The 68,232-nt window shown below is 37.8% G+C and overlaps 1 protein-coding gene across 1 annotated transcript; it reads right to left on the reverse strand.

Annotated features, from left to right (window-relative positions):
- Window positions 1-9,676: 9,676 nt before the first annotated feature.
- mapk1 (mitogen-activated protein kinase 1) lies at window positions 9,677-57,635 on the reverse strand. Its single transcript, XM_023285014.3, has 9 exons — window positions 57,209-57,635; window positions 28,219-28,401; window positions 26,188-26,377; window positions 24,481-24,597; window positions 23,385-23,499; window positions 22,570-22,701; window positions 18,749-18,858; window positions 18,151-18,279; window positions 9,677-13,833 (listed from the first exon to the last, which is right to left on the reverse strand). The coding sequence occupies exons 1-8, from the start codon at window positions 57,352-57,354 to the stop codon at window positions 18,163-18,165; spliced, it is 1,110 nt and encodes a 369-aa protein (XP_023140782.1). The 5' UTR covers window positions 57,355-57,635; the 3' UTR covers window positions 9,677-13,833; window positions 18,151-18,162.
- Window positions 57,636-68,232: the final 10,597 nt, after the last annotated feature.

Genomic DNA, 68,232 nt, shown 5'->3' on the forward strand with positions numbered 1-68,232 from the left:
GGGGAGGGCGGGGTTACGTCATCGCAGCCAATCAAGCCGCGGCCAGGCTATTGACGCTCGCCCGCGTGGCCGACAGTTGTTTTTGGCAGTGCGCGCGACCGACACAGACGCGTGCCAAAAAAAGCCAACAGCTTGGCGCGCATGCGTGGCCGCATTGCAAGCACGTGGTCGAAACGGAGCAAGTAAACAAACCGTGGAGGGATCGATGGAGCTGATCGGTGATTGATGGTCGCGTTTTCAAAATAATGTTTGATTCAGAATCACTTTACAGAAAAACATTTAAATAATTCATTTATTTTGGTCAACTATCTTTGAATCTGTTTTTTTCATGTTTAATTTTATTCTATTATTCTCGATTCATAAAACAAAAGGCTTAAATTTAAATTGATGTTCTTAAATTTATCAGTTTATCTTCCTCATTTCAAAATAAAAGAGGTTTGTGGTCAAATTTAATGTTAATTTTAATTTTAAAAAAAGCTGTGATTTAATTGTGTAAAATTAAATAAATAAACCGAGCTGCGGCTCTGAGGATGTAAAACTGAATGACGTTTATATTTATGAATCAGCTGCTGACAGGACAAACCACTCACTGCAGTGGAGCTGATTAAACTGTCCGACAGCGCCACCCACAGGCAGCACTCAACACAACACTGAGGTTATTCAGTGAGAGGAAAATGATCCATGGTCTCTGTTGTAGTTGGTTTGAAATGATAAAATCTCATTTCAAAGCATAATATATTGAATCCAAAACTACGTTTAAAAGAAAAAAATTGAATTAATTTGAATGTAATGCGTTTAAAATGTAAAAACAAGACTTTAATTAATACAAATCTGCTATTATTTCTGTGGAGGTTTGTACGAGATCATCTCAAATTAATTCCTGCACTAGAAAATCTTAAATCTAATCCAGTTTTTGTAAATATTTCCATGATTTAGTGATATTTTTTACCCATGTTTAGGGTTTGTCCTGTTTTCTGCTTCATTTATAATTTGGAATAAGGTTAACATGGCTTCTGTTGTCTTTTAAAGGGAAAAATTAACAGCTAAGTATATAAAAAAACTAATGCAAGAAATAAAATGTGTAGAGACAGATTTCAGAGGGGATGAAGGAGATACCTTCTGCTTAATATTTAGAATATGTGCAATGTGTTCCCCCTTATAAAAAATATAAAGAACTGGTTTAACGTTTATTCACTGTCTGAATTATGTTTCCTTTCATATAAATTTCCACCATTAACTGATTTTTGTGTCTTTTTATCACTCAGTAAATCAGAAAACACTGTGAGAAAGTGACGTTTTACCACAGTTTTAGTCTTAAAATTGACCTGTGAATGAAAAGTGATATTTTTTTTCCTATTACAAGTTTTCTTTTTAAATGTAATTTTAAAATATGAAAATTTGGTGTCAGCTAATTAAAATGCATACATTTTCAGAACAGATATCTGAACACTGGATGAAGTCAGGTTCAAAACTCTTCTTTCATTTTTGTTGACATTTTAAAGTCAAAGATTTTTTACAGAGGGGATTTTGGATGCTTTCTTTTTATAGCTTGAATCAGAAAACACCATCAAGAACTAGAAAAAAAATATGTTTTTGCCACATTTTTAGCCCAAAGAATCTCAGAATTTCAGAACACTCTCTGTCCCCAAGGTTCAAACTGTCTTTGGCTGGAATTCCTTTCACTTTGCTGCAGCACTCAATTGCAATTCCCTCCAAAAACCTCTGAAACTGTCATCGCTTCCATCACCTTACATCTTTAAGCAGAAGCTGCAGCAGACCCAAGCTGACCACTGCACATGCCGAATGTTTTTATTGAATTGTTAGCATTAATTCAGGGTGTTTTAATCTCTGTTTGAACACTTGTGTGTCCATTTTTTGTATATGTATTGTTTAGTTGATATCTTTCTTCCTGCTGGTGCCTCTTGCCAGGTCATCACTGTAAATAAGAAATTGTTCTCAACTGATCTTACTTGGTAAAATAAAGAATAATAATTAAAAAAAAATAAATAAAAAATCAACAAGTGCATGAAATATATGGTCTTACCTGTAATGTCTCGTCTTAATTAGGGTCCGAGCACCACGAAGTGGTGCGAGGAACCTATTGAAACCCTAGGAATTATTATTATTATTATTATTATTATACTTTTTTCTACGGACGTGGAAAATGCATTTTTGGCGGCCTTATCATACCCCAAAACGCGTGAGACTTGGCATGCTCATCAGGACCTGCGAAAAATTTGATATTTTATGGGAGTTGCGCTTGTGTGTGGGAAAATGGCTCTATAGCGCCCCCTGGAAAATTGAAAATTTGGTCATTAGGCCAACTTAGGCCAACGTTTCATCTACAGCTACAAAATTTTGTATGCATATTCAGCACATCAGGAAACACAGAAAAGTCAATCACGGCCACGCCCTAAACCCAACAGGAAGTCGGCCATCTTGAATTTGCTGTAAATTTTGATGAGATTAATAACTCAGCCGGGGTAAGTCCGACAGACGTCAAATTTGCCCAGCATATGCAACACTGCCTCCTGATGAAAGGTTATCAAAATGCTCCGCAAAAGTCAAAGGGCGTGGCCATGGCGACCCTCAGAAATATTGATCCTTCACCATGAAACAGGAAGTGGTGTCTAACTCAACTGTACATGCTCCAATCTGCCTGAAATTTTACATGTGTGATCAGTGTCCAGCCCTGACGACATCCATGTGGTTAGGTACATTGACAGTCATAGCGCCACCTTGTGGTAGCAAGAAATAGACATTTTTTACATTTTGATGTACTATTCTTAGCACGTTGATCAGAATCACCTCAAATGTGGTGACATAAGCCTGAACACATTGATGATGATTCCCAGAGAGGATGGTGACTCGTTGTCAAGGGGCGTGTCTGTGGCGGCGCGGCGAATTTCGATTTCTCCCCATGAAAATTGAATTATTAATATCTCAGCTGGAAATGATCCAATCCGGACCAAACTTGATGTGATGGACACCAGTCAGGTTCTGAACACATCCACATTCATAAATTTAGAAAAGCTCATAGCGCCATCTATTGGCAACAGGAAGAAACTGTCATAACATTTGCACGTGCCATTGCCAGAAACTTTGTCATATCATTCTGAAAATTGGTCAGGTGAGTAGTCACACCTTGACGATGGCACAGTGTGAAGATTTTGATGATTCATAAAACGCTGTTGCCGTGGCAACTCATCGTTGCCGTAATAAACAAAGTACTTTTTGACAGGTTAAATATGCTCATATGCACCCCAAAATTGCCACACACATCAGGACTGCTGCAATATTTGATATTATAGATGAATTTCACATAATTGTTGCAAAATCACTCCATAGCGCCACCTGGAAAATTTCAAATAGTTACTACAGGCCGTATGTGTCACCTACAGATCTGAAACTTGGTAGCCATATGTAACTCGTCAAGACGCACAAAAATGTAATTGACACTCATGCCCAAAACCCAACAGGAAGTCGGCCATTTTGAATTATGACTCATATTTTGGACAATTTTGTGTCATTTTTGGACATTTTTCAAAATCTATAAACTCAAACAGCGTAACCCCGACAGAGCTGAAATTTGGCCAGGATGTACTCCCGTCATGGTTGATCAAAAGTTATCAAAACACTCCGCAAAAGTCTGAGGGCGTGGCCATAGTGACCAGCGGAATGCGGCCATTTTTGATGTCTCGCCATGAACAGGAAGTGCTCTCTATCTAGCCTGTACATGCTCCAATCTGCCTCAAACTTTACATGTGTGATCAGAGTCCGACCCTAATCACATCCATAGGTCGATACACACTAACAGTCATAGCGCCACCAGGCGCCCATTTTGAATGACTCGCCATGAACAGGAAGTGCTGTCTATCTAGCCTGTACATGCTCCAATCTGCCTGAAATTTTACATGTATGATCAGAGTCCGGCCCTAATCACATCTTTGCGCCACTTGGCGGCCATTTTGGATTTCTCGCCAAGAAACAGGAAGTGCTGTGTAACCAGCCTGTACATGGTCCAATCTGCCAGAAATTTTACATGTATGATCAGAGTCCGGCCCTAATCACATCTTTGCACCACTTGGCGGCCATTTTGGATTGCTTGCCATGAAACAGGAAGTGCTGTGTAAGTAGCCTGTACATGCTCCAATCTGCCTGAAACTTTACTCTCTCAGTTGCAGCGCCTCCTGGTGGATATGCGTGGGCCAGTTGGGCCGCTCGGATGCGAGGACCCGTCCAACGCTGCTTGCAGCTTTTATTGGTTTAGTGGTTGGAAGTCAATAAAACATTAGTGTCAGTCAAATTGAATGCGTCAGTGGATGGAAGTGGTGGTTGCCTTGTGCTGCTCTTCACTTCACTGCAGCTCCATGGCTCCATCTGCTGGACGGACAGAAGTGCAGCAGCTGATGGCAGCTTCTTTGACCTCACGCTGCTGTCAGACCCACAGATTAGGGTTTATTTCAGATATATATAATAGAAAATAGTAATTAAAAAATAAGCTGATGTTGTATTTTTGCAGCAGTGAGTTTTACAGGGTTAAGAGCAACCAGTCAAAGGTTATTACTGAGGATTTTAAACAAAAACATTCAGGCAAACAGTTAACATCATAGGGTGCCTGACATGTTTGTTTTTTTTCCGGGTCGATACAGATTTTTTTTGTAATCAAGGAGATCAATAACCAAGATTTGGAATCACTACACATTTGCAGAAAAAATAAAGTTTTTGAACAGCACATAAAGTTAAGTTAAAATTAAAATAATCACGAGTTGCAGCCTTTGCTTATTTATGTTTTACATGCTGAAGTTGTCCTTCAGTGTTTCACTGATCAGATTGTGCTGTGGGCAGGAACAAGATCAGAGGGAGGCAGCTGCAGCAGACCCAAAGTAGTTTCACATTCATTTATCTGATCAGATTTCAGGGGGCTTTTTTTTTTTTTTTTTTTTTTTTAAGAAATGGGACCAATAATTGAAAACATGCTAAATATCAGATGGGATCATTGGTGTCACAGGACATCTGCAGACACAGGTCAAAGATTACAAGGAGTTTATTTAACGAATGAAACTAAAACCAACACAGAAAGGATAACTAAACCAAGGTGAAAACAAAAAGGGGAAACCAGACTAATTGTAGGAGAAAGGTTCTGGTTTCAAAGTCTGTGGTCTGGCAGAGAGCGGAAGAATGAAGAACCGGGCCTTCGTGGATTAAGGTGATTGAGAACAGGTGAATCAACCCCCACACCTGTGAGAGAGATGGATGGATGGATGGATGGATGGATGGATGGATGGATGGATGGATAGATAGGTAGGGAGGTAGATGGACCATAGATAGATGGATGGATAGGTAGATTCTGCAGTGGGGAAATTTTCAGTGTGGCAGTAGCAGATAGGAAAAAAAGTTTAAAAAAAAAAGCAGCACTCAGTGCACAGATATAAATAGATGCTTTCTCCTTAGAGAAGAAATAGAAATGCTTGTAAAAAAAAAAAACCCTGTGAAATTGCACATATTGACTTATTTACATTTTATTGCAGTTACTTCATGGGTGATCTGAACTACTGGGAGCAGGCTTGATTGAACACAGTCTGACTGCTGCAGGAAGGAAGGACCTCCTTCAAACATCGTGGGTGAAGCAGTCTGTCCCTGAAGGAGCTGCCGGTGATGGTCCTGTTTCCTGCAGGGGGTGGGAGATGTCCTCCATGATAGACAACAGCTTTGTCATCATCCTCCTGTCTACCACCAGCCCAGGACAAAGCTTGCTTTCTTAACCAGTTTCTTTAGTCTCTTCCTGTCTGCAGCCGTGATGCTGCTGCTCCAGCAGACCACTCCATACAGGATGGCTGATACCACCACACAACCATAAAAGGTCCTCAGAATTGCTCCCTGCACCCCGAAGGACCTCAGTTTCCTGAGCAGGTGAAGTCTGTTCTGACCTTTCTTACACCGTGCGTTGGTGTTCTATCTCTAGACATGTTTGAATGTCTTTATCAATAAATGCTCAAACATATGTTGAGTGTCAGCTCAGCTCTTTGTTCCATACATGTAAATGTTCCTATGTGATTGGTGTCTTGCAGTCAGAGTGTAAAGAATTGAAGCTGTCAGAGGCTTTCTGTGGTGAAGAGGCTGCAGGACATCAGCTGCTCCAACAGGTGAAGCCTTTGTTCTTTGGCTCCAACCAGAAGCAGCAATAAATCAGCATGAGCTGCAGCTTATCCACCTCATAGAGTGTATAATAAAGAAACCAAGAGGTTTTAGTTGATAGCTGTCGCTAGCAGTGTGTTGTTCAGGTTGTGAGGAGAAGTAAAAAGCTTACAGCACCTGGTATTCCCAGGTAGTCTCCCATCCAAATACTAACCAGGCCCAACCCTGCTTAGCTTTGCAGATCAGATGAGATCAGGTGTATTCAGTGTCAGAAACAAACCTGACATGATTCAGATCTCCACTCACACCTTTTATTTGTCGTTTGGTTGCGCCAGTAATAATTGATAGCATCATTTAAGCAAAGTTAGAGCAACATCTTGTAGGACAGGTGGTGTAGAGGTAAGTTTTTTGCCTCCCCGGTACCTTAGTACCTTTATTATCTTCACTTCCTTAATACTTTTGTGTACCATCATTTACGAAAACTAACAGCTACACCCAGTAGGAAGGATAGTGCAGTGGTAAGTTATCTGCCTCTCATCCAGGAGGTCCTTGGTTGGAATCCAGCTCAAGGCTCTTTTTACACTTTGGCTGCATGACAACCTCTTGCAACCATCATTACAACAAACTCCACCAGGGACCTTGTGTGACAGATAGCTCACACAGAGGGTGTGTGTCTGTCATGTGGATGGTCACGGTTCGAATCCCCGCTGGGAACCTTGTGGAAAGGTTGTGGTCTGTGGTGTGGAGTGTCACTGGACTGGACCCTGGAAAAAGGGAAAACCAGGAGATTTACCCATAAGCAAGGCACGAAGGCACGAAGGCACGAAGGCACGAAGGCACGAAGGCACGAAGGCACGAAGGCACGAAGGCACGAAGGCACGAAGGCACGAAGGCACGAAGGCACGAAGGCACGAAGGCACGAAGGCACGAAGGCACGAAGGCACGAAGGCACGAAGGCACGAAGGCACGAAGGCACGAAGGCACGAAGGCACGAAGGCACGAAGGCACGAAGGCACGAAGGCACGAAGGCACGAAGGCACGAAGGCACGAAGGCACGAAGGCACGAAGGCACGAAGGCACGAAGGCACGAAGGCACGAAGGCAAAGATTTTTGGCAAATTTTGCCCTTTCTTCTATTTGTCAAGGCGGTGACATCAACACTGAAAGAAAAAAAACAATCCACAAAATCAAAAAAAGAAGATAATCTACCTACAACTTTTAAAGAACACGCTAAAAAACACAATACTAAAAAGTCACACTCTTCTCCTCATCACTCATTTTTACATTTTAACACAATTTCAAAGCCACACAAATCACATTCTTCATGTCAAATCACTTCTCTTCACTACAAATGGGAGAGAACAGCAAACAAATAAAATACAACTTATGGCTTAAATATCTTCAAAATCTCTTTGCTATTCCTCTACATTCAAATTCCTCAACACCACTCAACAATCACCTGCAGGATCTCTTACTTCTTTCTTAGCTCTGACAAAACATCTTCAAGACTCTGAGAAGACAACTCATTTTCAACACATTTGCTGCTTCGTCTAAGTGTCCACACACATCTCCAGTCATCCACAGGCCTCACCACTGGTCAGCTGCACAAACTTACATGTTAAACTTCTCCAAAGATAAAATACAGGCCCTTCTGTCTGATCACAACTTTTACTGGTGGCTCATATTTAAAGTTCATTTCCTTGCAAAGTCTTTATTTTGGATTAAAGTGGGATCTGTGACCAGGCAGATCACTTGTTTATTCTTAGCATTTGGATTTCACTGACATTCCTGTCATGTAGAAAAATAGAAATATCTTTGCATTGATTCAGCTAAACTAACTGCAGACACTGAGAGGCGTAAAGTTCAACAAATGCTGTTTTTATTTACTTCACTGGTGACATCAGTAGATGCTTGCAGTGAAACCACCACTGCAAATATTTATGCATTAAAGTATCGCAACTGAAAACTCCCTACAAACGTCCACTTCTAACACCACAAACATTGTCCAGAGGAAATGATATTAGCTGAACATAAAAACATGTAAAACAGCTCTGATGCTTTCATCCTGAGCTCCACTCAAACATTTCACTGTGCAGCAGCTCAGCAGTTTGTTTAAGAAAAGCATTTAGGTTCAATCTGTGAAGCCCAAAACCCACCAGCTTTGAAAAATGACACCATTTACCAGAGTCACAAACTGTAAAAACAGAAGGAATTGTTGGATTTTCTATGTGAATGTGTCGCCTCTCTAGTTGGATATGTTATTTTCACTTACACTGCCTGGCCAAAAACAAAGTCACCACCTGGACTTAACTAAGCAAACAGCCTAGAGTCTTGCATTGGATAATTACTGCACTGATGAACAACCGTGTTAGAAGACATATCCTGTGGTCATGAAAAGGATGATAATCTGTCTCAGAAGGGTCAAATTGTTGGCCTGCATCAAGCAAAGAGAACAACTAAGAAGATTGCTGAAACTATTAAAATCAGGTTAAGAACCGTCCAACGCATTATTAAAAATTGAAAGATCATCATCTTCGAGGAACAAACTCTTAGATGATCGTATGAAATCAACAGAACTCACAGCTATGTTTAGTAGTGAAACTAAGAGCATTTCCACATGCACAATGTGAAGGGAACTGAAAGGATTGGAACTAAGCAGCTGTAGCTCTAAGAAAACCACTCATCAGTGAGGATAATCAGGAAAAAGGGCTTCAGTTTGCTATGGAGCATAAAGATTGGATTCTGGAGCAATGAAAGAAGGTCATGTGGTCTGATGAGTCCAGATTTACCCTGTTCCAGACTGATGGGGGCATCAGGGTAAGAAGAGAGGCAGATGAAGTGATGCCCTCATCCTGGCTAGTGTCTACCAGCCTGTGGGGGTTAGAGTTATGATCTGGGGTTGGTCAGGTTCAGCAACATTATGTTCCCAAAGAATGAGGTCAGCTGACTACCTGAAGATACTGAATGATCAGGTCTTTCCATCAGTGGAGGTTTTCTTCATGTTCCAAGATGAGGATGTCAGGATTTATGGGGTCACATTGAGAATGAGTGGATCAGGGAGCATGAGATGGATTGTCCTCCACAGAGTCCAGACCTCAGCCTCACTGAGGATCTTTGGGATGTTCTGGAGAAGACTTTGTCCGACTCTCCCATCATCAGTAGAAGATCTTGGTAGAAAATTATTCTGACTCTGGACAGAAATAAATGCTGTGACATTGCAGAAGCTTATTGAAATGATGCCACGGCGAATGAGTGCCATACTCAGAGCTAAAGACTGTAACAAAATATTAGAGAGTGCGACTTTTTTGGGGGCCGGGCAGTGTATATATACACTACAAGGTGTCCCTAAAGTCTGGACACGCAGGAAATCTCATTAACTATATATTTTTTTTGCCTCCACAGATTAAATTTGTTGAAAGAAGAAAGAATTGAACTGGTACTTCTCAGTGGACGTGGAGGATGGACATCTGAAAGATAAAGACGGGTTTATTTGTAGTTTTCTTGAAGTGTGGAGCAAAAAAACACTTCACACGTGTGAATGAAGGTACAGTGTTTTTAATGAACGTCTATTTAAATGTCATGGCAAAGTTGCAAAAAGAAAAAAAACATTAAGAAACAGATTTTCTTCTCAAAGTAGCAGTCAGTCTTTAATAATAGCAAATGCTTCGTTCAAGTCAAATCCTTCACACGACAGCAAAAAAAAAAAACAACAAAAAAAAAAACTGACCGATCAATTTAAAAACTGTTTCTATGGCAGGTCAAACAGAAGAATCCTTTAAAAGACAGCTAAGGGTCTTATTTTTTCCTTTTTTTGTTTAAATCTCTTTCAGAAACTACACAATTAAAGGTTTATACTGATCAAAACATACAGAGTGAAGTAGTTCCACTAGAGACAACTCAAACGAGATTAGTGTCTGATAGAAACATAACATTCATCTTACAATAAAAATATATGCACAAAAACATCAAGGAAAGAAAAGAGAAAGAAAAGAAGGGTAACGCAAAAAAATATATATAAATGTTTCATCTTTTTCAATACAGTCACAAATCACACAGCTGTGGCAACAAATCTCTTTAAAAATGTACAGAAATGAAAGATTCCCTCCCACTTGATTGTTTTTAAGAGCGTTATACTGCGATTACGACGGAGTCCCGACTGAACGAAAGCTGCACATCAAATCTTGGATATCAAGACTATCAAAAAAGGCACAAACAGACAGATTTGCACAAAGAACTCAGCAGAAGCTTCATTTGTTTTATGTTTTATACAACTAATCCCAGTAAGGTTTCCAGTGCCCTTAATGTTCTCGTTAAAACCCCCCCCAAAAAGAAAAAAAAAAAAAAGAAAAATTAGACTATCTACAGGCAAGTCAAGTCCCGGCAGGCACCTCAGGGTTACGAGTCTCAAACTACTGTAGAAGAGTGCATTTAATCATCATTTAATAATCGAATCTCAGCCTCACGGGAATCTGTGAGTGCAAAAACGGTCTTTTCTGCAACGGACTTTTGGTCATAAAACTTCTCTTTGAAACAAAATTAACGTCTAACAAAAACAGCTTCAGGGCGTGAGCAGAGAGGGACTCAAAAGTGTAATTTTGCACTAATTATAGGAAAGACATTACAGACATATGGTAATTTAGTTGATTTTTAGAGGGATATTTAATTGACAAATTACCGGAAGCTTGATTTTTCGTAATTGCGGGTTGAGTTTTATTGATTTTTCATCAATTCAATGGATTTGCAACCAAAGAAAGCTACAAAACGGTTGTATGATTTTGTTTTGTGTTACAAGGTGTGTAAAAATTTCGTGTTTAAAGCAGCAAACAAGCAGAATCGGAACACTGGATGAAGCCAGCATCAAAGTTCTACTTTCTAATTAAATACAGGAGGTCCTCGACTTGCGCTGGAGTTCCGACTTGCTCCATAAGTCAATTTTCGGTGCAAGTCGGAACTCCGGCGAAAATGTAAACAAAGCCGTTCCTTTTTACCGCTTGAATCCGAAAACACCATTGAGAGCCGGAAAAATGTCAGTTTTTATCCCGCTTTCAGCCCCAAAATCTCAGTGCATAAACGACATGCTCTTACCTGTCTTAATTGTACATATTGTCACATATATGCACACTATAATTTACAAATTCGCTTCAAATATGACATTAACACTTTTTTTCACTAAACTGCCAAACTGGACCAAGATAGGTTTTCGTTTTGTTGGGCTGGACCCGAATATCCAAATATTCGGTCGTTTTGATGATATCCGAATATAACAGATCTCAGTTTAGGACTTTGAAAGCTTTGGAAGCTTTAAAAGTATTTTTTTTTTTAAAACATATTTTCTCTCTAATTAACTTACAACTAGCACCAAAATTACACTTTTTCTTCCAGAGAACTCTGAGAGTTTACAGACTCGTGAAATATCGTCTAAAGTCGGCACATTTAAGTGTCGTTTTTTTCGTCGACCTGCAGCGGTTCATCGCAGCTGTGGTGACGGATTAATTATGGCTTCGTCCCTCCGCTCAGTTTAATATTCATGTTATTAGAGCCACAACAACAGAGAAACACAAAGTGGAGATTTTTGCCTCTGAAATGTCCAAACATAAAAATCGTGAGTTTACTTTTTGTGACCTGCAGCTTGACATCACTAAAACAGTCTGACGTTAGATTTAAATCTCTTCATTTAAGTGCCAAAATCCCTTCAGGTTAGACTTTAATCTACTTCCAGATGCTTTAGTGTCGGGAATAATACTTCTTCTTGTCATTCATGAGGTCGCGCTTTTCATTTGAAGTTGCACTAAAAGGCGAGGCTGTACCATGAAACTGAACATATTTGAGGCCCACTTTTGTAAACATGTTCTTTCCAAATCTGTAAATTCCTTCCACTCGAAATAAAAAGCTTCAAATTCAACAGTCTTTAATCAGCAGACAAGAAGTGGAAACACGGTCTTGACTTCTGCTGCATTTGTTGGTTTTTTTTATTTTTATTTTTTAAAGTTTTACTGCAGTCGTCTGCTGGTTCGGACGCCGCCAGCTGTCATCAGCGTTAGAATGTGCAATTTAAAGCAAAAATAAACAAACTTTTACATTTGAGTATCGTTTCTAACTTTATCTCGCCTGGATTCTCAGGTTCAGGACAGGTTTTTGTGATTTTTTTTTCTTTGTTTTTGTTCTTGTGTGCGTGGTATAAATACAGATATATGGTTATTCTCCTATTTGCAACCACAACGAGATGTCTGAGCATGCACACGGAGATCCAAAGGTTTTTTTTTTTAGTTTTTTCTTTTTAAAGTAAATAAACGACAACGATGAGAAAACGGAGACGGGGGAAAGTAAACGGACAAAGAGAGGACGCTAAAGCAAAAAGAGGACAGAAAGCACCGTGTGTTGGGAAACGAGTGATTGAACAACAGAACGGAAAGAGCCTGGGCGCTCTCCCGGCGGATCTGCCCGGCTTGTGTGGCACTTAACATCGTCGTCTTTGTATACAGAGCTTGTAACAGTCATGCAAAGGGCACAGTATTATTCTAACAAGGCGAGAGAGACAGAGAGAGAGATCAACAGAGACCGAAGATGAAGAAAGAAAAATAAAAAACGCAGAAGAAGAAAAGAACAAACAAACCGGGAGGCACAACGATGTTTTCCTCCGGACAAAACGAGTCCCGTGTGTGAATTCTCATGAAGTTTCCCCCCCGAAATATGAAAAATATCGAACTGTACATACAGACTTGTGTGACATAAACTCCTTCCTCGGGTTTTCTCGCGGCTAAGGCAGAAATCGATGGTGCGACTGGAGCCGATGAGAAACGAAAACGGGCTTTTTTTTGTCGTTAAAACAACAAAAGAAAATAAATCCATCAGATTTCCATCGTCACTCTTACCGTTAAAATATCTTAAGACTCTTCAGGCTATATATATATATATATATATATATATATATATATATATATATATATATATATATAGCTATATTTATATACTTGCATTTGGGCCTTTCTCTTTGTGTTAAAGGATTAAAATACGAGGTTTTTTGATTAAAATATAGATCCTCAACGTCTCTCGCTGATTCTGTGATTTCATTGCATAAATCAGGTGATTTAAGTTGGAGTTTTCTTTCATAGTTTTCCAAAGAGAGAGAGAAAAAGACTGCATCCCTTGTAACAGTGCGGCGACGGTTAGAAAATTTTTGTTTCTAATCATGATGGATGATTCTCGTTAGCGTTCTACCGTTCAACTAAGCCAGAAAAATAAAATAATCGGACGTTAAAGGTCTTCGATGGCCAAAGCCGTACGCCTTCGAAAAAATAATTGTTTATCTTGGCTTAAAAACACACACGCAAACACGCACACACACACACACACACACACACACACACACACACACACACACACACACAAAACATAAAAATCACCCCCAGGACTGTAAGCTGTGATGTGACTCCCCCCTCCTCACCTCCTCACCCCCAGGAGAGAGAAAAAGAAAGAGACAGAATGACTGATTGATTGATTCCTGACGCCATTCCTGAGCAAAGTGGACTTGACGAGTGAGACCCAAGGAATCCAGGTGATGTGGACAACAGGAGAGGGGAAATAAAAAACTGAATAATTAGAATAATAATAGAAAAAAAAAGAAAAGAAATATCACAGCAACAGTGCGGAGGCGGGGAGGAGCAGTGGCCACGCAGAAGCCCGTCCACAGATTCATCTGGAGGGAAAGAAAACAAAGGTGTTAAATGTCTTTTTTTAAAGGGTTATTCCACCTTAAATCATCTTGGATCTGCTTGAAACTTTAATATCATCAACTTCGGATATTTAAAGCGCTAGCTGCAAAATTTTAGCTTAATATATCAAATATTTTCCAGCATATTTGTTTCTAATCCTCCTGTTATGTCAATTTGAGGCATTTTAAAGTAAAAAAATCTAAAAAGAAAGTATGAAAACAGTATGAAATTTCTTCTGCTCAGCTTAATAAGTGTAAAAAACATATAAAATGAAAATAGGGTCAAATCCTCATGACTCATTTGTCTTGATTTTAATTCAGCACGTCAACTTGACCCTAAACAAATGAGGGGTCTCCTGTTATTTGTCAACCTAAGTTCATAAAAAGATGCAAATTCAAAGTGTAAAATGAAATAAAAAAGTGTTATGTAAAACTATTGTATTTTATATGTATGTCATTCCAATGTACATTAATAAAAGTTTTAACATTCATTTTTCATAAAAAACGTGTGAATTATCCTCGTAGAACCATGATCTGTGAGAGGTAAAGAACACCATTGCTCTAAATATTGATTGAAATGATTAGTAATGGAGTAAATAATGCGATATTAACAATGTTTATTGGGATTTTTTTGGTTTCTGACACTTTAGGATGACTAAACATGCCCAAACAAACATAATATGAGGGTTAAAAAAATGCCAGTCGATCTACTTTTAGCATCTTTTTCACACACTGAAGTTTGTGTGAATGACAATATCTCTGGAACTATTAAACATAAAATCCTGAAATGTTCACTGTTATTTCTCATCATGTTATTAATTCAGAATCTGCAATATTGTTCAAGTAGATTAAATAGTCTCAGAATATAGTTCAGTTGAAATATGTGAGAGAGAATGATTAAGGATGTCTAGCAATATTTAAATTTTTGTGATACAACTTGTCATAAAAGTTCAACAAAATTGTATTTTTTTCAATTTATGAAGTATTCCACATGTTTTGTTTTGTATTATTGTGACATGTAACTACATTTAGCTCAGAAAATATCACTAGTTTTTTTGTTGGTGTGAGCCCAAAGATGGGACTTATGTTGTTTTTATTCCCCATATTGCAACTCACCCCTAATTAGAAATTACACACACGTGGACAAAATATTTGGTACCCCTTGGTTAATGAAAGAAAAACCCACAGTGGTCACAGAAAGAAAGAGTTTATGTTTTAAAATAATTCTGTTTAAACCACAGTTCAAAAGCAATGCCTGATTTTCATTGGTTGACTTTCATAGAATTTTTATTTATTATTACTTGTGTCAGATTCAAATTATTTCTGTGACCATTGTGGGTTTTTCCTTTCATTAACCGAGGGGTACCAACAATTTTGTCCACGTGCGTATGTTGTACTTGTGTAATGTCACAGAATCTGAATTAATGTCATGATGAGAAATAACTGAAAGATTCAGGCTTTTATTTTTAATAATTCCTGAGATGTTGTAGTTTAAACAGCCTCAAATTTTGATGTGTAAAAAAGAGAATAGAATTACTTTATTGATCCTAAAGGGGAAATTCTGTTGTTAGAGTAGCAAGCAGAAAGAGTAAAGTGACCACTACAATAGAAAAATATTAAATATAATATAATACACGATGATTTCTTGTGATACGACTTCTCATTCCTGCTCATTCAGTCATGAAAGTTCAACAAAATAAATTTTGCATTTTATGATCAAATATTTCATATTATAAAGTGTTCTATATGTTTTGTTTTGTATTATTGACATGTAACTATATTTAGTTAAGAAAATATCACTGGTTGAATTTTTTTGTTCCTGTGAGCCGAAAGATGGGACTTTTCATGTTTTTTTTTTTAGATATTCCAACTCACCCATAATCAAAAATTGTTTTATCTACTTGTCCGATATCACAGATTCTAAATCAGTGTCACAGTGAGAAGTAACTGTGAAAAATTTAGGCTTTTATTTTGAAAAGCTCCTGAGCTGTTGGCATTTAAATGGCCTCTGTTGTTCTGTTGTTACAGTGGCAAGAAGAAAGAGTAAAGTAACCACCAGACAAAAGAAAAATATGAAATATAAAATAAACATATATTTAGATACAAAAATGCACAAGAAAATGGAAATAAACTATGAATAAAAATGTACAAAACTGAAAAAAAACTCCTGATAGTGGGTTGATAAGCAGTTTAAAAAATGTGCTATGTATATTTATTAATCTAAAATTTCACAAATATCCTGATAAATATCCACATTTTATGTTCTAAAAAAAAAATTAAAAATCAGGCAAACCAGAGATGGTGGAGAAGAAACTGCATCTGTATTTCTAAGACAAATGCAACCTAATGTAAATTGTATGTAAAAAGTGTATTTTTACTCAGTAAAAAGAAGATTTGTGATGGTGATCATCACCTGAAAACAAGCGCAGAAAGACATAAAATTACATTAAATCAGGAACTAAAAGACATTTTAAAGCTGCTTCTCAGCTGGGAGACGTGACTCTGTTCCTTCTCACTACACTCATGCTATCCTTTGAAAGGCTGCAGAGAGGAAACAGTAATTACATGCAGCCGATCGCACACAAAGCAGATGATGGGCAATAAAATGTGGAGCTGATTGCTATTATCACAACAAAAGGCCTGCTGGGGAGCAGCTGGTGGTTAGAAAAGATCAGGGGGGAGAAGAAACATCTGAGGAAGGTCATCAGGGTCGGAAACGACATAAATATCTCCTCGTTATTCTCCATATTTTGACTTTTTATAAGAGGGCATTCTGCTGCTTAACGGCTCGGACCAGTATTGATTGTTAAAAACCAACATGGACGTAATGTTTTTTAATAAAAGCATCTTTTTGGGTGTCTTTATTTTATGAACATCTATGAACACTAGTTTTTCTACTCCTAAACATGATTTTGAGACATGAAAATACCACAAAACTAACCCCAAACCCCAAATCTAATTCTACTGATGTTAGAGGCCTCAAAAATTGGCAAAATGTCGACTAAAGATTGTATTTGTTCGTAGGAGATATGAAAACATCCATATATATTATATATTTACACTCACGGGAACTCTCTGGGGCCTTTGTTTGACCATTTTCAAGGGACAGTAATTAAAAATGTGTCCTCTGCTTGAGTCATTTAACTATTTAGATCTGCTGGAAACTCTTCTGTCTGTGTCCTCATCACATTTCATGGCCGTGGAAGTTACATTTCTGGCGATATTGCACTCTCAAAAAAGCTTTTAAGTAAGTTACTAAAATATTTTTGGTATTCCCGGTCTAAATTTCTCAAAATTCAGCCAAAAATATTTCACAGAACTTAGTTTTGAGCCACAAATGACTGATAAATAAACTCTGAACAAAAGCAACAGCATTATCTGTAATGACACAGACTAACCAAACATATTTTTTTCCACATTTGTGTGGAAAATATTAAAATAAAGGTGCACTGTTTGCTTCTGTACCCTCATAGAACCGGGCCTCTAATGAAATATTCTGCAAAATCTAAAATAAATTCTGGATTTGTGGTTTCAAAAAGTATTTCAAGATCTTTGTCTCAATAAATTATTGTTTAAAACTGCCAAAAATAAAAAGCCTGTCTGATCAAATAACACTGTAATAACAATAATCTGACCAAACTACTGGACAGCAGGTTTTGGTCTTAGATTCTTCATTTTTAGGGGAATTCTTCATATAAACTGTATTAAGTTGTTTGACATTAAAACGCCATAAAACTGTGTCATGTTTACGCTTCAAAAACTATTAAAATCACCTTGAAAATCTTACAGTTTTAAGAGGGAAGCAACATTAAGCTTATGTCTGCATGTCTGAATGTGTTAGTGTCAATATTAGGTGTCCGTCCTTAATAAAATATCTATTATATATACAAACATAAACACCGAAGTGTTTTGATTTGGATGTAAACTGACAGCGACGAAGCACCTCTCTGCTCCGATGCTGCAGATGAACGGTTTCTAAAGTGGTTTTATACTTTTGAAGTACCTCTGCGTCAAGCTGAACAGAAGCAGAACTGCGAGCTCAGAAGAGACTCGCTGTTAAATTTAACACGGATGAATCAGAGCGGATTTTGAAGCTGTAACACCACTCAGTGTGCCGCAGTGGAGGCGGGACTGTCCTGAGGATCTCCCTGAACCATATCACCTCGTACAGTCGGTTGTTTCAGGACAGAAAGCGGCGCTTCGGCTCCTTCTCAACACTTTCCCTCCAAATTTTGCGCCTCTGCAGGTCAGTTTTTAGTGGTTTTGGGTCGTTAGATGGGAGTGTAGAGTGTAGAGAATTACCTGTGTGAGATGTTAGGACCTAAAGCCGGGCTGGAAACGTGCAGTTTCTTCAAAGATGAGCTCCTTCAGTGTCTCTTTGGGTAGGTCATCCAGCTCCATGTCGAATTTGAACGGAGCCTCAGCAACAGGCTACGATGAGATTTACAACAGAGCAGCTAAGACGAAGGCAGCAATAAACAAACTGCTCAAATGCATAGAGTTTGTTGGTTTAATCAGCTCCTGTTGACGCTCTACAGCCTCAGTCGTCTATACTAATACTTCAAAATATATTTTTTTCAATTCTTTCAAAACTGTAAAAATAAAAAAACCCTCTCTTTCATGTCCAGCTTGGAAAACAAATAGCAAAACTCTTCAGCTTTTTCATACGCCTAATTATATGTGAAGATGCCATTAGAAGTGGATTAAAGTGTCTTCCAATAACAGAGTGTGTTGTTAATCAGGATTGTGCTTCGGTATGATGATACACTGAAAACAGAAAGTAGGCCCTCAGTGCAGAGGTAGGTGTATGCTTTTCATGAGCAGTGAATTAAGTTTGCTAATATGTCAACTGTTTAGACTTTATAAAGAATTTCAAACAGAGTGAGAATGGATTTCTCACCTCATCTGTGGGGTCGTAGTATTGTTCCAGGTAGGGGTGAGCCAAGGCCTCCTCCACCTCGATCCTCTTGTGAGGGTTGAAGGTCAACATCTTGTCCAGCAGGTCCAGAGCTGCAGCACAAAAAAAGGAGAATATTTAACTGATAGGTAAGTGGTGTCAAACAAAGCCTGTGTAACATCAAACAAAAATGGCATTTATGAGTATTTCCATCATTTCTGCGCAGTGTAACAAAATGGTGTTGGGGTGTAATGATGAGGGATTAGCAATTGACAGATTGTCTGTTCCGATATTCAGCATTTTGATAAAATAAATTAATCTTCTGAACTCCAAAACCTCCTGCTGGGTTTGACAGGCAGGTTATGTTACGTTAAAATCCATGGTATCCGAGGTGGAACTGGAGATGATTTTACATGCTTTTATTTCATCCCGTTTAGATTATTGTAATGCCCTTTTTACCCTTTTTAACTGTCTTCAGACAGTCCTTAATGCAGATGCTCATCTTTTAACAGGAACTAACTGGAGATCTTCCTCTACAGCTGGGATTGGTCGACTCCTGTGAAGCTTTCATCAGGCGGCTGAAAACGGTTTTATTCTGACAGGCTTTTTTAATCCTTGTTTTACTATTGCTGTAAAGCACTTTGTGATTCTGTATCTGTGAAAGGTGCTAAAGAAATAAATTTTACTTATTTAATTTAAAAAAAATAAAAACAATAGTACATCATCTGCGAGAGCAAGAAACTGTAAAACCCAAAAGAATCATTTGATTTTCCATCAAAGCTTGACCCACACTTGACTTTGCAAAGGTTAAAATTACAGAGAAGACATCAACTCCAAAATGTCAATTTGTAAAACTAAGTTTAAATAATTTCTAGACCTTGACAAGTTGTTTTGATCATAAAGTAAAATGCTAGATTCTTTTTTGCACTAAATTAAAGGGGAAATTTGGAGTTGTTGTTATTTATAGGTTATTAAGCTGTGATTTTACTGGTCCGGCCCACTTGAGATCAATCCGGCCTGTATGTGGCTCCTGATCTAAAATGGATTTGACACCTCTGAAATGACAGTGAGGCTGCATGACCACTAGAGGACACCACAACAACCTACACCGCTGCTTTAAAGACATTCCATTTACCGAGCTGCTGCTGTGTATAAAAAGCTCAATATAATGTCACTTCTTTACCCTGAAGTCACATATAATCCACTCTCAGATAGTGGATTTTTCACATTTTCTCTGACCAAACAATTTTGCAGGTTGAAACTCATCAATTAGTTGCAATTCCTTCCCTTCTATCGCTTCTCTTGCTGTTATTTGCGGTGTGACATAAGCTGCCTTTAGACTAGTCTTAGTTTACTGCATGTAATAAATCCTGTGTCAGACTGTGTTTTGTCAATTTGAGACATGTCAGTGACTCAGAGCAGTGATGTAAACTGAAAAAATACATATAAGAGCAGTGTCATGTCATCAGTTTGTGTCTTTAAAATGCAGCACAACTACAAACAACAGCTCCATTAACCTCTTTTTTTGTTTGTGTTTGCAAATGTTTTAATTTTTTAAAACTGAAATTAAAAATTGTGCTTTTGAAATGTCATATATGCAGCTGGTGCCAGTTGTATGGTTTGTAATCAGCAGTTGCATCATCTCTGAATTTTACTGCACCATGAATGACAATTTCAAACACACAAAGATCACAAATTTTATCACACTTCTGTAATTATTGTCTGTTATTTCTTCACATTTTTCAAATTTAAGTTAACTGTTTCCAAAGCAGGGATTAATACAGTAACCCTGGTTTTGATCCTTGGTGCAGCACAGCAAACAGAAGAAATGAATAAATTAACACATCAATAATTTTCAAAAAAACGAGAACATTCATTAGTGTCTAATTGGTTAAAATTTTAGTCTAACAACTCAGGTAGTAAGACTAGGAGTTGATTACTCTGCAGGATAAAATAAATAAAAGGTGTCCATTAAGACAAGCACTGTGTATTTAAAATAAATTAACCCTTAAAGCCAGAAGAGCTATTTCAGCTTTAGAACATGTAACTCTGAGGACACGGCAATGTTGGGTTTGTTTTAGGAATTTTCTGTGGACAAACCAACCAGAGGGTTTGTGTTTGTGTCGGCTCACCCGACTGTACGGTGTAATTGGAGAAACTGCAGGAATAAAATGTGTAGTGTGAACGAACACGGTGTATGATGTCTGCAGCTTTTAAGGCTAACCCCACTAGCATGCTACTGCTAACAGACGTCAACCTGAGCTCCTCCACAAGGTTTTACATTCCACGAGTGCGAGTACGTCGACATAAATAGGCTTCTGTTTGTCTCTATTGGGATTATATCACGTATCGTAGTGAGGAAATGTCATCCTGAACCAAACAGTCATTAATCAGTGCTTGAGAATGAACACGTAGCATTATTTTTACTCCCAGTGTTTTTTTGTGTGGTTTTTTTCCCCACCTTTTTTCAGCATCTGAACAATAATATCAATACCATTTGTAATATTACTTTCTCAGTTACAAGTGCAATATCAGTTTCAGTATTGTGTAACATCTCATTTTCAGGTGTAATATTTTGATTTCAATGGGAATATTTTATTTTCACAGGCAGCATTTCAATATCATGTGCAGTACTGCTTTACTACTTCAGTTACTGTCAGGTTTACTTCTTATTTTTCTATTCTGGTCATATTTAAGGTCAATTAGTTCCATTTTAAATTTGAGTAATGTATCACGTGTTGCTTTTCTATTATAAATTGCACCTATTATCATGTTATTGTAATTTTTTCACAAGAATGTTCTTCAGAGTTAATACATTTATGTAGTCTAGTCTCTTCAGAGCCTTTTAGAGACAAATGAAGGATAATTTCAGATTTGTTTACACCTTTTTTTTCTATCATTTGGAAATTCAAATCTAGTATTTCTAGATTTCTTTTTTTTTTTTTTAAATGAATTTTTTTAGCTGTTATTATAGTAGACTGGCGAGAGACAGGAAATGTGCAGACAAGAGTGGGCGGAAGTACATGCAGCATATGGCTGTGTGTTGGACTCGAACCCATGACCGCAGCGTCAGGGACTATAGCGCCTGTATACGCGTCAACCAGTTGAGCTAACAGGGAGCCCACCTCTAGTATTTCTACCTGTCGGTAAAAACATGATCCCTAATCAGCTTCCAAACCAATGACCTGCCACTTGTGTTACTTTTTCGTGGTCGGGGGGTGGGGGTCTCAGTCTGAATTAAATAAGGCTGATCCAGTGTGATTACAGTATGTCTGTGCACCCTATCTAGTTTTACTACAGCAGTTACTCTTACTACCAGTCAAATCACTTTAGATCACTTAAATCACTTTAAATCCCTGTGTAAATACTGTATATCGACTCTTAATTACATTTAGTATTCTATAGATTTTAAAATTAGAAGTCTTTTGTTTATAGTATTGCGTGTAATATTGTACAGCAAGTTTTTTTTCGAGCTTTTACTAACTTTAATGTTAATCTGATTACTAACCTGCCTGTTTTGTCTTCTTTTTACTTATCTATCTCTCTCTCTCTCTCTCTCTCCCCCCATCTAACTATCTCTATCTGTATCTGTATCTATCTCTACCCGTATCTATCTATTTACCAATCTATCTATCTGACCGCAATGGCATTTTTGTTTTTCATCGTCCCTCCCCACAAAACAATATTCACGTCCAGGAATTCTCTCAGGAAATTGTCAACTGGTGCTTCATCTCCCTTGTGAGCAGTACAAACCCTCAAACATTTACAATATTCTAGAAATTCAGTGGGAGCTATGTGTCTGAAGAAGTCATCCTGGCTCTGACCTTTAGGATCGGCGTTGGGGAAGAGGCGGTTCCATGGCACTTTGCAGCGCAAAGGCAGCGACAACAGATAGTTTCTGGCCTTAATGTTGATGATGCAGTTGAGATCCTCCTGAGAAGGAGAACCCAGGATCCCTGAGAGACAAACGGAAGATTGTTAGATGATCCAGTTTCTCGCTCCTTTATGAAACTAATTAGCACACAGGGCCTGATTAAAGTTTTCACTTCCACAACGAAGTTCTCTCAACAAAAACAGTCTGAATGCACAACAGATCGACAGATGGGAGAAGCAATATGTGGTCTAGCACCAAGAAACAAAAAGTAAGACTTGATAAGTGCATATTAACAGCTACAGTATCTATGGACTGACACCAGAAAGCCGCTGCTGCTGGCAGAGTGAGACATTTTGGTTCAAGTCTTAAGATGTCAGAGCTTTAATAAAAACAAAACTGACATTGAATTACGCAACAGATTCACATTTTGTCAGATCTTTACTATTAACCAGATAAAATTATCTCAGGAGGTTATGATTTGCACAGCTTGCACTACAACAAGCTGTTCAGATTACTATTGTTAGTAACTCCTGTTTTAACTAGAAGTCTTTGTTAACTTTTACTTTAACACATAACAAATAACAAAATAACAAGCAAGATGTCCAACTGGGATTTTGTTGCAAAAAAAAAGAAGAATCCAACAAATTATCTAAACTGATTCCTTTACAAATCAATATTCAAGAGCTCTGTTTGGTTTCTTGACTAGTTCGCTACGAAAAGTGCTACACCAACCCTAAAAACTGTGGGTATAAAGAAAATGATTACCCAAAATGTGGTTGAGCTGATCCAAGTAGTGCTTCCCGGGAAAGATTGGCCTGTTGGAGAGCATCTCAGCCAGGATGCAACCCACTGACCAGATGTCTATGGACTTGGTGTAGCCCTGGAAGTGAAACACACAGACACAGTCATTACTACAGTATTTTCAGTAAGTATACAGTGAAGTTAAATGGTGGTAGCAATAATTTAGCAGAGTATTATGTCTGGTTGAGCTCAGTAAGTGTAAAAGCTTCACTTCTGGCAACATTACAGCCTCATTCTTTTAAACTAAACCAAATTATCTGCAGGATTCAGAAAGGAAAATACAAGATTTAGCTTAGAATTTGAAAGGATAATTCTGATCCAGTCCCTAAAGCAGTTTCAAGCTGGTAATTTTTCTGTGTATCTTTCACTAGACTCTATACTAAACATTTAAATTGATTCATGCAAAAAGTTCACACTAATTTAGACTCCTCATTTGTCAAATTTCTACAAAAGAGGTGGACAGTGAAAAGCTAGCAACACCTATAGAGCCACATTCAAGGGAGAAATGCCTGATTGTAATAATGCAGAATTACAATTTGAGAGCACTCCAACACAGCATCAAATTATATTCGAGACACAGCTTATTTTTATTCAAACTGTTTTTCTATTTGCTGCTGTTACACCATAAATTTCCCTGCTGGGGGATCAATAAAAGTTGAATCAATCAATCAATCAATCAATCAATCAGTCAATCAGTCAGTCAGTCAGTCAGTCAGTCAGTCAGTCAGTCAGTCAGTCAGTCAGTCAGTCAGTCAGTCAGTCAGTCAGTCAGTCAGTCAGTCAGTCAGTCTGTCTGTCTGTCTGTCTGTCTGTCTGTCTGTCTGTCTGTCTGTCTGTCTGTCTGTCTGTCTGTCTGTCTTTAATCTATCTATCTATCTATCTATCTATCTATCTATCTATCTATCTATCTATCTATCTATCTATCTATCTATCTATCTATAACCTATCTATCCATCTATCCATCTATCCATCTATCTTCAAAAAAATGCACTACATAATACAGTCCATGCTTAACTTAGCACAAAACTGGAAAAACAAAGTTGTCAGTGGGGACACCGACCTTGGAGTTGAGCATGATCTCCGGAGCTCGGTACCAACGAGTGGCGACATACTCTGTAAGGAAACCGGTGTGATCGTGGTCAGGATCGGCCACACGTGCCAAACCAAAGTCACAGATCTGCAGGGAGATTAGAGATGTGACAGTAAATGGCTGCAACATCAGAGGACATGTGATCAAAATAAAACAATCAGCAGAAAACATGTTCAGACCACACAGATCGAGGGTTTGCATGGTCGATTTGTATTTGTGAGGGATAATTTCTGAGAATATCAAGTTATTTGATGCTTTTTGGAAATAGATACATTACTGTTCAAAAGTTTGGGGTAACTCAGGCAATTGAATGTTTCCCATGAAAACTCACACTTTTATGCATGTGCTAACATAACTGCACAAGGGTTTTCTAATCATCAATGATCCTTTCAACACCATTAGCTAACACAACGTAGCATTAGAATACAGGAGTGATGGTTGCTGGAAATGTTCCTCTGTACCTCTATGGAGATATTCCATTAAAAATCAGCTGTTTCCAGCTACAATAGTCATTTACCACATTAACAATGTCTACACTGGATTTATCATTCATTTAATGGTATCTTCATTGAAAAAAACTGCTTTTCTTTCAAAAAGAAGGACATTTCTAAGTGATCCAAACTTTTGAATGGTAGTGTATATAAATATTTGAATTTTTTTTAACGGAGGGGATTTTAGATGTTTCCTTTTTACCATTTGAATCAGAAAACACCATCAAGAGCCAGAAAAGTCAGTTTTTATGCCCTTTTTAGCCTCCAAATTTCAAAATTGATCAGCGTATGAACAACATGCTTTTACTTGTAATGTCTCTTCTTAATTGTACATACTATTCTCACATATATGCACACTATAATTCACAAATTTGCTTTAAATATGTCATTTATATAAACAGTTTTTTGCTATATTGGACCAAGATGAGCAGAGTCTCTTCATCAATGATCTGAACTAGTGTATGATTTTGTATTACAAGTTCTCAATAATTCGATGGATTTAATTTTATCCTCACTGAAAAAAAAAGATTTTCTTTCAAAAATAAGGACATTTATAAGTGACCCCAAACTTCTGAATGGTAGGGTACATCATAAAGATGAGGATTTGACAGTGTTAGATCGTCATTGGACACAAAAACAAGGATGTTCCGGTAAAGTTTGAGTATTATCTGCCAACAAAATTGTAAATACTTTAGAATAGAACAGAAGAATTGAAGATTTTTATTGTTAATTTCTCTATATATCTAGGACATACAGAGGGACTCTTGCATCTTTGTATTTGCGCCAAACAATTAAAAGAGGATCAAACTACGGTATCAATAAAATAAATAAAATGCATAAATATGATATAGTGACAGCTTATCTTCTTAGAATATCCCTTTATGTACCCCTAAAGAGAATTAAAGTTAAAGAAATAAATCCAATAAATTCAAATTTTAAGGTAATGACAGGTAACTTGCTGTAAAGGTAAGTTACGGCATAAAAAGCAGCATTTTGATATGAGTTGCATGCAAAAAGAGGTGAATTATGGCACTTTCAGCTTTCCGTACAGAAGGATTACAAGGTCTTTCCATGCGGGTAATTTTTTGGTATTTAAATTTTACACTAGTATTCAAAAATAAAAGTGACATCATTCTTGTAAACCAGCCTAGCCCATCTTTAAAGACTTTAACATTTGAGACGCTACCTTGAGATCGCAGGTGGTGTTGAGCAGAAGGTTGGAAGGCTTCAGGTCGCGGTGCAGGACGTTGGCAGAGTGGATGTACTTGAGCCCTCGTAGGATCTGGTAGAGGAAGTAGCAGATGTGGTCGTTGCTCAGGTGTTGAGTCTTCAGGAGCTTGTACAGGTCTGTTTCCATGAGATCCTGGACAATATATCTGCACAGCCTGAGTTAAAGACGTTCTTTTAGATGGTGGAAAAGACATCGTTTTATTTTCCATCTACTAAAATGAGATCTCCAGATATCCAACAGAGCCGAGCAGTTAGTCAAAAACTAACCAAAAACCAACATTATAACTCAAGAACCTGTCAAATTTTTTCCATATTAATATACTTGATAAATTGTTTTTTCATCAGCATGAAATTTTCCCTGTTTGTTCCTTAAAATAAGCAATTAATGATGAATTTTTGTGCTACAAGGTTCATGAAAATGTATATTTAAATTTGTAAATAAGGTATTATAAGCCCAAAATTCCATTAATTTCCAGAACAGAAATCTGAAAACTAGATAAAGAAAGCCTCAACGATTTTAGTTTTATTATGCTGACAAGGTTTTCACATTAGGAATTATGGGCATTTCTTTTATAGCACTCTATAAATGAATAATTTTGCCACTTGTTCATGAATGAAACACTCTATAAATCAAATTATGATTAATACGTGAAGAAACCCCTCTCTGAAAACCTTCAGAATATAGATAGGAATAAAACTGAAAGGTTTGGTGTATGCAAGCACTATTGAAGTGGAGATTTCTGTCTCTTAGTATGAGAAAACAATCATTTTGAGCAAATAGTCCTTAAAGATATTCATTGTAACTGAAATCTACAGACACAAATAGAAAAAAAATGTAGTCAAACAAACCCCTAATTGTGTATTTTTGGATATTTACTGTACATTAGTCTTACAGAAGACATTCAATGGAAGCAAAATATTCCAAAATCTCTGTATATGAACAAACCCCTCGATGAAAACCTTCGCAATATAAATAGGAATAAAACTGAAATGTTTGGTGTAAGCAAGTACTATTGAAGTGGAGATTTGTCTCTTACTATGAGAAAACAATTATTTGAGGAAACAGTTCTTAAAGATATGCATTGTAATTGACATCTACAGACACAAATAGAAAAAAAATGTGTATTTTGGGATGTTTTCTTTCCATTTGTCTTACAGAAGACATTTAATGGAAGCAAAATATTCCAGAATCCCATATCTGACCAGTAATGTCTTGCCTTAAATATGAGGAAGTCATCCAAAAAATTCCAAGATTTAACGTTTAATATTTTCTACGTTGAATTATTGACACCTCTGCTGCAAGTTTGGTAATTTTCTTCTCTAGTATCATGTTCATTTGAGGTAAATTTGCTCATTAACTGTGATATTTTCCACTGTTAAAAAAAATCCAAAACCACATTTAGGCTTTCCTGGCATGTTCATGTTGGATTTTAGCATCACACTCAGAGAGCCATCTCGAGCTTGAATCACCAAAATGCTGACTTGTTGCTTATTTTCGGAAGCTTGTCAATTTTTAGCCGAGTCCCTAAGGTGTCATGGTGGCGTAATGAGCCGGTGCCCGTGTAGCTACAACAAACTGAAACCATGTCAGGCCCAGGTGGCAAAAAAAAAAGCCAATTCTGTGTAGGAGAGTCGCTTTTATCTCGGAGCGTTTATTATTTTTGTTTGGGTGAATGCTCGTGTTGGCAGGCGGGAAGCAGAGAGCCGAGTCGCTGCAGGCTTCAGCCATATCTTTGAGGTACAACTAAAACACACACAGTGACTGTAGACTCCACCAGTTTGCCACTGCTGGCTCCAGTGAAGAGCATCTCTGCCAAATGCACGGTGACAGGTGGCTATTATGTAATAAAACCCAAATGAAAACCCCCTACTCAACCACAAATGTTGGAGCGTACGACCAATCACACCGGCAGCTGAGAAAACCCATCAAATGCCTTCACACATTATCAACAGCTTCCAATGCAGGAGAAATATTTAGTGAGGATACACATCCTTCATCTGATCGATGGTCGGCGTGCGAATGATGTCGTTGATTCCAATGATGTTCTCGTGCTTGAAGCGCAGGAGGATTTTGATCTCTCTCAGGGTGCGCTGGCAGTACGTCTGGTGCTCGAAGGGGCTGATCTTCTTAATGGCAACACGAATCTTGTTATCCCGGTCATAAGCAGAGCTGGAGAATAAAAAAGACAAAAAACACAGAAAAGAGCCAACAATTAGACATAATATTGAAAAAACAGATAAAGAGTGTTTTAAACCATATAAATAGACATTGCAGCATCACCAAAACACATTTCCTCTGTTTAATCTTGCATAAACTTCCTTCTTCTTTTAAATATTTTGATGCTTCTGTGAGGAACCTTAACTTTACCCTGCTAAAAAAACACAAGAAAAGCACTCAGAGCGCAGTACTGCACCAAGAAATGATTTATGCCTTTCAAACCCTTAGATACACGAGTGTTTGGACCCTACACTCTTCAAAAAGTGGGTCAAAAATGAACCATATAAGAATCAATGTGTTTTTATGCCATTTTTGTCAGTTTGGTTGAGAATAATCATTTGTATTATTGTTTGCATTGTATTTTTGTCAACACAAGAAAGATTTCATGGTTGAAATATGTTTATTTTTCACTTTATAGCAGATTTTGAACATTTTGACAATTGAAAAAGAAGAATATTATACAGAGCAGCAATAGAAGAATCCATTTTGTAGACATTTTTCCACTCTTTTCCTCCAGCTATTTGTGCACTGCTTCACCTCTTGTATGATACTATCAGTGATTAAGAACTTGGGGTAGTAATACAAACATCATCATGTCTTTTAAAGGCAACTTAAAAATTTGAATAGAATGGTATCAAAAAGTAGTTTTTTGAGGAATAGCTGGAAAATGAAATGACAAACACTTTTCATTACAAAGATATTGCTAGAAAACGACCTCACCGGCTCATTTTTGACCCACTTATGCATCTAAGGGTTGAGGTAAGGTTAGGTAATCTTTACTGTCCATAGCAGAACACCACAGCGGTATGCAGTTTCACCACTCTCTAAAACCACACAACAAACTAAAAATAGGAGGAAATTAATTATTAATTAAATAGATCAAAAAATGATATAACCATCATCAATTAAAGACCAAAGAAGTATGATAAAATTACTTAAAACAAAAGTAAAATAATTTAAAATAATAACCTTTTCTTAGTTCTCTCTGCTTGTAAAATAAAACAAAAGGTTACAGTGGCTTCTTCTTCCTTCATCATTGCACTGAACTATTTAGAAATGACCTCAATATAAAGGAACGAAACATTAAATGGCATCTTGCTGCACACATCAAGTTTCAGTAGCGACAATCAGGCAACAAACGCCGCTTCCTTCCTGTGGTTTGTCAGTGGAACGCGTTTAATGTGAAGTAGTAACTGCAGGAAATGTTAGCAGCATTTCAACGCACTAAATTCACTTCTGGGACATGTCAGCGTATTTCTGAGTATAAAAATATCCCTTTACATAAGAGTTGCTTGAGCACTGGCATTCGTTTGGTTAAATATAGTTCAGAGACCATCCCCGCTTTGTCCAACAAACAAACAAGTCCATTTTACTGCATGTCAGCATGGTCACGCTCTGCTGGGAGAAAGCAGTCAAACTACATCTGATCACAAAGACGACACAAGCTGCAAGTCCTAAACAAGGTGAGCTTACCTCACGCAGCTTTCCCACACCTTTCATGACTGTGCTATTATGATGCCACGTGTAAATAAAAACATGAAGCACAAAAATGTTGTTGTTTAAATGCATCCCAAACAGGTGAAAAGACAATACTAAAATTACCAACAGTAACATGTATTTTACAGAGCAAAAATGTAAAATATGCAAGATTTTGCTTGATATTTCCAGCAAGGCCAAGGAAATCACAACATGATTTTAAAGAATTATGAACTATTTACATCAGTTGCGTAATTATATGTTTGTCCAACATGACCTATATTGAATTCTGAAGCCTATGTTGATATTTTAGTGTAGAAATACATTGGTTTAATGCATTTCAATAAGAAATCCCTAATTTTAGCTGCTAAAAAAATGTTACACTTCAATAATATTTTAATGACCAGCAGTCTCATAAACAAATGTGCTGTTAAATGCAACACGTCTCAATTTCTTTACATAGTTTTCCATTAATAATGCCAATATCAGCAGGGATAATATGAGGTCAGATCAGCTCAGTTTTACGAAATTGGCACCTGAGATCCAACTAAGAATAACTGAACACACAGGAAATCAGAAAGGAGGCAATAAATTCATGCTACAAGCTGACATGGTATGTGGTTTTCACATCACATATTCTTTACAACTGACAACAATTAGTGCTCATCAAAACTGGTATTGGAGCTAAATGTACTGCTAAAAGGGTAAAAAGAAGGATTAGCGTGTCATGCAAACAAGTGACTGATAAGTGTACGAAAAAGTGGATTCATTACCAACAATAACTAGACTGAAAAAATGCATATTTGTTTTTATTATTCACTAATCTGTTGGCACCTTGTGTTTATTAAAGTTATTAATTCTTACATGTACATTACAGTGCAGCTATTTAACACAAAAATGTTTTCTTTTAGACAATGTAATTAATAATTATTGATAATTTCACTTTAAGCGTGCTCTGTTAACCCTCACGTTGTCCTGTGGGACAAATTGACCCGTTTTAAAGTTTGAAAATGTGGGAAAAAATATATTTTCACCGTGAAACTTCTGATGTCCACATTTTCAACATTTTTGGGAAATTTTTAAACATTTTTTGGTGGAAAAAAAAATGTTAAAAATGTTTCGAAAGAACATTCACAAAAAAAAAAAACAAAATCCAGCAAAATTTTTTAGGATTTCAGGATTTTTTTGGAAGATTTTTACTAATTTTTTGTAAATATTTACAAGAATTTTCTTGCCAAATTTGGGGGATTTTTATAAAATAAAACTTTTAAGGAATCACTGGAATTTTCTTCCTGAAGGTTTTGCAAATTTTCTCAAATTTGGGGAACTTTTTTGCTGAATTTTAAAACATTTTTTTCAGACAAGGAAACAATATTTTTTGGTGACCGTAAATGAAGACAACAGGAGGGTTAAACATATCTAGAGATGTACATAGTATTTAAACACTCATTTTCCTTCTGTAACCTACTGCTCTTGTTTAGATGTACATGTTTTATAGTATGTTCATATTTTGACAGCAAATAAAATTCCAAAGTCAAATTCCTTGCACATGCTTGCATAAATGGCCAAACTAATTCTGATTTTTAAAAAGGTTTACAATGAATTTAACCACATTATTTTGAATTTACCGACATAAGCCGATGTACTGAGGTAAAAACACACTCAGACAAAAATATATTTAAACCTTTACAAAAATAATTAAGGAGTGGTATGTGCCAGGGAGGGAGCATGCTTGGATTTGTTAATACAACTGTACTTTGTGTTTCTATTATGTACTTTCATGGTGGTTTGAATCCGAAGCATTCATGTGAAACCATCAAACATTCCACTGAACAGTTTTGTTTTTACTGCAGACGAATTCTACTGCAGGTAGCTACATATCACTATTGTTTTATCGCCCTTGTTGTACCAGCGTGGTGAAATCCATTTTTCACATATTCCAACTTGTTCGGTCAGCAATGGCGACTTGCTCAAGGGTCCAACTGGGAATTGAACCTCCGACCTTGTGAAAAGTACCTGAAGCGACACTTGAACACCGACGATGTAAAAAGTAATGAAGCACCAGCATGCCCTTTGGCTTACAAAAGACAAAGAGGAGAAATGTGCAGTGCAAATCAGCATTTTTGCCTGCGGGCTTTTTTTTTTCCTTCCAGGAACCATTTACTAATTTGCACCAACAAGTCACAACATGCTCGTGGATCGCGGCTCCCCTTGGAGAGCGTTGTATTTTTGCCTACTTTGCATGCTTTTAATTGTGTTCTGTTGTATAACTGTGCAGAAACAGCATTTTTTTTTTTTTTTTTTAAGCAGATGGCAGCTTCAGGTGTGTGTTTTGAAAGCTGGATGTGTTCAATTGGGCTGTTTTTAATAGAAAACCCAACCATCAATCCATCAGCTATACCTGATTTATGCTGTAGACCAGGGGTGTCAAAGTCATTCTAGTTCAGGGGCCACATTCAATCCAATTTGATGTCAAGTGATCAGTAAAATCAGAGCATAACAAACAATAAATAACAACAAATACAAATTTTTCCTTTGTTTAAGTGTAAAAAAGTACGTTTTGAAAATGTTCACATTTAAGGAATTATCTTTTTACAAAACGTCATGAACAACTTAAAATTTCTTAAGAAAAATAAATTCAATTTCAACAATCTTATGCCTCAGTTTATATTTGCACATTACAACTTCCAGATCACAACGTTTCTACAAAGGAACAAAACATCTAGTCACAGGTATCTGGAACTGAATGATATAGTATTTTATTTTATGATCAAAATGACCAAAGTCAGACAAAAAAACAAGACAAAACATTACAAAAATCAGACGCAAAATGACAAAAACGAGACACAAAATGACAAAAAATGCGACAGACGACACTAAAAAAACAAAAAAGAGACAAAAAATTACACAAAAAAATGGACAAACGACAAAAACAAGACAAAAAAATAACACAAATGACACAAGACCAAAAATGACAAATCGAGACAAAAAAAAGTAGACGAACAACACCAGCAAGACAAAAAAACCCCCACAAAATCACAAAAACGATACATAAAACAATGAATAAAGCAAAACACAAAATGACAAAGACAAAAAACACAAGCGAGACAAAAAGGAAACACAAAACGACAAAAGCGAGAAACAAAATGACAAAAACATGAGACAAACGACAAAAGTCAGACAAACAGCAAAAATGACAAAATTTTACAAAAATGAGACATAAAATGACAAAAATGAGACAAAAAAGAGAAAAAATGAGACAAACGATATGAAACAAAACAAAAGACACAAAAAATTTGACAAAAAATGGACAAACGACAAAAACGAGACAAAAAAAAATCACACAAATGGCACAAACAAGACCAAAAATGACAAAAGTGAGAAACAAAACAACAAAAAGGTAAAAACAATGCATAAAATAATGAATAAAGAAAAACATAAAATGACAAAGATAGGACAAAAAACACAAGCGAGACAAAAAGGAAACACAAAACAACAAAAACAAGAAACAAAATGACAAAAACATGATACAAACGACAAAAATCAGACAAAAAACAGCAAAAACGACAAAATTTTACAAAAATGAGACACAAAATGACAAAACAATGAATAATCTAGTATTTTACTTTATGAAGGAAACGACTTGTCATGGTCTAGAAATTATTTTAAATTTACAGTTTTACAAATTGCAGTTGGGGTCTTCTCTGTAATTTTTACACTTTGCAAAGTCGTCCCACGGGCTGGATTGGACCCTCTGGAGGGTCGGTTTTGGCCCGCGGGCCGCATGTTTGACACCTAGGGGGGTGACAGTGGACGAGAAATGGTTCCACTCTGGACAGATCGCCAGTTCATCGCAGGGTTAACACGAAGCGACGTACCACCGCGCGCAGCTAAAGCTAATTTAGAATCACCAATAAACCTGCCTGGCCTGCTTTTGGACACTAAAGCAGCTGGAAAAAACCACATAGATACAGAAAGAAGATGCAAACAGAAACCAGCTGGTTCAAACCCTCTTGGCGTGAGGCGACATGGCTAACCACTGCTCCACTGTGTCACCCAATACAAATAAAAGGAGAGTCTGAGTGGAAGTGTCTGATTGTCTGAGTGCGCCCACACACAGCAGACTAATTGTTCGATTCCACTCTAAAATCTTGGCCCGGCTTATGATGAGACGCCCACTCCACACCATCCCAGGTACAGACATGTCCACTGGTGAATATCTGTCTTTTTTTCTCCCCTATTCACCTTATTCTTGCTCACTCGGCTTGAAATATTTTGAATTCTCACACAAAAGTCTTGCGTGCCGAATCTTATCTACTAAACCCTTCATCGTGGTGTTGTATTTAAATCAGGGGTGTCAAACTCATTTTAGTTCAGGGGCCACATTCAGCCCAATTTGATCTCAAGTGGGCCGGAGCAGTAAAATCAGAGCATAATAGAGAAACAAAATGACAAAAAATGAGACAAACTACACAAAACAAAACAAAAAAGCCAAAAAAAAAATCAAAAAACGACAAAAAAATCACACAAGTGACACAAACGAGACAAAAAAAAGAAACAAATGAGAAAAACATGAGACAGCTAAGAAAAGAAAAAAAACAACAAAAACAAGACAAAATATTACAAAAATAAAGCACAAAAGGCATAATTGAGAAATAAAATGACAAAAAACAAAAAAGAGAAAAAAATTCATTAAAAACCTACAAAGCAACAAAAAAGTGAACAAGACAAAAAATGACAAAGAAACAAAACGACAATAAATAGTCAATCGACACAAGCGAGACAAAAAACCCAACAAACAACAAAAACAGCACACAAACCAACAAATAAAGCAAAACACAAAATGGCAAAAAACAACAAAAAACACAAGCAAGACAAAAAGGAAACACAAAACAGCAAAAACGAGAATCAAAACAACAAAAACTTCAGACAAACGAAAAAAGACAGACAAAAAAAACAAAAACAAGACGAAATATTACAAAAACGAGACACAAAATGACAAAAATGAGACACAAAACGACAAAAATGAGAAACAAAATAGCAAAAACATGGCGAAATATTGCAAAAAACGAGACAAAACGACAAAAACGAGACATAAAATGGAAAAAACATGAGACAAACGACAAAAATCAAACTGAAAAAGAAAAAAGCAACAAAAACAAGAGAAAATATTACAAAAATGAGACACAAAATGACAAAAACATGATAAAATACTACAAAAGCGAGACACAAAATGACAAAAGAACAATGAGCAGTCGTAGTATTTTACTTTATGATTGAAAAAATTTGTCATGGCCTAGAAATTATTTTAAATTTATAGTTTTACTAATTTACAATCTGCAGTTAATGTCTTCTCAGGAATTTTTACACTTTGAGGGCCGGATTGGACCCTCTGGAGGGCTGTTTTTGGCCCGTGGGCCTCATGTTTGACACCCCTGATTTAAATGTAAATAAAAAGATATGTGGGAGGAACTTGGGTTTATAAATTCAATCATATCATGCTAGCATAGATTAAATTATCGGGTTCTGGAATATTAAATCGCATTTGAGGCTTTAAATGACAGAACTGCAGCCCGCCTACAGTCTGGTGTTTGGTATGCAAAATGCCCAGACATCTTCAGTGCACAGGAACTGACACATCCAAACCAAACTGACCCAGTACCGCCAAGAAATGCAAATCACTGCTGCCAGCTCATCTGATCCCAAACTGTCACAACTTGCTGCCATTTGGTGCTGTCACAGAACCAAAATTGCACAACACAACAGCTGTACTTCGGCACGACCGACCCGAGAGAAAACTATTTAGGTTCTTCGAGCTTCAATCATTTACATCTAGCCAAACGTGTTTTTTTAAAAAAAAATTTCCGCACATTATAAACAACCGAAATTACTGAAAAAACACCCACAGAGGAGGACAAAATAAGAAAATGAGTTGCTATAGTGATGGGGGTGTAGGGACTGAAATGTAAACACAAGTGTGCCAGCCTTCTGTGAGGGAAATATGAGTGACCTTCCTTTCCACTTGTGTGAGAGGAGAGTGTGTGTATGTGTGTGTGTGTGTGTGTGTGTGTGTGTGTGAGTGAGTGAGTGAGTGAGTGAGTGAGTGAGTGAGTGAGTGAGTGAGTGAGTGAGTGAGTGAGTGAGTGAGTGTGTGAGTGTGTGTGTGTGTGTGTGTGTGTGTGTGTGTGTGTGTGTGTGAGTGAGTGAGTGTGTGTGCGTGTGAGTGTGTGTGTGTGTGTGTAAGTGTGTGTGGGAGGAAAGTAAATAGTTCTCCATGTAACTGTTCTACAGCAGCAGATACCCTCGTGTACAGAGAAGCAGGGAGCTATAAGACGTATTCATCAAAGCTAAAATCCGATCCAGGCCACAGTTGGTTTGGCACAGAAACTGCATCTACAGATCGTTTTGGTTTTTTTTTTCTTTTAAAACAGTCAATGGTACAGCCTCCACCAATTTATTGACACAGCAAAATGTTCTCACGCTTGGTGTAAACTCACTCACAAAATATCGTTAAGAAACGACGCCAATCTGCTCAATAGCTAGCACTGGAGAGACAGTCGACTGACAGAAAATTAACTATTTTCATAATATACTAATTGTTCAGTGACTAATGGTGCTTTTCTACTAGCACTGAGGTTTTCCATTAGGACATAGTACCTGGTACCAGGTACTATTTTAGTTCCAAGAGAGCTGAATCGAGCCGATAATGTGACATCTACAGAGTGCAGGGCACTGATTGGACAGGGAGTGACGAAACAGAGAGCGACTCCTTCAGGAAAACCAAACCCGACATTTAAAAAAAAAAATAAATAAAAAATGGCAACAGCGACGGTGCGCATTGCTCTTCACGGAACTTGGCAAAATTGTTGAATCTGACAAAAAGCCATAGGCCGAGCAGCAGGTATACCATCACCTCGATGTCTTCTATTGTTGTGCTGCATTTGTGTCGCATACAAATGACGTTAAGGGACTTCCAGGCCGCTGTGCTATGACGACTCCACCCCTGATGAGGTGGTACTCAATTGTAATGGGAAATGACTAAACTGAGCCGAGTCGAGCCGAGTAGGTGCTAGTGGAAAAGCGCCTTTACTGGGGGGCTTCAGCTCTTAAAATATCTGCTTCATATCAGCGAGTCCCCTAATTTCCCTGCAGCCACAAGTGAGAAGGAAATCTCTTACCCTTCTGAACTCGTCACAGGGATTGAAAGCCATATTAACATTAAATGAATTTAAAAAAACACAAATAATCACCAATTATCTCTGATAAATTACCATTTATCAGAGCCAGAGTGTAAAACCCGACAGAAACTCCACATTTTCAACTTTCTGATGGTCAACATGTAATTCAGTCGGAAAAATGTAAACAAATCGAGGCTTAAAAAGAGATTTATTCTCCAGGTCTTGTGTGAAATTCGGTAAACAATATTTGTCAAAGAAGACAAAAGTCTGCACTAATGCATACAACTGCTAAGCCATTGCTTCAACCATCATCCACGCGACAAAGATTCAGGGACTATTTATACACAACAAACAAATTTAAAATGTAGATAGTAAATCCTCTATTATATCTAAAGTCCACTTTTTATCTCCAATAATCGCAACACCTGAAGGCACCTGAAAGAATGTGTGAAAGAATGGAACTTCTTCTCGTTTATGGTGTTACAACTCAGTTAGGCAGCACAAACTACACTTTTGAGTTCTCTTGTAATGTTTCCACAGAGGTGCAGAACTTAACATTGGAGTGAAAAATGAGGCCACAGTGGGTAAAAATGTGACAGGGGCAAACCCCCCTCCAAAACAAACAAACAAAAAAAAAAAACACCCAGAGATTGCTTCAGGTTTAAAGGGTTACATGGAGGGGAAAACATTGGCAGATGGCAAACGAAGCGCGTATCTGTCGGAGCAATCCAGGTTTATTGCGTTATTAATTGTTGACAAGATAATGATGTCACATGGGAAAATGACACTTTCAAATTACACCTGCTGGCTGTATATTATGCATTTTATAGCGTTTACCGACCCATTCATCACCTTAACGTTGCATCGTTCCCTGGCATCAAGCATAGCCAGGTTGTGTTTTGTATACATGACACACTCCTGAGTGGACCCAGAGTAATTTAAGCATTTATTGGTTTTTAACAGTTTATCCAAAGACAAACAGAGGCAATAATATTACCTTTGGTTCTGGGCATCTCTACCTATTTTGTGACATTTATGCTGAAAAAAATAAATAACGAATTGAGAAAATATCTGCAGTATTAACAGACAAGAAAAGCACTTAGAGAGCGTAGTACTCCGCCAAGGCTGCTCAGTCATTGTAGCATTTCCAACGGATGAAATCTTGAAAAAAATTTGTGTCAGAAATCACGGCACCATAGAATTTGGCCATGTAATATAGATGTACCCACAAACAACATGACCTTGCATTGAGCACAGGCGCATGTTATGCATGTACACGTTATTTATGGATACTGAATCACGTGACCTAAATATGTAGCTGGCGGCAGGAATTGATGGGACTTGGAAACACTCCCACAATTTAATCAATTGGTCCTTGAATGATTTCCGATGGATAAGTCCTGGTAAGTCTGCAGTGGTGGATTTGTAGTAGGATCAAAATCATGTGATCGTCAGCAGGCAGCTGATGTAGTGTTCACTTGTTGTCATAGTTACAGTGACGGCGTGCCGCTATCTCACAAAGCTACAGAAATCATTAACAAATCTGTGAATCCAGCCTATAAGCCACAGCACTGCCAAAATCTAATCACTCGGTCATTGTGTCATTTCTGACCTTCTCTGAAAATTTCATCCAAATCCGTTAGTCCGTTTTTGTGTAAAGTTGCTAACAGACAGACAGACAGATGGACAAATGTTCGCCGAATGTCACATAACTCACCGTTCCTTGGCAGAGTAATAATAATAACATTAAAAAAGTTGTTAAATTGTTTTTAATCAACCAAAAATGTCAACTGATTTTAGTTCCAGCTCCCCTAATGTGAGCTGCTATTGTGCTGTACACAATCTGAAGACATAATGCTGGGTACTTGGGGAAACTTTGACAGTTATGTATGTTTTCTAATGCTTTAAAGAATAAATTAATAATTCTATAATTGTTCAAAAGAAAAAACAAACACAGGATAATGGATAACTACAGCCCTATTCACATCAACAACACACTTCATTAGACAAACTTTACAAGAGGACATCGTTTAGTGCACACACACTGGCGAGGGAAGTCTTTGTCCACACTACATTTCACCATGTTTGCTGAGGCAAGCCCTTCAGTTCCTTGTCAGTTTGTCCAGACATGCAGCAGAAGGAACATTTTGAGGAAGTACAAAGTACACCGAGTGTGTGGCGTCTGTGTACCGAGACAACGTCTTATCAATGGACTTTCTGTGAATGCTGCTCTCAAGACATTTAAGACTTTTTGAACTTAGACTTACAAGTTCACATGTGGGGTTATTTTCCGCGTAGAGGAACTTTTGGTTTCAGCCAGCGTCAAATTGACAAGAATTGAGAATGAAAATTGCTATACGTTTAAGATTAGATAACAGGTGTTTTATTTGCTCAAGCACTATCAACATTTTTGTCAAACAAATAGTCAGAAATAACAGGAAATTGTGTAGATTCCTGTCAAATAAGGTAACTCAGGCTCATATCCTTTACTATGCATGGATGTTCACGCTGGTATATGGTTTTTATTTTTACTGGTATCACCAACCAGCTGATGTTGACGCCTGTCTCACACAGATGACTATTACTTCCCTTCCCTTAACATTAAAGTCTATAGGGTCTCCTTTTAATCTGTAACTTGATCAAAACAGACGCTGGATTAAATATGTTGCTGAGCCTAAACAGTTAGTCCATCCATCCATCCATTATCTATACACCGCTTAATCCTCATTAGGGTCACGGGCGGGGCTGGAGCCTATCCCAGCTGACTCGGGCGAAGGCAGGGGACACCCTAGACAGGTCGCCAGTCTGTCGCAGGGCTACATATATAGACAAACAATCACTCTCACATTCACACCTACGGGCAATTTAGAATGATCAATTAACCTCAGCATATTTTTGGACTGTGGGAGGAAGCCGGAGTACCCGGAGAGAACCCACGCATGCACAGGGAGAACATGCAAACTCCATGCAGAAAGATCCCGGGAAAGCCGGGACGCGAACCAGGGACCTTCTCGCTGCAAGGCGAAAGTGCTAACCACTACGCCACTGTGCAGCCCTAAACAGTTAGTCATTCAGTCAATCAAGAGAAATCAAGAATCAAGAATTTTGATGACACTGACCAAATTTACTCGGTCCACCGTTTCAAAAATAAATATTTTGTTTGTCTTACAATAAACAAAACTCAATATTTAGGTTTTTGGAATTTTTGTTGGACAAAAAAAGCTATTTCTTAATGTCCACTTTGGACACTGTGGCATGAAATTAATAACCAGTTGCAGCTCAAGAAGCATGAAGACATGCTTTAAAATTGTTTGGAGAAACTGACAGTGCACAATAGATGAAAAGAAACACTTAGACACAAAAGTGGCTGACAGTCATTGCCCTAAAATCTCATAGTAACTGAGTAAATTTACCTACAAAAACTCAGGATCGACCAATTATCGACCTGGCCTAAAATCTTGGCAGATATTCAACATTTTTCTGATCATCATTACCGTTATTTTTATTGGTTGATTAGAAATAAAATAAATTAAATGATGTCACACTCTGACGACATTGTTCGTATTTCTATTGCACACATTCAGCAAGAGAAATCCTTATTAATGAAGTAGCGTAGTTATGAATGACAGGCTCATTGCCACCACATGCTATTATATAACACTTAATGCATGTACGTACATATTCAGTAATAGTAATCCTATTTTACTGAAGAAGTCTAAGCATGAACAACAGGCTTCTTGCTATGATGAACTGTTAAAATTTGAAATCCACTGTATATCTGTGATTTGATTATGAGTAACCGGTATTAGGAGAAGCCTGTTGGTCAATCCCTAATAAGAAATCCAACTTATATATTTATATGTGTGTTTACATTTCTTTAAGTGTCACAGATTTCCCCCCAACAGAACTGCTCTGCTTATCTTAAAGACAGTGGTGATTATAAGAGCTGCACGGTGCATTTTCAAGTGAATTCTTTCTGAGATGCCTTTCCCGTTTCCTCTTCTGTAGTGTGTTTTCTGAGCATGCTCAGATGCTCAGGAAGGAGCACTTTGAGGAGGGTGGAGGGGGGTTAAAGAAAGGAGGAGGGCTCCGTTCCCATGGCGACGGGAATACAAGGCTTTTCTCTGCAGCCGCTGGGTTATGCAATAGGGCTGTAACCATGACGATGCTGGAGGGGTAGGGTTGAAGGAAGAAGGGGAAAAGCTTGCTGTGTTTAAGGGCAGCGAGAGTGCAGATACGAACGTGAGAACAGGAACTAGTCGGACGTCGAAGAGAGGCGAAGGACTTGAAGGCAGAGAAAGAGGCCGACTTCGAGTAACGCTCACAGGCCAAATGTGCAGCAGTGAGGCTACATTCAGAAGTGGAACTGTAGGATTAGAGGCTGTCCGCTACTTACAGCACTGATCTACATTCACTAATCTAAAGTGACAGCAAGTCACAGTGGGCTGTCAGTCACTGATTATTCAGTGTGTTTTAATGACTTTCTGGGGATGGTGTTGACATGAGGGCTGGCTGTTCAGTGTCACACATTGAAATCTTTATTTTCACATCAAATATATGACATGTCATGACGTCCTAATAGGGCTGCAACTAATTATTATTTCCACTGCCTATTAATCTGTCGATTAGTTTCTCAATTAAGCAATTAGTTTTTTGGCCTACAGAATGGTGATAAATGATCAGTGATCTCAATGACCAAGATGATGCCATCAAAGGTCTTTTTTTGTCCACAACTATATTAGCCTATATTTTGTCCAAATATATTCAGTTTACTGTCATTAAAGGAGGAAAGAAACCAGAAAATATTCACATTTAAGAAGCTGGAATCAGATTAACTGGACCTTTTTCCTAAAAAGGATACTCAAACCAGTTTAATCAATTATCAAAATAGCTGGCGATTAACTTACTAGTGGACAACTTATTGATTACTCGAATTGTTGCAGCTCTACATCCTTTTGATAGTACCAAATTACAGGTAAAAATCAATAAAAATTAGAATATTTAGTATGTTGCAGATGATTACATAGGGAGTTTTATGTATTTTTTTGTGTTTTGTAATTTTAAAAATTAAAATCACCTCGCCTGATACTCAGTAGGTCAGTTAATATGCAACAATTTCGATAAATACAACACATCGCAGCTTTGTTAAACTTAGTGTTTATCCAATATGTATTCCTTCCTGTATTGCTATTTAATTTTAAATGTGTCTGTATTTATTGTATATACCACTACTGACAATGAGAGCTGTCCTTCAATGTGTTCTCTGAGGTTTTAAACCAAATAAATGAGCCAATAAACTATAACACTTGATTATTTGACTGATTATTATAAGGTAAAAGTGCACAAACTAGTTCCAACACTTACACTAGAGGATTTAGTGCATTTATGATTTTTAAAATCATCATTAATTAAACGAGTTTAGCACTGTCAGGTAAGACAAAACAAAAATATCTGAAGATGTCACTGGCCTCTGAGAAACAGTTTATTGACCAAATGATTAACTGACAACAAAACTAATCATTTAAAAGTTGCTACCAAAACTCTGTAATTTCAAATTTACACTCAATTGTATAAACTTTAACTTACATTTCCATTATTTCTTCCTCACACTTCCCAATCAATAATCTACTTACATGATTATATTGCTTCCTGGACGCATTTATATAACACCACACCTACTGATTTAAATAATCTGAACTGATTTCTTGTTTCAAACACATATTACACTTTGAATTAGTGTGAACCTGTGTTCTGTTATTCATTTCAGAATCCGTTCAACATTATATTTCAACATCAGTCAAGTGTGATCTGTTTCTGAGAGCTTACACGCATCATTTGCAGTCTCCGAGAAGTTTCAGGCTTCACTATCTCCTACAACAGTTCACACAATATGGCCTCCTTACTTCTGTTTGTTTCACACACGTAACCCAAAATAAACCAATAATGATTTGCACTTTTGGTCAGTTAAGGTTTAGGAACTATCCCAGATTTAGCTTCAACCACTTTTTGGATTTTCAAAAACACACATCCTGTTTTTATGTATACTAACTGCAATAACTAGTGTATCGCGAGGCGGCTGCAAGCTGTTTGTGTTTGCAAGAGATTGTTTTCTGCATGGCTGGATGATCAAATCAGCTCTACGTGATTAACCAGCTCTGTGATGGACTGGAGCCCTGGCATGTTTCCCTGACTTCTGCAAAATGCATGCCTCGACAAGCTTAAGCTCGCCACAGCAAACTAATATGGAGTAAAATCAAACATGGGACTTTTGTGCCGTAGAAATTTTGATTTTATGCGTGAAAAACAGGCAATATTAACACCAGGCAGACTGACTTTACTAGGTAAATTTTGGCTTTTGCAGTTTATTTTTAGTTTGCTGAACATTTACTGTACATATAACTATATATATAACCTAGTTAATTTCACTAAAGATTAAGTTAATAATTACAAATAGCGATGAAAAATGCTTAGCACAGGCCTCTTTGCAACAGAATCTGCAGAATCTTTGAGGAAGTGACTTTAAGGAAGAACATCTCCCCTCCTTGAACATTGCACATGTTGAGGTTTTCACTTATTGATTTGGCTCTTCGCTGTGGTGCATATAGTATTTTGTCACAGGTCAGGGTCCAGGCTTACATTAGCACCTGCTGGAGTGTATTCTTGCCACACCTGTAATAAACACCACCTCTACTGGCATTGTAAAAATATTAATGCACTTTTATGAGATAAATCATTAACCTTTGGGGGGGAAAGAAAGAGCAGAGGTGCCATTTCACACCGCAAATGCCAAATATTTAATGAGTGTTTAGGCCGTCATCTGTTGCGTAACTGATCGAGACCTACAAACGTGAAAAGAGCGAGGTGGACTAACCACTTTGGCTACAAGATTTCCTGTGGAGTAATACACACATACTAGTATTTACACTACAGCTGCAAGTAATGGTTATCTGTTAATCTGCTGTTCATTTTTTTCCAGTATTTGAATAATCCTTCTGTGTGCAAAACGGCAAGATGAACCCAGACTGATCTACTTTAATCATTCAACAGTCCAAAATGCAAAGCTATTCAGGTTATTATCATGTATGACCAACAAAAATGTAACAAAAAAACTCACATTCTGCAAAGCTGAAACCATCAAATGTTTGTTGTTTTTGCGTTGAAAAGTCAAAAATGGTTAATCGATAGCAGCTACGCAGAAGCCAAGTACAGTAGGGACAAACTATTCACTCCTGTGTCACAGCTAATTGCTTATCAAAATTTCTGTTTGTCATTCCTACACTGCCTGACGGATGTGCACTCTATGAAGTCTATTTACCTTGGCAGGCTTTTTAAATAAACAGCTACTGTACGTCCCATCGTCAACATGACAGAAGCCATTTCATTATTCTAATTTCTTCAGACAGCAACTGGATTACGCAACAGGCTTAATAGAAAACTGCACCAAAAGCACTATCAGGCTAAACGCAGATGTGCTCCTGACTTACATTTTAGATACGAGTCTCTTATCATGGCCGCTAGCGTGACATCTGATTAAATCTAGGTAGGTCATTTACCTCAAAAGTAAACTAAACTTGGCTGTCCACTGAAATGCATTCTGACAGTAGCAGAACAAGCATGCAGATCCTCAACTTACATAAAAGCAACAAGACGGTAATGGAAAAATACTTCTGTCTGGCATAAACAATCCTACGTAAGTTGAAATAGCAGCAAAATGTTTGGTCCCTCTGTCTGTTATATTATAATATATGGCATGATTAGATAATTAACAGTGAAGCATCAGTGTGTCAGCAGCATTTTACTGTTGCTGTAAATAAACAAAGGGCTTGCCGGATGGTTGAGAGAAGAAAGAAAGAAAAACAAAGTGCTGATACACAAATCTGTTTTCAGTTTTTGCACTTTTCTGTAAGTAGCTTAGAGGGAGAAAAAAATGTGTGGTGGAGCTGTTAACAGCACTCAGACATCTGAAATGTAAACCAGACTACATGCTGCTTTGTGTAAGAAACCACTGGTTAAATGTTTAACTATGTTTTGTGTTTTAAGAGCCTGTTTTATTATCTATTGTGTAAAATCTTCATCTGCAAAGTAACTGAAGCTGTCAGATAAATGTTGCGGTGTAGAAAACACAATAGAAAGTGGAAACTCTCAAGCACAGCGCCTCAAACTTGCACTAAAGTAAATGCTAGAGAGTTATTTTTCACTACTGTATATGTCTGTTACATCAGAGAGTTCTGCTTTCTTTTAGTGTGAGCCTCTAAGGTAAGAACAGGTCTGCTGACTGAGGCACTGTAGCCCACACAGGCACAAACACTGTAAACGCTGTAATGTAAAGTACAGCAGCCCTCCAACTAAAAAAGCTCTTTTTTTTTTGTATTCCTCTGCCTATAAGCACACCGCAGCTCCCATATGTAACCGCTGTATAACTTCCAGCTCTCAGGTGCAAACCGAACACTTGAACTTCGGTATCTCCGCTTGAGCTCGTTATCAGCAAGGTCACAGATTCCACCGCCGGCCGAGTCCCCGCATTCAGCCCGACCCAGATGCTGTTATTTTGCATAGATAAAAAACTCTGTCAATTAAATGAAGCACTCTCTTGTGTCCCTGAATCAGGATAACCAATTAATACAAGAGCTAAAAGGACAAATATTTCATACGATTAACATAAAACAAAGTAGTGTGCAAATGAAAACTGTATTCCTTCTCCATTAACCGGGGTTCAGCCTGACCGAAGCAAACATTCGGCACCATATCCACATCAAATATTGCCACATCTCCTCCAAATGCATTCTTTTATAACACTAAAGATTCAAGTTTTAGTTTCCCCTATGCACAGATAGAACAATGAGCCAATTTAACAATAGTAAAAGAACAGAAAATGAACCATGTCTTTGTTTAAATCATGAAAAATACACCTAAATCATGAGGATTTGCTGCTTTGATGATAAACTGAATAGTCTCTGGTTTAAAGGCCGCTTGATAAAGAAAAAAAAGACATTTGAAGATGTCACCTTGGGTTTTTAAAAGGGTGTTTTTCACAGTGAAAATAATCTGAAAATCGAAATGAATCATTTGTTGCGGTGCTACATGACAGCTGTTAAATCAAGCAGAAACTGCAAATATTCTGACTGGCTTCTCAGATGTCACGATTTGCTGCTTTCAGTTTTCTGTTTTTTTTAACATATATTATTATAAAAATAAATATTTCTGGGAATCAGGCAGTTGTGAGGACAAAACATGAGACTGGAAGATGTCTGTTTTGGCTTTTTTATTTAATTTCATGTCTTAAAAATTGAATTAATAAGATAAATGGCAGATTCATTTGTACAAAAAAACAATAGTTTGCGGCCATAACGGTTTGTCTAAACCTTACAATCTTGCAGGAAAATCTTGCCTGCTTGCTGACGGTATTTCTTAAACCACACTGGTGATTTGAAACTTATATTATTGAGCTCAAAGGATGATTAACGCCCGAGGTAATTCCAAGACGGGGGTTTTACGGTGCAAGTGGCCTCTCTTATCACTGCTGCATGAAAACAACACAAAACAAGAAAAATATGACACAACATCAGCAGGAAAAGATGAGTCAAATGGCAGGTACTCTTAATATCAGTCATGCCTGCTGAATTTAAGGCGACCACAACCTCTGCATTAAAAAAAAACACAAAAAAAAAATCAGAAGGAGCGATACGATCAAAGCTGTCAGACCACTTCTGCAAAACACAACCGTCATCACGCAACTTCGGCAGAAGGGTTTGTGCTCATTTTAAATCAGTCTCCCTGAGAAATATGCAACAAGTGAAAGGCCAATGCGCAACAGCAGCAGCGCAGCAGCAAAATGCATCTGTCAGAGCCTGACGATGAGCAGAGATCGCAGCATCGGCACAACAAAGCGGCAGTGTGCGTTAATGTTTTACGTGCCTGCTGAGCCAGAAGTCGTCGTGCTCGTCTTGGCAGGCGCGACCGCCCAAATTACACAAATTACATCTCCTTCTGAATTGCACAACAGGATTTCAGAGTGTCAAGGCTCTCATTCTCTCCCTCCCTCTTCCCATTGGCTGTGGAGTGGTGGTACTGATGTCAGAGGCAGAGGGGTTGCCATGGAGATGGGCGCCACGGTGGCATTTCAAGAGGACGGCTCATGGCAGAATGAAGCAGAGCGTCAGCAACGGCGAAGAATCGGGCAGGTCAAGGACTCGAGATCGAGATTAGAAGGAGTCGCAATCACCAGGAGGGAGACGTGGAAGGGAGACTAATTTAATTTGGGGTTGAGGGTGAAATGTTTACCAGACAAAACCTGGATCCAAAGTGAATTTCTTCAGTAAAATGGTCATTTATTGCAAATATATACACTGTATTCTACACAACTTGTTGTTGCTTTAGATAATAAAACGCGTAATTTAATAAAGTTTGCATTATCGGGATTCTATATGTCTTTACTGCCAGAGGGTGCTTTTACTACATTCTACAACAGAGGTTACATAACTTATGAGGTTTTCAGGATATTATAAAAAAGAAAAAAAAGGGCTCAAACAACTGGCGGATTAATTGATTGGACAAGTGCTGTACCTTCTCTATTATGACTTCTCTGGTGTGAATTCACTGCTTTTCCTCGTTTTATATTAGTTAGTTTTCGGATAATCTTTGAGTTTTTAACTGTTTGTCCATAAATTGGGAAAAAATTCTACCTTAATCACAGCCTTAAAATGATGTCCTGAGGAATCTGAGCATGAACCAAAGCCAGACGTAATGTACGCCATTACTGATCTTATAATGCAGACTGGGTATTAGCTATGAAGTGACTGGTCCACATGCTAAACACCTGCTTTATCAGTCTCACATTTCCTGTGTTTACACTGTGTTGTAGGTGCCGCACCAATTTGTGATAGTTAATTTTGTCAAGTCTACTAGATGATTCACAGTTTCAACATATGTATTTTTGTGTCCACATAATCTAAGGACAAAGCCAATTCAAAATTTTTAATATAACTCTAAATATTCCTCCAGTAATTGAGGCATTTGTTAAAGACTGAGAAAAGAAAAGCTTCTCTATCAAAACTAGAATCCTTTAACACAAAAATCAATGACAAAAAAGCAGTGTTTCCTGATATAAAATGCCAACAATTCTGTCGTTTCCTTCCACCTGTGTTTTCATTTGAATGACACTGGACAGTGAGGCTGTTAATATTTCAGTGGTGGAGCGTGAGATGTACATGGCTCTTATTTTACTGCTGCTTCCAGTTCAGAGTTTACACAGAATGGTGGGTTTGGTCAAGGTTAGATTTTGCAAAACCGAACCATTTCCATGTCACTTAAGCAATACGATGAAGCTCCATAGCTCCTATTTCCGTGCCGTCAGCTTCTGCAGCCATTACTCCAGTGCATTTTCAGTGGCAAAGCTCACATTTATGAGCATCTACAAGGAAATTATTGTCATGACTTTAGGGAACTACTGCTGACTGCTAACGTTGGTGATTTTTGAGAGGAAGCAGAAATATCAACTTCATAATTTATGCATTATTTTACGGCGCAAAAACAACAATCTGTATCGGCCCTACAGTACAGTATACAGATGTTCAATATGGCAAAAAGACACCACTGGTGTTGGACTGGTGCTATATACCTGTGTAAGTTATATCAGAATTGGCTGCACAGATCCGGTTTCTCTCCCACTACCAGACCAGCCAATAAAAATCTACGAAAAACAACAAAAAAAAATGTTTCCAGATGGAGGCATTGAGATCACTTCCCTTCTGTTTCATTTCTCCCAATCTGACATGGACAAAAAGCAGGAATCTGACCAACCACCAGCCATCTTTTTAGATGTAAAACTTTTTTTATAAACACGAGGCACTTCAGCAGCATTCCCCCATCATCTAACTGTTCACGTGGGCGGGCTGAAAAGGCAGAGTATGCCACGGCAGCTTCTGAATATCATCACACGGGGTGATACAGTATCTTGTGATTGTGTAAGCGTGCACGAACTCAGGCTTCAGTTAAGAGGCTCGGTGCAACGCCAATCTGTGGAGCGTCAGCCACTGGAAAGCCCTGACATGAGCAGCCTTACCCTCGACAAGAGGCTGTTGAAAACAAAAATAGGCCTACTCAGAAAATGACACAGATGCATCCTCCAAATTTTGCAAAAAAGCATACCCAGCATCAACACAGAGGACACCATATCATGTTTCAGCTTTTCAGAAAGACAAATAAAAGGCAGACTTTATGAGAAATTACACTCAAAACCGAAAGCTTGTTGATCAGCGGCTAACCAGAAAGCACGGCGGGACTGTGGTTCCATAAATACACTCTTTGTAGCTAGTGACAAAATAAACTGTTGTGGATGGCCGCAAAGGAAAGCTACACTTGTGATAATTACCTCGTTAAAACGTGATTGCTGTTGGATCACTTTTGGAAAGACTGCTCAGACAAAACAGCGTCAGAACACATCAGAGCTGAATATTACTGCGATCAAATAACGCTGATAATATAGCTCCAGTTCCGAACAAAGTGCGGCCCATCCTGAGTCTCTGCAAGGCATAAATCTCCATATTAACCACATTTTTTCAGCAATGAAACCCAAGATTGTACGTCTGCAGCCACCAAGTTTTGCATCTTTGACTCACTGTTCCTGCATAATGCTTTGTGTCATCAAGCAAGTTATACAAATACTTTGGGACTGCACACACAGCTGCTGCCATGGCAACCATATCCAGCATCTCGGCTTACAGCTTTAATCGGAATTTGTTAGTTTGATAAAGCTGTTTGTGTCCTCTTGCAAAGCAATTTCAGCTAGCACGGGTGTAAATATTTTACGTTAAGTGTCTTTAGTAGCGTATATCCACAACATCTCTTTGGATCCTGCAAAATTTTGGAACCTATGGACAGCTGGCAGATAAACAAATGTTGATATTTAAATTAATATTAACATTCGAATCAATATTGAGGATTATCTATGATTATTATTTTCTTATTACATTTTCATATTTAGAAAAACAAAGCACTGTTTTTTAATTTCCTGTTCTGCTACATTCCTGGCAATGCACAAATTTATGCAGCAAAATAATCCTAAAGTGAATTCAGTGCATCCAGTAGGAGCAAAATAAAAATAAAATGGTACCCAAGTCACTTCATTTGCTGAATATCTGCTAATCGATAGACACTACAAGAAATTATGTTGCATAAACACCTCTCATGCAGGCTAACCAGCTGTGTGCAGAGAAGCCTCTAGTCTCCATTCAGTTAACACAGAACAGCAACTCAGATAACTATACAACCAATAATGACTTTGAAAAGAGTGAAATATAGTGTTCTTATGACAGATTTACTCCAGGTAAAATGGGTTGTTTTCTATGAGTGAAGCATTATCAGTGTGAATATCGCAGTCAGTTGTGTTCATTTTGTTGTAGGGAGCCAAAATCATGAGCATTATTACATTTTTATGTCATTACGTTTCCAGTCTCTTAATTGGAAAATAAATCAGCTAATGAACATTTACTTTTATGCACAGGATACATTTACAAGTTCTATGACCAAAAAAAATTACTTTCTAACATAACATGCAGATCTATAGAGATGTGTATGCGCATCTCCACAGAAACATAATTCTACTATATCTATATATTTTATCACTTTCATATCACTTTGTCTTACTATGCATTTGTGACCTTTACTTATTTTGCTAAAAACCCTCTATGTGTGAAACATGTGCTCATGGAGAAAATGTATATAACAAAATATGAGAGAGCAGCCAGCTTTTCCTGACTCACAGTGCTTTGCTGAATGCAGCCCAAGGGAAGCAGTTCACAATACGGCAACACTGGTATATATAGCAGCGCAGCCTCACAAAGAACAACTTACCGAGGGTTTTTTTTTTTTTTTTAAAGTATTTCTGATGCAAAACCGAGGGATGCCTGTGAAGTACACTCTGCACCACTTTCTCTGGCTGCTGCACATCAAAGCCACATGACCAACTGACTGAAAAACCACAGGTCTCGAAAAGAACGCAGCAAGACGAGTGCAAGGAGGCCGGGGCTGACACATCACTCACTCCAACTGCCTTGGAGCACGATAAAAATACAGAAACAGCACAACAGCTGAGCTTTCACACCAACAAGATCTCAGCAAAACTCAAAAAAAAAAAAAAACCCACTGGACTGTTTTACAGTTTTTACTGATGATATAAGATGACACTGAAGATGAGAAGAACTGCTTTAAAACAATCTGAATCTCAAAGAAAATAAATCATTTCTCTTTCAAATGATACACTAAAACACACTATGTAAGCTTGTAAAAGAAGAGAGATGCAGGTTTATAGCCTGTCAATTTGCCAGCTTAAAGGTTTTGGCATCACTCCGAGTCAAAACAAATGCAACTCCCGTCTCTGTAGTCAAGCATAATGGATGTGTGATAAATCAATTAATTGTCTGCTACTTTGATAATAGATTTGAGCAGTTTTTTGAGGAAAAAAACTGCCTAAATTCTGATTCCAGCTCCTTAAATATGAGTATTTTCTGTTTTCTTTTCTCCCCTATGACAGTAATCACAACATCTTTGTGTTGTGGACAAAACAAGACAACTAAACCATTTATTAAAATCATTTTCTAAATTTTACATACCATAAATGGATACATTTTTTTGGAGAAAATTGCCTAATTTCTCAGATTCCAGCTTCCTAAATGTGTATATTTTTTGGTTTCTTTATGCCTCTATGATTGAATATCTTTATGTTGGGGACAAAGTCATGTTGGGTTATGAAAACAATCTACATTTCTCACCACGTTATGACAATTTATAGACCAAACACCTATTAAACTAATTAAGAAAATACTCTGATTAACTGATAATGAAAGTCTTTACATGTAGCACTGCCTTCTGTACCCCTTGCTGTATTTTTTGATGTCTTCAAATAAACTATTTCTTAACTAAAGATTCAAACCTAATCACTGTTTTCTAAGACACATATTTAAAAACACATTGCCTCATGTTTTTGTAGTGACCTGATGCATCCCACAAATGGATTAAAACATTCCAGAGCTGAACTGGTCACAACATGCTTTGTGTAAAAAAAAAAAAAAAAAAACCTTAAAATGAGTAGTATTCCAATCTAACTGATCTAATCTTCAATGCTACTGCTACTGGCTCCAGGCTGCACCAACTAACCATCATTTTGCCAACACTGAGATGAAAAGCCAAAAAAAAAAATCATCTCATCTTGGAGCAAAAAGTGAAATATTAGCTTTATCTGTGGTTTTAAGAAAACAGTTGCGTTACTGGAAGCAGCATCAGAAGGAGAAAACAAAGCTGGCAGGAACACTGGTGATTAGGCAGAGCGAAGAGATAACCTGAAGCTGACAGAAACTGAAACTCAACTCAGGGAAAGTTCAAGAAAAACAGCGTCACAGCGTCGCCCACGCAGCTTGACTGGCAGGTGATCTCTAAAAGGTGAAGTGCAGGAAGGCCACAGAAAAGAGACCCACATCTAGAAGCAAAAACTCCCAAGAGAAACCACTTCTAATGCGTCGACTTTAACTGCTGGCTAAGAGAACAACATGCTCAGCGTGTTGTTTTCAGGTGGTGTTAGAGGACACTCGGTCTAATTCTGCTTATGTTAGCATGTTTAGTTAAAACTTAAACAGCTGTGTTCATTCCTGAGGTGTCCGCTAAAATCGAGCTTCATGGGTGGCCAGTCTGGACTATTTTCCCAAGGAGGGCTCAGTGCAGAGTAATTTTGATCAAACATGCGGTAAAACCAAACTAAGCAGTGGTAACCAAGGGGAAAACAAACAGGACTTGGCACAAATGTTCCTTCATAATCGTGTAACTAACACTCATTTCCATTATTGATTAATATCTCATATAGGCTCTTGAAAAAATGTCACAAATTGGTGAAAAGTGCCCATAACAATTTCCCACAACATCTTCAAATGCTTCTTGGAGGGGCAGACACACAGTGTAAACTCTGAAGAAGAGAACCATGATGATGGAACAAATAAAAGTTGGGCAGCTTTGATTAGTAGTTTCAGCTCTAGTTTGCTAATTTGTCTGCTTATGTTGGGGAGCAGTGACATAACTCATTGTATTTCCATTGTTGAAAATCAATCAATTAGTTGTTTGGTCTATAAAATGTCAGAAATTGGTGAAAAGTGTCCAAAACAATTTTCCACAACATCTTCAAATGTTTCTTTGGATGGTAGACAAACAGTATGAACACCAAGCTTAAAAAGAAGCAAATATCCATAATGATGGAACAAATAAAAGTTGGGCAGCTTTGATCAGTAGCTTCAGCTCTAGTTTGCTAATTTGTCTGCTTACGTTGGGTAGCACTGACACAGCTCATAGATATTTCCATTGCTGATGAATTAATCAATTAGTGGTTTGGTCTTTAAAATGTTAGATAATTATGAAAAATTTCAATCAAGCCCAAAATGATGTCCTCAAATGTCTTGTTTTGTCCAAAACCCAAAGATATTCAGTTCATAAAGGAGCAAAGGGCTTTGTAAACAATCAATTTTAAGCTGCTGGAATAAGAGAATTTGGATTTTATTTCTTGAAAGATTACTAAAAACTGATTGAGTATCATAGCTGTTGATAAATACTGCAATAGTTGACAAGTAAGAGATTAACTGGTGCAGTTTTAGTGGGTAAAACACAGACATCATTGTAAAAATGCCACTGTTAGCTAAATAGCTCATTTTCACCAATCATATCCCCAGTTGCAAAAGATATAAACGCATTCATATAATAGATTAATGGAAATAAAATACTATTATTGCAGCACACAGTAACACATTTCATATTCATATCATCTATTTCCACAGGCTAACATCCAAAAAAAAACTAAAATATGGCTAGGGTCAGACTACTATTTGAGAATCTAAAGACAGGAAATAATTATTTTTAATAGGTAATTAAATGGTTTAAATGATTACTCAAATGTCAAAATGGGATCTAATAATGCTAAAATAATTGCTTTAGCATTAATCTCATCACATTTGAGAAACAGTTTCTTATTTGAACTGCAGTTATGTAACCCAGCTAGCAGCTAGCTGTGCCTTCACAGCTTTCAACACTTGAAGTTTTGTTGTAGTCCGACATACAACTCTTTCCAGCTGAACACCCTTTAACAGTGAACTGTACTTCATCTGGTCTGCTTTGCCCTGAGATGCAGCATGTACGAGTCACTTTTTTGCTGGGGGTGAGGACGATAAAAGCAACAACTGTGTGGTTTCAGTGGGTTTTCCAGTTTGAACACAAAAACATGCTAAACTGCCTGCTGTGTCTCAACACTGCAGGCTGACTGTGTGTTCTCAAAAAACCCAACTCCTCTCACCACAGAAAGCAAAAGAACTACTCTGCTGCTGTTTGACACAAGGACAATATACTGTATTATGTAATACAGTACAGTGTGCACATTTAGGGTCAACTACACTACCAGCAGCTTAAGAAACAAAAAAACTTAGTGTTTTTGCAAGAGGACAGTCAAATGAAACCAACATTGTTATATTTGAGGTCAAGAGTATATGCTAAAAGGATAACAAACATGTAGTGAAAAGGGATTTAAAAAATGCATATACTACAAATAAAACAGCACAAGAATTGAGTTATGATCCTTTTATGCTCTACTACAACACTGACAGAATATTATTGCTACTTTTCCATAAATTCCTTTATACACACTGCACATAATAGGCCAAGGAAAACCCCCTTGAGATACTCCCACAATACATTTTCAGACGTATTATGCAAATGTCACTGACAAAACCTAAACATAGTGTACTGCTACCAGGAATGAGAAGACATGGAAATATTATACCGATGATATAATGAAGAAAAACTAACATGTAGCACTGTTAGATCAGGATAAAACCTGCACAATTAACTGTAAACTGCAGTTCGGGAGATAAAAAGACACAATAAAGATGAATAAATTACTATCAATTTCAAGTGGAGAACTGCACACACCCATGCTGTGAAAAATTAGCTCATTTTCTATGAAACATATCTGAATAAAAATGATGTATAATCCTGTTCACACTGAGAAAAGCTAAAAGTAACTTCTTTCAGGTGAAGTATAATGACTTCTAGCTATGATTTATGCTGTATTCCCTGCTAACAGAGGCGTTTTTGGTCGCTTGCTAGCTAACACATGACATGCATTTAGTTGCTTTTTGTGACATAATTTGAGTTATGATGCTGTACCACAACACTGATAGAATATTATTGCTTCCAGAGTGGCTCTTTCATATAAATTTCTTCATATACCGCATTTAAAAACCTCTCGAGATACTCCCACAATACATTAATAGACATATTATGCAAATATCACTACCAAACTCTGCTGCTACAGTGAATGGAAACATGAAAATTTATGGAGAAGGAAAAACAATGGCATGCTGTTGTGTAACTTTACGATAAAACCTACACATTTAATGGTGAGCTACAGTTAAGGAAATGGAAAAAACACTATAAAGTTGATTAAATTGGTGTAAAGTTACGGTGAAGGACTGCACACACCCATGTCATAAGGGTATTACAGAAAAACAATCAGATTTGGTCATTTTTTGTGGTGACGTATAGTGACTTCTAACTATGATTCGTGGTACTTTCACTGACAACAGAAGCTGCTCTCATTTAACCAACATTAATTGGACACTTTTACTTGATGGCTAAAACATGACAAGGACTTAGTTATTGTTTGTAACATGAATTGAGTTTTTGCTGATAGAAAAGCACTGCTTCCAGAGTACCTTTTACTATAAATTCCTTCCTATACACTGTGTATAATCAGCCAAGGATGCATGTTTCAGACGTATTATTGTAAAATTACAACAAAACCTAAACACACTGTACAGCTACCACAAATGAGAAGACATGAAATTTTTATGGTAATGATTAGAGTAAAGAAAACAAACATCCAGCACGGTTAGAATTCAATATGCAACTACAGTTTTAGAGATGACAAAATACACTATAAAGTTGATTTAATTGCTGGAAATTTGAAGTGGAGGAATGGTCACACCCTTGTCATTAAATTATTACTAAAAATTTATCTGATTTGGTCATGTTAATGGCTCTATGTGACATATCTGAATTTTTAAAAAAATCTGATATTTTGAACATAATCCTGCTCATCATTGATAGAAGCCAATAGTAGCTACACAAAATAGACTTTGAGAATATGTAAAAGCATTTAAAAGGTAAGTGATAGTATGGGAGATGAAAAAAGACAGTATGAATTTAATTAAATTGCTGTGAATTAGTGCCTATCTTTGTCGAGGATTTTATACTCCCATGTTGAGAAGGTATTACTAAAAATTGTTCACAAATGGCCATTTTAATGGCTCTATGTAACATAAAATTTTAAAAAATCTGATATTTTGAGCATAATCATATTCATCATTGATAGATAGAATCTACTGGTAGCTTCACAAAATCGACTTAAAAATTAAGTACAACCACTCATAGCATTTAAACAGATCACATTTGGTCATTTTTATGGCTCTATGTAACATATTTAAATTAAAAAAAATCTGATATTTGAGGCATAATCCTGCTCATCATTGATAGAAGCTAATAGAAGCTACACAAAATAGACTGAGATTAAGTACAACCAACTGGTATAACATTTAAAGGTAAATTATATTTGGGGAGATGAAAAAAGACAGTATAAATTTTATGAAATTGCTGTAAATTAGTACTTATTTTGAAGTGGAGGGTTGTACACAACCTTGTCGTAAAGGTTTTATTGAAAACAGATCAGATTTGGTCATTTTAATGGCTCCATGTAACATATTTGAATGTTAAAAATCTGATATTTTAGGTATAATCCTGTTTATTACTAACAGCAGCTAAAAGCAGCTCCACAAAATAGACTTCCAGGTGAATAACAGTGAGTACTAACCGTGATTTGAGCTATTTTCACGGCTGACGGACGCTTTTTCCCCCATTTAACTGCCATCGGATGGACACTGTTGCTTGCTAGCTGAAACATGACTTTAGTTTGTAACGGAAAAGATGGGAGTTAGCTTAACTCGGGCTAAAAAAAAAGCCCAAAAGCTCTAAACAAGGTGTAAAACGCCGGGCAGTGAAGAGAAACTGGGGTTAAAACTCACCACACCATCCCGTAGGCGCCCTCCCCGATGTAGGAGAGGTTGCTGTACCGGGGGCCGACGTCGAAGGCCTGCCCGCGGACCAGCTCGGTTCCCGGCCCGGGGCTGGGGCCGCAGCCAGCAGGGGCAGACACCGCAGCTGTCGCCATTACGAGGACTATTTTTTTCTTCTTTTTTTCTCTTTTTGTGTTTTTTTTTTTTTTTTTTTTTAAAGCAAGGCTATAAAATTGAAAAAGAAAAATAGCGACTTGAGTTAGAAAAGAAATATGCGTGTGTGTTTATATCCGTCGGAGCGGTGGCTGCAACAGGGTTCGGGGCGGTGCGGAGGCCTTCGGTACGTGCGGAGTGTTTTTCTGTCCGTTACCGTGCGCTCGGAGCGACCACACCGCTGCTGTGCTGTCGCAGGCAGGCAGAGCCACGGACAGGCTGCTGCTGCAGGAAATAACGGAGGCGGTCATGTGATGCCGTGTTTTCCTTTTTTCTTTCCGTCTCTCTCTCTCTCTCTCTCTCTCTCTCTCTCTCTCTCTCTCTCTCTCTTTCTCTCTCTTTTTGTGGCTGAACAGTGACATGGAAGAAATTTTAAACTATTATTTTAGAATTTGAGAGAGAAAAATAAACTAAAAAAATCTAAATTAGATAGATAGATAGATAGATAGATAGATAGATAGATAGATAGATAGATAGATAGATAGATAGATAGATAGATAGATAGATAGATAGATAGATAGATAATGTTTTAAAATCATTGTCAATGTAATTTAGCATCTTTGACCAAACAAATCCAGACTCTTTGTCAGTGACAATAAATAGATAGACAGACAGATAGACAGATAGATAGATAGATAGATAGATAGATAGATAGATAGATAGATAGATAGATAGATAGATAGATAGATAGAGTGCCTGAAAAGTAGAATTTCCAAAAAAGATTGTTTAATGTCCAAGTGACAACAGATTTCCGCATTATAATGTCAACTAACTAAAATTATTAAATGAAAAACAAGTGATTTCATAAGTATTTATCTAATTCCACATAGGTGTAGCCAGTTGGTAGTGATAGATGGTCAATTTGATTTGACTCTTTCATGTCAAAGAGAAAACAGATTTCTACAAAGTAGTCAAGTAATTAAGAATATAGAATGCAAAAAAAAGACTCATCTAATTCAAAATAAGTGTAGCTAATTGGTGGTATAAGATAGATAGTGTGTAATAATAGTCACACTTTTAAAATCAACCATGGTCAGTTTAATTTGGCATTTTTGACAGTAATTTACAAAAATACTATTTCATGTCCAAGTGACAACAGATTTCTACAAAGTAATGTGAACTAATTAAAATTATTAAATGCAAAACATATGATTTCATAAGTATTTACCCACCAAAATGACGCACCTAATTCATGGCATACGATTGATACCCAGCTAGCTAGATTGATAGCTAGATAGACAGATAGATAGGTCGATCAGCCACAACATTGTGACTACTGACAGGTGAAGTGACGTCAATCATCTTGTTATAATGCAATGCTCTGCTGTGAAATTTTGTGTCCTGACATTCATGTGGATGTTTGACATGGACCACACCATAACCTCAACCAATTTATTCATAAATATAATTTTTTAAATTAATATTCCATAATCCCTATCCCTTCCACTTCCCTAACCTCAACTAATTTATTCATAAATATACATTTTTTAATATTTCATAATCCCTATCCCTTCCACTTCCCTAACCTGAACCAATTTATTCATAAATATAATTTTTTTTCCAATCAACTATGAAATTACAATAAATCCCTCAGGATTAATAAAAACAAAACAATCAAGACAAAGACTTGTGCCATCTTTTAGCATTTCTAATTTGATATGTGCTACTGTCCCCCAACCTAACCCTAACCCTACTCTAACCCTAACCCCTAACCCTAACCTCATCCTACCCTAACTTTAACCTCAACTAGTGGAGCTAACCCTAGCCTTAATGCTAACCCTAGCCTTGGTTCAAACCCTATCGCTGTGCATTTATCTGAAACTTAGCTCTACTCTTGTACTCTAGTCCTGATCCTTATGGACCAGATATACGGCAACCTGCATACACATGGAATCAACTGAGAATGATGACACCATCCTGGACATGCAAGAGGATTCCACCTCAACAGGGCTAAGAAGATAAAAGAACTCCTTCTCTATATATACCTTCCCTCTTTTCTTTGCTCTCTCCTCACTCCTCCCTTCCCTCATGAGGGTGAGGGAAAGGGAAGGGGAGGCAGAGTAACGGAACTGGTATGTTTGGGGGCTGGGCTCGAGCGCTGGGTCAGGCACTTGCTCAACCTTGTCTCTGTCTCCCCATCCATTTCTTCTTTGTCCTCTGTCTCTGTCTATTGACCCCAGAAGGAAATGTCGGACAGGAGGTTAGCAACAGACGGGCGACGGCCAGTGCACCCCTTTGACTTCCAACTCCAAGCTAGCTTAAGATGGGGGGAGTCATCAAGATAGTATTGTTCTCATCCTGACACCAACCCTAATAACCCTAACCCTAACTCTAACTCTTGGACCCTTCCCCTTTGGGGAACTCTCACCTCACCTAACCATTAACCCTAACCCTAATGCTAGCCCTAATCCTAACCCTAGCCCTAGCCCTAACCCTAACATAGGGGAAACTAAGAATCCCCTAGTGGACAGACTGAGACATCTGTACCATGTAAGGAAAATGGACAGAACCACATTATACTTAAACCTAAAGTAACATGCCATGGACTCCATTTTAATCTTTGGTCTAGAACAGAACCTGCAATGGACAAAACAACAAAGAACAGAAAGGAAATGGATCACCAAACTCAATACTTACCATCCCTTTGGTCTGAATGAAAGGCTGGATTAAATACAGGCCTCTGTCTCCATCTCCTGGTCTGAAAAATGAATTGCAGGGACAAAGTATAGGAAGCTACAAATAAACAGATGGACATAAAAAGAGGTTAATTCAGAATGGTACCACTTAAGCGACATATTTGGATATATTATTTTATTTTTTTTACCTTTCTAACTTTCAGTGTACATATATTTTAATCTAAGTTTGCAGTGTTTTTAATATTTTATTCTTGGAAGTACTTGTTCACCTTTTTTCTAGCATGGGTTTTAAAACTGCATGACAATTAATTTTTTAAAATATATATACTTAAGCACTTATCTTTCAATATAATGCACTTACAAATGTTGTATTTATTTATTTACTTATGTACTTATGTATTTATTTATGAATCCACTATATTGAGTTTAAAAGTTGGTACATGGCTGAAACCTCTGAAATATGTTTTAATCTGACACTAAATGTCCAACTGTCCATGTTTACAGCCTCGTTTACCTTTTTGTATAAGCTCATTTCCTGCTTGGTTCCATCTCAGTGCTCTCACCATCTTCATCTGAAGCCTGAGCAGACAGGTGACACACAAACTTAGAAACAGGCTGGTGAAGAAAGTCTGATCTAGCATTTCAAGAGACTGAAGGTTTTGAGAAGGAGAACGTGAAGACCAACATGAGGATGGTGAAGTAAACATTTTTTAAGGAAATTTTATTACCAGATTCACAAATCTGTGAAAGACAGTATGATGTGAGTCTCTGTCAGCTTGTTATTGAGTTTTGGAAAGTCCCAACCTGTGGTTACTGTTATCGTTTTTTCAGTTCAGCCTCTTTATTCACTAATCTTGTTTTTCCAACACACCAGTTTTCCTGTTCTGAGAAGAAACAGCAGAGGTAACACCAGACTGCTGGGAAGATTCAACCAGAAACCACTCGTCATGATCACACATTCAACTCCTTCCAACACATAGATTACACTCCAAACCAGATTCCATGAAAACCTCAACACCAGCACTCCCAGTATGACCATAATGGTGTAGAATGCCCTTTGCTTTGATTGGTCAACCCTCTTCCTGCCCCCGCCCTGTTCCCCTGGACCTGGACGAATCAGAACATAGACAACAGAAATGCTGCAGAAAGAGACGATGATTAAAGATAATACAAAGAGGGTGAAATTCACGATGGTGATCAAATGTTCCATTGCCATCAAACTCATATCTGCAACAGAAAGCAGCCAGACACAGCCGATGCTGATGTTCCTGATTCTGATCCCTCTCTCTTTTCTCAGGCTCAGGTAGGTGATGGGATGAACCACAGCCAGGTAGCGCTCCACACAGGTCAGGACGTGGAAGAACATCTGTCCATACCAGGTGAAGCACATCAGAAAGTACGCTACAATGATGATGTTTAAATGATCAGTGTAGACACCACAACAGCAGAGGATACACCCAAAGACACCAATCATCTCCATGGTGACCATGTTGTAGGTGAAGCTGTCAGAGTGACTCATGGTTGCTGATGAGGAGGTGGTTTGTCTCCATTGTTGGAGACCATGGTAGATGATGAAGATGCAGAGAGGGAGGAGGAGGAACATGATGGTGATCAGGTATGAGGTGGCGATGATGGAGCCTGGTCTGGAGATGAAACACTCCATGCCAAAGGAGAAGTAGTTGTTGGAGGAAAGGTTTGGATGAAGAAGGGAGTCATTGGAGGATGAAGAGGAGTTTAAACACATCTGGAAGAGGAAAAGACATGACAATCGAATGGTTTTAATGAACTAAATATTTTTAATTTTGTGTCCGTGAACAAAGAGGGACCTCCTCTTTTGCTGTTCTTGTGATTTGTTTGAATGTTTCTCCAGTAAAACGTTTTACTTTAGTTGTTTTGGCTCGTCTGTAAAGCCCAATTCCGGAAAAAAAATTTTAAAAAAAGATTGTGATCATCTTTGAGACAGTGAGCCGAGTGAGTTCAGAACAGAGGTTTTTTTGGGATGATGCTGTTAAATGCAACAAGAGAAACGGCCTTTCTTGTACATGAAGTGGTTTTGTTGTTTCAAATCTAGCCTGCCTGTTCACTGAACTCTGGTCTGACTACAAACTAATATTCTTTCTCCTCAAGTCCCTCCATAAACTCCAACTAGTCCAGAATGCAGCAGCTGGATCATCACCAGGACACCCTCTCTCCACCGTGTCACCCTGGTTCTCCAACACCTTCACTGGCTCCCAATCACTCACAGCATCATTTACAAAACCATTCTCCTAATCTTCAAGACCCTCCATAACCTCGTCCCTCTGTACCTCACTGATCTGCTCCACATAAATACTCCCAGCTGGACTCTCAGATCATCTTCCTCCCTCAGCCTCACCATCCCTCCTGCCCGTCTGACCACCATGGGCTCCAGAACCTTCAGCTTCTGGAACTCCCTCCACCATGACCACCATGAGCTCCAGAACCTTCAGCCTCTGGAACTCCCTCCACCATGACCACCATGACCTCCAGAACTTTCAGCCTCACGATCCCTCCCACCTGACATCAGAAACATCGACACGCTGTACCTTTTCAAATCCCATCTCAAACCCACCTGTTCAAACCATCCTACTCTCTCTGACTCCATTCCTTTTTCTTCTTCTGTTGTTTTAAAATTTCTACATTTCCTTCTTTTAAGTTTTTTACATCTTTAAGTTTTATAGTGTTTATTTGAATGGGTTTTAACTCTGTTTATTTTGGGTGCTCTGAAAGGCGCCCATAAATAAAAAGTATTATTATTATTATTATTATTATTATTATTATTATTATTATTATTATTAATATTATTAATAATAATAATAATAATAATAATAATAATAATAATAATAATAATAATAATAATAATAATATTGTTCTTTCTCTGTGAAAATAATTTCACTTTTTTGGGTTTGTCAACTTGTCTTTCAGATGTTATTTTCTGAACTGTCTCATGCAGAATTTAGGTTAAGTTTTAAGTGAATTGCTGTCAGCAAATACAGAACAACTGACTGTTCAGGGTAGATTGCTAATTAGCACCAACAGTATAAATAATCAATAATAACTGCACAACATTCACACTACAGATGATTTTAAATGATGATAATATTAGATCATTCAAACACCAACCTTGTGAGGGTTTGTTTCTGAGCTTCCTCCCTCTGTGTCTCTCCTCGGTGGGGTGATTGATCTAAATATCCTGGACTGGATGGATATCACAGCAACACTCCAACTCTCTGAGTTCAATTCAAATAGGTTTAATTTGCATTAATAAAACACTGTGACAATGACAAACTGACTGTCAAACTTGACAAAATATAGAACTTCAGAAACAAATTATAACCTCATCACACACACCCACTCGCACGCACGCACGCACGCACACGCACGCACGCACGCACGCACACACACAGAACCTTTGAGTTTGTGTATTCAAATCAGCCATTTTCTGCATGCTTTGTGGGTCTTGTGTTCATGGTTGTGTTATTTTATTCACACCTGTGACTGCAGTTTAATGATGCTTTACACTAACAACCTATTACTGCTGGTGTATTTTTTAATTTAGCATAATTAAGGTGTAAAAAGTCCCTCTATCTGGCCACAGACGTCAACCTTCCCTGCTTCCATCTCACCTATGAATGCTGGGAGATGTAGTCTTTTAATGCACATGTAGAAACATAATGTAATGAATGTCAATAGACTTGAGGTTCCTGCATTCTGACCACAGCTTCCTAAAGCTCGAATATGCTGAAAAGTAATTCCATTGCGTGTCAAAGTTTATGTGGCAATTTCATGGGGGTCAACATCCCTGCTGATGCCCCAACTGAGAAGGAATCCTTCTTCTAAGACACACAAATATGATTATTATTAATCTAATCTATTTGATTGTCATGTCTTCTTCTCTTCCAGATATGTCTGTCAACTCCTTCTCATCCTCCAAAGACTCCCTTCTTCAGCCAAACATTTCCTCCATCGACCACAACCTTCCTTTAGACGTGTATTGTTTCATCTCCAGACCTGGCTCCTTCATCTTCACCACGTTCATCTTAACCATCATCCTCCTCATCCTCCCTCTGTCCATCTTCATCATCTACCATGGTCTCCAACAATGGAGACAAACCACCTCCTCATCAGCAACCATGAGTCACTCTGACAGCTTCACCTACAATGTGGTCACCATGGAGCTGATTGGTGTTTCTGGGTGCATCCTCTGCTGTTGTGGTGTCTACACTGATCATTTAAACATATTAATAGTGGGGTTATTTCTGTTCAGTTTCACCTGGTTTGGAGAGACGTTCTTCCATGTCCTGACCTGTGTGGAGCACTACCTGGCTGTGGTTCATCCCATCACCTACCTGAGCCTGAGAAAAGAGAGAGGGATCAGAATCAGGAACATCAGCATTGGCTGTGTCTGGCTGCTTTGTTTTGTAATTATGGGTTTATCGATGATGGAAAACTTGTTCGCCATTGTGAATTGGTTACTCTTGATATCATCTTTAGCCCTCATCTGTTTCTGCAGCGTTTCTGTACTGTGTGTTCTGATTCGTCCAGGTCCAGGGGAACAGGGCGGGGTCAGGAAGAGGGTTGACCAATCAAAGCAGAGGGCATTCTACACCATTATGCTCATACTGGGAGTGCTGGTGTTGAGGTTTTCATGGAATCTGGTTTGGTCTGTGCTGAATGTGTCAGGACAAAGTATTGATTGCGTCTTCGTAATGAGTGGTGTCTGGTTGAATCTGCCCAGCAGTCTGGTATTACCTCTGCTGTTTCTACTCAGAGCAGGAAAACTAGTGTGTTGGAAGAAAAACATCCAACAAGCACAAGGGTGAGATCTGCATCCAAGAAGATACAGAGAATGACAGAATAAAGATTATAAAATGTTAATGGTGATAGTTTTGCCATGGGGGAGCCATAAATTTACCAACAGCAGACAGAAACATAGATTAAATATAGTTGTGTTTTACATTTTTGTTGTGGAAAAAGTAAAATAAAATCTAATCTAAATATCTTCTGGTTTGGTCTTCACCTCCTCCTTAGAAAAATATCAGTCTCTTTAAATACTAGATGTTTGACTTTGTTTACAAGTTTGAAAACAATTTTTTAAAGGTCAGAAAGTTATTAACTTCAATATTTTAATATCTTCTGGTTTGGTCTTCAGCTCTTCCTGAGATTAGAAAAATCTCTCTTCGTTTAAACGCTAGAAGTTGGACTTTGTTTACCAGCTTATTTCTAAGTTTGTGAGCTGTAGAGACAAAACAAAGCTACACAAGATTTAAAACATAGAAATTGCTGCAGAGTTCAGTGACAATCCTTTCACTTTAAAGGGAGTCTGTTTATTCACTGTTAATGTAAAACTGATTAGATTCACAAAATAACAAGATTTCAGTGTCTCCAGCAGCTCTGTCAGGACATACTTTGGAACAACAAATGTTTGAGCTAAATGCTAACATCAGCATTACAACATGATCATAATGCTAACATACTGATGTTTAGAAGATATAATGTTCAGCAAGACTGTTGTCCCAAACTACATAAAAGAATCAAACCTTGTCTATCATTTGTCCAAATAAAATACATTCTGACTTGTATTTTTTTCTTCATCCGTCTTTGTAGTTTCATTATTGTTTAAAAGCCATGATGATCACATGGCATAAAGTGGTGGAATTCAGATTTTTTTCAACAGCTTAAAGCAAAAATACTTATTGTCATTTTGTTATGTTCTTCTGATGACTCATCATGTTATTTTCTGTTTTACTGATTTCTGCTGTTGTACATATTTGACATTTTTGACATCAGTTTACAGCATAAAGTTCCTTTAACCTGTTATGTTGTTTCTGCTTTAGCAAATAATCCTGAATAAACAACTTCTCAACATACTATGAATGTTTTTACTTGTGTAATTTAAAAGGGTTAAATAAACCATTTTGAACACAACAATTTGAGTTTTCCCTAAAAATACAGCAGCACACCACAAATGACTCTTTGATTTGGAAACAGTCAAACATCATGGAACTCCTGATTCTTGCTCATTCTAATGGCCTGATTAAATAAACTTCAGTGCGACCTGTACATAGTCAACAACTGAACTGAGATATCTAATTTACATCATCATGATAAAGTCTGCCCACAATTGTTGCAGCTGTATGGTTTCCCTCCAGAGTAAATTTTCAGGTGACCCTTCACCTGTTACATTTGAAAAATTTGCTCCCAATACTGACAACTGCATCATTTCTCTCACTAGTGAACTCAGATGAATCTTTAGGCTTTGTTATGTCCAAAAGGTCTTAGAACATTGTTCACACATGTAAGGAGTCCTCCTGATGTTACTTCTCTGCTGAATCTTTAGGTTTTGTGATGTTTTGAAGGTTTTCTCCCAATGGTCAGGCTGTGTGGTTCTTGTCACGAACTTGTCATGGCTCCATAGGTGGTTTATATAGACATGTCACAGTGAAAAAATTTCCCACGCTTGTAGCAGCAGTATGGTCTCTAACTTGAAAATTTTTTGATGATGCTTTAGTTCAAATGTTGAACTGCTGACAGTTGTTTGGTCTCTCTCCAGACTGAATTTTCTGATGACATCTAAGTTAGAAGAATGTTGACAGCTTTTTTGTTCTGGTCACGGCTGTACAGTTTGCATTAAGATTGAAGTCTCTAATGAAGATGTGACTTGTCTGGTGTGTTGAATGCTATCTCACAATGGAAACAACTGTCTGGTCTCTCTTCAGTCTGATCCTCAATGGATCTTCGCTTGATGCTTTTCTCACAGTGGTCACAACTATATGGTTTCGTTCCAATATGCCTGTTGGCAGATTTTATAGTCCCTGACCCATAACAAAAGTTTCCCACACGTTTTGAGGCAATGTGGTTTCTCTTCAGTGCATACTGTCTGATGACACTTGAGCTTAAAGGTTGCTTTCTCTCTTGTGCTCTCTCTTTCTGTGTGTGTGTTTGTGTATGTGTGTGTGTGTGTGTGTGTGTGTGTGTGTGTGCTAGAATATTGGGCATGAGTCACAGCTTATGTAAACAGAAATCATTTATGGGTCTTCCTTTTCAATTTTTTAAAATAAAAAACAAAAGAATGAACGGCTCATGCACATATGAAAATATATTTTATGCTAAGCAGCTAAACACAGTTTCTTCACAGTAAATAACAGTCTGAACTTACATTTTTCATAGTATGCTTAGCTATAGATTGGTGGAAAAAAGTTTTTGGACATCCCATGCATTTGTGAAATATTGCATTAAGAATCACTCTTAGGTCTTCAGTGTAATTTCTTTTAATTCAGTCACAGCCATAATACTAACCAAATCCTGGAAAAGACATTAAAAACTTAAAAAAACTTGATTGGTTCCATAAAAATACATCAGAAATGTTGAGCATTGGGTCGTTTTGACTCCAGTGATCCACTAATGAAGGTCGTACTTTATTATTAAAAGACACAGTTTTTGTTGCTGTGCTGCGTGACTGTATAAAACCAGCACATTTGAAAACTCTTCAGAGACAGAAATAGATAAAACAAGGAACCTAACGCAGGAAACATGCCTGAAGATCAAGATTCTCAGCCAGGAAGGGTCCAGCTGCCACCAGATATCCAGGAAGTGCAGATGCAGTCCTTCAGCTGTTGGATCCACTCTGCAGAAATACAGACCAACCAACAGCTTGGAAGACAAACCAAGATCTGGACGTCCAAAGGTTTCTTCAGCAAGAAATGACCTCATCCTGATCCACATGGAAAACCACTGACTGGCATCACAGAAGCTTCAGCAGCAGTGGTCAAACCAAACTGGTGTCCAGTGTTCCACCCAACTTTTAGATCATGGCTGAAGGTCCTACAAGGCTGTCAAGAAGCTCCTGACCAGTGAGAGACAGAGGTTAGCCCCAAGAACTGGACAGACAGGAAGTGGAAGAAGATTCTGTGGTCAGATGAGTCCAGTTTCCAGCTTCATCTTCCTCCTGCTAATGTGAGGCTACAGAAGGCCAGGAGAAGCATTATCTCTAGCATGGACAGGACCTACTGTCAAGCATGGTGGAGGCAGTATCATGGTGCTGCTGGTGTTGATCATCTCTCATTGACCTCTGCTAAGTATTGTTCCATTCTCCAAACCCACATGTTCCCTTCTGCCTGTGCTCTGTTCTGTTGAGGTCAAAGTGGATGTTCTACCAGATGATGC

The sequence above is a fragment of the Amphiprion ocellaris genome, chromosome 6 (assembly GCF_022539595.1).
Source record: "Amphiprion ocellaris isolate individual 3 ecotype Okinawa chromosome 6, ASM2253959v1, whole genome shotgun sequence".
NCBI classification, from domain to species: Eukaryota; Metazoa; Chordata; class Actinopteri; family Pomacentridae; genus Amphiprion; species Amphiprion ocellaris.

What these genes read in the sequence shown, in the direction of transcription:
- mapk1 (XM_023285014.3), bottom strand. Translation starts at nt 57,354, where the DNA reads ATGGCGACAGCTGCGGTGTCTGCCCCTGCTGGCTGCGGCCCCAGCCCC. An exon ending in AGATCATGCTCAACTCCAAG is followed by an intron (nt 23,500 to 24,480) that starts GTCGGTGTCCCC and finishes TTTCACTTCCAG; the next exon opens with GGCTACACCAAGTCCATAGA. An exon ending in TCAGCTCAACCACATTTTGG is followed by an intron (nt 22,702 to 23,384) that starts GTAATCATTTTC and finishes TTTGTCTCTCAG; the next exon opens with GGATCCTGGGTTCTCCTTCT.